This window comes from Quercus suber, unplaced genomic scaffold (genome assembly GCF_002906115.3).
Source record: "Quercus suber isolate HL8 unplaced genomic scaffold, Cork oak 2.0 scaffold_800, whole genome shotgun sequence".
Classification (NCBI taxonomy): Eukaryota; Viridiplantae; Streptophyta; class Magnoliopsida; order Fagales; family Fagaceae; genus Quercus; species Quercus suber.
Genome location: NW_027070235.1, coordinates 91,383 through 163,471, shown reverse-complemented (window position 1 = coordinate 163,471; position 72,089 = coordinate 91,383). Strand labels below are relative to the sequence as shown.

Below are 72,089 nucleotides of genomic sequence, written 5' to 3'. Positions count from 1 at the left end.
ATGTTTTTATATGTGTAAAAAAAAAAAGGTTTTTGAAGAGAAAATTTAGATTTGTTTTTATTAATAAAACACAAAGTCTTTTGGTTTGTTAAAAAAATTCAGATTTGTTTTTTAAGAGATAAAAAAAATGGTTTTGAGTTTTGAAAAAGATCAGATCTGTTTTAATTGATGATGATATATATTTTTTTTTTTTTTTTTTTTTTTTAAAAAAAGGGTTCTATGTAATAGAAAAATCAGATCTGTTTCTATATTTGAAAAAGACATATTTTTTTATGAAGGGAATCTCATTCACAAAATAATTTCATGCTACAAGACTCAAACAAAACAAACAACAAAACAACAATTCATGATCTCTTTCATTATTTCAAAAATTTGCATGCGTTAAAAAATTAGATCTATATCTAAAGAAGATACAAAATCCGTTCTTTATTTTAAGAAAAATTCGGATCTACATCTAAAAAAATGTAGATATGTTTTATTTTGATGAAAAACTCAGATCTACATCTAAGAAAGATGTAGATCCATTTTTTTTTTTTAAAAAAAAAAATCAATTTAGTACATGCAGATTTCTAAAACTAAGAAATAGATTATAGTAATGATAAAAGAATCAAGAACATATTTTTATAAGCTGAATTAACAAATCAGAACATGCATATTTAAAACAAGAAAGCATGCATCATCATGATGAAAGAACATAAGAACAAAAGGGTTAGAAAGCAACCTCTTGCATGAGCACTCTTCTACTTAAGAGGATGTTTTAGGGTTCAAAGAAACTTGTGCAACTATCTTTGAAACCTAAAAACCCTAATTCTTGTAGCAAATCTCATAGAGGATCAATTAATCTCAGCAATTTGTGAGTCTCCAAAATGTATGCCTCTCAGAGCGTAAAAAAAAGGTGCTAAATTATGAGGTTCAGTCTCTATTTATAGAGTCCAGAAGACTCTAAAAAATAGGTACGAATGATTAGGGTTTGAATCCGAATGCAACATTTTGCGAAAGGATCGAAAAGGGTGTGCCTTATCGTCACCTAAAGGTCAAAATTCGGCACTTTTAGAGTGCCGTTCATCATTCCAAAAGTGCTGAATTGGCTCTTGTACCCTATATGCTGTTTCATGTTTGGGTGCCATTTGGACTTCTCTTCTAAGGTTTTTTGGCTGGTCCTTGTACTTAGAAGCGTTTTCATCCTCCGTCTGTGATTTTTTTTTTATCTCTTTTCTAGATAATTTAGGCTATTTAAGAATAATTATCTTGAAGATAAATACCCTAAAATAAATTTTGATAAAGTTCAGATTATCCAGAATTTTATTGTTATCCAATAATCCCTTTTATTCCTATGCATGCATTCCCATTTTAAACACTAATTATCAACAAATTATAAAATTATTTAATTAATTTGAATTGTTTAACCTATCATAAGTAATTTATATTGATCATGTGTGATCGATTCTACCTAGACACAATGCATGTTGACCGTGCAAACTTGATCATGCCATATCTTTCGATCCGATAGTCCGATTTAAAAACCGAAAACACTGTTGAGACCATTAGAATCTCAAGATCATTTTTATGATATGCAATGAATTAATTGATGCATGTAATGCAAAGAAAAGTTGATGCATGTAATGCAATTACGATTTTTGGGATACATGGATTGGTCATTCAAGTCATTCTCCTTGATTAAATCATGGGTGCAAAATTGAGTGTCTACAAGAACAAAACCATGTGGGAAGTGACAAAGAGAGAAATAAGATGGTAAGGGTTTGTGAGGTAATTGAGTTTTAGATATGAAGAGCCGAATATGAGAAAACATTATTAATTATATAATATAATTAACGCTAGAACTTTTTTTATGGGTGGAATCTTAGAACATTTTTTTTTAATTTTTTATTTTTTTTATGGGTGTTAGAGCATTCCCATCGGCAACTTCCATCCTATTCTATTTTACCATCTCAAAAACTACTTTATCAATTATACCATATCATTTTACAACACAACCAACATCCTAACTTTTATTTTCTTATTCTACTCATTAAAATAATATGTATTACTCACTAAAAAAATATAATATATAATTTTTGTGTTGCTGCTATAGTGCTACAGTGACTTTTTGGAATTGAAATATATTATAATTTTTACAATTGTGCAACAGTACCGTCCTACATTTAGGGTGGCACTGTAGCACAATTGCAAAAAAATTTGTAATTCTCAGATTTTCCATTTCAACTGCTGGGCTTTTTTTGTACATTGATGCTAAATTTCCCCTACATCCCATTTACAATTGCCAATAAAAATGCTCTTATGGTCCCACTATAACCTTTTGCTTCAAATGTAAGGTAAAGTTGACTGTTTGCAGGTCCTATGCTCTAGTTTTTGCACAAATGTTAGTTACTCTTGGATTATTGCTGGTTTCATTCACTCTTTTTGCTGGAGTATTTTTAGTAAAAATAAACAATTAATATGGGACAAAAAGTTAACTATTATCTATAAGGTAAAGTTGACTTTTTGTTCTCAAATGGAGGTCAGTTTGTGAATTGTTTATTTTCGATAGATTATTTGATTAATATGGGACAAAAAACTAAAAATTAACATATTTCTAAAAAACAAAAAAAATTAGACTAAAAGTTAACTATTATCTATAGTACTTTTAATAAATGTTTTCATCAAAAGGTTATAGATAACTTGTTCTTAAATGGAAATCCATGTGTGAATTGTTTATTTTCGATAGATTATTTGCATAAGATGAGACAAAAAGTTAAAAGTAAGCATATTTTTAAAAAATCTGAAAATTTGATTATTGAAATAAAGTTTAGACAAAAAGTAATATGAGAACAACAAATAGTACTTAAAAATAAAAAATAAAAAAAAAGCTAGTTTATAATCTTTCAATAAACACGCTTAGCAAATTCATGCTTTTATTTTTAAATTCAAAATTACATTGGTAATATTTTAATAAATGGTGGAGGGGATTGATGCTTCTTATGGGAAGAGCTAAATTTCAAATCCTTACCCCCACTTATTGTGCGAAAGAAAAATATTTTACTGGCTGCATGCAAAGAAGATTCAGCCTAGCTAGGCTTACACAAGAAGAGCTCGTGGTTTATAAGTGCTTAGTATGACATTTGCATGCTCCTGCACCACTTTCCAAGCCGTGATAACGTGTCGTTCCTCAACTAGAGTTGCACCAACGGCAAATCGTATCACGTATACTCCCTCGACCACAGCATGAGTCATGAAGACACAGCCCGACATGTTGATGGACTCCAACAATTTGCGGTTTGCCTCATTCGCATGTTCCTCGCTTACTATGTCAAGCTTACCATTTTTGTATACTGTCTCACTTAGTGCCGATGGCAAAATCCTGAAACAAACCATGGCAAAATTTATAGGTACCACGATTTCAAACCTTTTATCCATAGCTACAAGCCCTTCAAAAAGGTTGGCCATTTTCACATGGTTTCTCATGAAGCTCCTAAGGTTAGCTACACCATAGCTTCTAAGCACAAACCATAATTTCAAGGAACGAAATCTTCGGCTTAGGGTTATCTGCCAGTCTTTATAGTCCACCACTTGCTTTGAATCCGTGGCTTTATTCCTCAAGTACTCAGGGTTGGTTGAGAGTGACTTTATCAAGGCACTAGGATCTTTTACCCAAAGGCAACAACAATCCAAAGTGGTTAAGAACCACTTGTGTGCGTTGAGACTAAATGAGTTTGCACCCTCAACACCATCGATGAAGTGCCGAAACTCAGGACAAATACAGGCGCTTCCGGCATAAGCAGCATCAACATGAACCCACATTCCATAATCTTTTGCCACAGCACATAACGATTCTAGTGGATCAATGGCAGCCGTTGGAGTTGTTCCCACAGTGGCACATAAAAACAATGGGACTAGGCCCGCTTCTACATCTTCGCAAATTTGTGCTCGTAGTGAGTCAGGTGATAGTGCATATGATGTTGACTTAGAAGTCTTGATGGCTCTGAAATTCATTGGATGGATCCCTGCTATTTGTGCTGCTTTTTGGATTGCACTATGTGTCTGGTCAGAAGCATAAACCACCAACTTTAAGAGGCTCTCTCTCCCAATTTGGCTTAACATTTGATCCCTTGCAGCGACAATTGTGCACAAAACGGCCTCACAAGTAGTCCCTTGTAGCACACCCCCGCCATTGCCAGAGAAAAGGAAAGACTTTGGCAGCTCAAGCATCTCTCCAAGCCAATCCACGACTATTGTCTCTAGTTCAGTAGCTGCTGGTGATGCAACCCAATTGAATCCGACCACATTGAAGCCGGTGCTAAGCGTCTCGCCTAGAAACCCTGCAATGCTACTAGTGCATTGGAAGTAAGCAAAGAAGTTAGGGCTTTGCCAATGTGTTAAACCAGGAACTATGTGCTCCTGTACATCCTGAAGAATGGTTTCAATGGGTTCTGGTTTATTTGGGGTGGACTCTGGCAAGCATTTTCGGAGATATCCTGGTTCAACTTGGCTTAGAACCGGGTATTTTTCTACATCGCGATAATAATCAGCAAGGAAGTCTATGATCATATGGCCTTGCCGCCTGAATTCCTCGGGGTCTAATGGGTTATTGTTATAAGAAGAAGTGTGGCTGGGCATATGGTCAGACTTGACGCTACCCATATATATATGTACTATGGGGAAAAGAAATGGTTCAGGATTCTTTGGTTTTCTGGTGGAAGGGTTGTAATTGTGGAAAGGAAGAAGTGAAACGAGAAACTAGAGACTATCTTGTAGCTGATGAGATAAAATGAAAGGAATGGAGAGTTTATATATATAGATGTCATGAAGCTACGTGAGGAATGAAATTCACGTGATTTTCTTTGAATAGACCACCATTGTCTCAATAGCAACAATCGCTCGTCCTTAGCCTATGTTTTGTATCGTATGTGGTTTTCCAAATAATTCAACCCCAGATGAACAATAGGAGTAGAAGGGGTAGGTCCAGAATCTAGCTATCTAGTACCAGCCACAGTGTTAGGCCTAAACTGACATTGACATGAAAGAGCTAGAACCATCGTTGTGTGAAGTTGGTGGCTTGAATTCAACATGAACCATGATTGCTTTGGGGGTGGCATGCAAGCCTTGATTATTTCCTATTTCACGTGCAACACTATTTCTTAATTGTTTTAAGAGTAGTTTTCATAGCATGTCCTGAATTTCGAACCGGTCTCAGATATCCAAGTTCGTTTTGGACCTCAGGTGCTCAATATTGTATATTGACTAGTTTGGAATAGTAGCAAACTATATCCTTTAGATGAGATTTAGAGTTCTACTTGAAGTATTTTGCACGTGGAAATAAGGAAGTGATAGCTTTAGGATTCAATTATACATTTGGTTGCTCAGTGCTGGCAACTCTCGCATTTTTTTAAATTATTTAGTAATTATTTTATCAGAAATAATTTAGTTATTTGGTGTAATTGTGTAACCATGTGATGAAGTAAATATTTTAATAAATAGTAAGCCACGTAATAAGTTATTTATTGTACATCATGTAACACATGCGTCTTGTCATTATTTTTTTTTTTTTTTTTTTGAGTTGTGTTGTGGGAATATGATTTTTGACATGTGAAAAATTGCTGAAAATAATTACTATTATTTTCTTTAGTTGTGTGAGAATGTGCTTATTGCATGTCAAGTGTTTGATAAATTGTTTATATGAGATTATGGGTTTCATTTCTTGTTTTTAATATGATTTAAGACATGTGGTTTGGTTTAATCACTTGGTTCCCAAAAGGAAACTCATGAGATATGCTACCTCTATTTTGAAGTAATGTGTTTTATGTTATCGAATAAATGCTCATTGTTTGCGGTAGTGGATTAAAATGCTTTGGTTGTATTTTGGTCCTTTGAATCACTTGTATGCTTTTTTGATATCCTTTGGGTATAGGTGCCTTGGGATAGTCAAGTTAGGGTTTAGGCCCTTAATTTGATTTTAGGGGACCATTTTCGTTCTATGGAGACAAGTTTGATGGAACTTTGTGATAGACCTTGTTATTGATAGGCTTGATCATTGTGTTTCTAGGTTTCTAGATTCTTGGTGATGGACTAAGAGATTGGATGGCTTGCTTTGGGTGATGCCCGATGGACGTAAAATTGGTTGGCCTTCCGAGTTAAGTGGCTTTTTAACGCAATTTTTGGAAAATAACCATGTTGCGTAAACGTTCTTTTGGGTCAAACACATTTTGAAAAATTATTTGTGAGACTATGTTTTCTTAAAAAGTATTGTGTTGTGACCCTATTATATATGACTACTTATTAAAAGTGTATCATATTTGGTAATGCATATGGGGAAATGCATGATTTGTTAGCATGGAGAAGATGAGCATCTTTTATAAAATTCTTGGGAATGGATTTTAGAAATTTATTGCATTATTTGCAAATTCTAAAGTTGCTTTATCTTAGCTTGTATTATTTGGGAAATTTTATGATGAGAAACGGTTTCGAGGACTTTGAGAATATTGTGGGTATTTGGTTATTGAAATATTTATGAAACTACTTGGAAGTGAACTGTGTATTTCAAATACATTAACTTGTGATCTTTTGGTGTGGTTTTGCCGTTGTGCAATGATATTGGTGATTACCCCATCTATGTGACAAACGGTCTGCATGATGACCACGTTTGTGTGACGAACGGTGTGTGTGACGACCATGTTTGTCTGACGACCCCTCTGTTTGACGACTCCGTCTGTGTGACGACCCCGTCTGTGCAACGACCCATCTATGTGACGACCCTGTCTGTGTGACAACCTTGTCGTGCGACCTTGGGTGAGGTTCTGGTTTTGAAATGATATTAGATATTTTTATGGCTCACAGTGTATAACATGTCATTTTATAGTTATTTTGGGAAGCTTGGTGCTACATTATTTCTATCATTCTTGTCATGTTGTTAAGGAAATTGATTTTGCATAAATTAAATGAAAATTCCCAATTTATGGCATGTTTGGTAAAAGGTGCATTATCATGAAACTAGCATTTGCCCCACCTCCATTAATTCTGCTACTTACTGGACTTTACCTCATCTCACTCTCCAACAGTTTTACAGATAAATTAGCTACACGTTGTGCATGAAGCTTAATTTGTTGGTGGTGACTGAAGTACTATATTGAATTGGGAGACTTGAGCCACAAATGGTTGGTGACTCAATCTTGCAAAGTGTAACAAGGTCATAATTAATTCTATTGGAGATTGGGCATTTGAGGTTTGTTAGCCTTCGGTGTGGTAGGCCTAGATTTAGTGTTGAGGTTGTGTATTCTAGAAAGGATATGGCTCTGTGTAATCCAATTGGAGTTTTGTAATATATCCATGTATTAAGTGGAGGCACATGATTTTTAGTTATTGTTTGTAAATGTGTTTTAGAGCTCTAACTTGTAATGTGGAGATTTCAGTATGGTTATATATTTGTATCCTGTGGAAAAAAAAATATAATATCCTATAGTCTCTCTCCTAGTGGTTCTTTTCTTATGCTTTGGACCCTTTTGGGTTTGGGGCATGACAGGGACCCCCAATGTGCCGAGCTAGTTGACTAATTAAGCTCCCTTAAGCCCAAAAAAAAAAATTCTTCTTTGTGGTACCCATAAATAGTAGAAGCAATAAGTAATAATCTGGCAATTTTAAGCTATTTAAGTGCATCCCAAATGCACACTTGAATCCTAGCGAAAACTTTTAGCATTTTAATCAAGATCTACAAATAAAATTGCTCTTCTAGCAAGGGAATGAACAAGCCGGTTGCCCTCCCTTTTTACATGTTCGAAGCTATATTTATGAAAAGCCTTTGATAGAATCCAAATCTCTTCAATAACATGACCAAACATAGTTTTGGTGGCGTCTGGTTGTTGATTGCTGTGACAATTCTCTAACTATCACCTTCGAATTCCACCATAGAAATGCAAAGTTCTCTAGTGAAACTTACTGCCCTACTAGATGCCAAGGCTTCCACCAAATCAACTGACTGAGGTAGTGGAATTTTTTTGCTAAGGGCTCCTATTACATTCCTATAAGAATCACGAATCACTACACCAATACCAGCTAAGGAGAGCTCAGAGAAAATCATTCCATCAAAATTTGCTTTGTACATTCCTTCACTTAGAGGGTTCCACCTAACCAAACTCCTCAGTTGCACATCTCTAAGAGGTTTTTGTTGCACAATGAAGAATTCATTGAGTAGTTCCTTAGCTTTAAATGCCACTTCTGTCAAAGCCCATGTTGGTTGCTTCTCTCCATTCCTATTTCTTCTTTGCCGAAGGCACTAGGTGATCATAGAAAATAATGCTACCGTGAGAGGAGGAGCTTGTTCAATCACTGTACTAGCCAATTCAGACACTTGGAACTTACCTAGCTCGATAAAGCTTGATCTTGTTGATGCTATGTGGATAGTTATTGATTAATTATGCTTATAGGTTTCCCTTTGACTGAAGGAGAAATTGAGATCTGAAAGTTCAATATTTGTCTAAAACACCCTTGAATGTTTAGACCCCAAATTATAAAATATCAATTCAAGCTTTATATCAAACAATTAATGTGTGGAACATGATAACAAGCTCATAACAGAATTGATAAACAATCTAAGCCAAATATAAACACATCCACAGCAGTAAATATAAGGGAAAGATAAAGGGAAGGAAGATGAGGAAACCAAAGTTCTCGGCGTAAAACCTCTCTGTCGCCCTCCAAGCGGTAAATAATCCCCCAAAAAATGTAGTTGGGATACATGAACAACAATAGACCCTCCAAGCCTAATCTACCCAGGTACCTAAGCCCTTTAAGCTTCCTACTCCAACGAGGTTGCGCCGAACCTTTTTCTTTTCTAACTTACCGGATTCCGCTAGTTGACCATAGCATCAACCAATGTATATTGGTTCCTTCCAAACTGCTTCCCAACAGTACCAAATAAACCTTCTCCCAAACGTGGGTGTGGTGAGTTAAGGATTTGGCTAAAGGCCTCTTAAGGATGTATCAATGGAGAGGAAGAGAGTAGAGGAATTTGAAGAGTCTCTAAGGTAAAGATTGGGGATGAGGCAATCTTGTTTTTCTCTAGGGTTTCTCTCACAAAAGTTCTCTTTAGAAGCTCTGTCAATTTAGTGGGTATAAGGATCTATATATAGTGGTGTGTGTTTGGAATACGAAGAGTCAATTTTTGCCAAACAGGGCTGATTGGCGGCTTGACTTCGCGGCTTGTCCAAGTTGCGAGTTCAAGTCGCGACATAACGGCTTAGCCAGCCTGGAACTTTTGTCCTGTAGTGCGACAGCTGGCGCGATCCTTCAGCTTCCCTGTTAGCATCTCACATGCCAACATTTGGTGGCTTGCAAGCCGCGAGTTAACCGCGAGTCCTAGTCGTGAAACTCTTCCTTCTTGCACATACTTGAGCTTTTCCTCACATCTTCTCACACACTACCCTTACAATGATCCCACCTAAATACATGGTTACTAAGTGCTTAAATTACAAGCAAATTGGCACGGAATAAAGCCAACAAGATGGTTGATAAATTTCAACCTTACAAGATCAACATGGTTTTGTTCTTGTAGACACTCAATTTTGCACCCATGATTTAATCAATGAGAATGACTTGAATGACCAATCCATATACCCCAAAAATCATAATTGCATTACATGCATCAACTTGTCTTTGCATTACATGCATCCATTCATTCATTGCATATCATAAAAATGATCTTGAGATTCTAATGGTCACAACAGTGTTTTCGGTTTTCAAATCGGACTATCGGATCGAAAGATATCACATGATCAAGTTTGCACGGTCAACATGCATTGTGTCTAGGTAGAATTGATCACACATAATCAATATAAATTAATTCTGATAGGTTAAGCAATTCAAATTAATTAAATAATTTTGTAATTTGTTGATAATTAGTGTTTAAAATGGGAATGCATGCATGGGAATAAAATGGATGATTGGATAGCAATAAAATTCTGCATAATCTGAACTTTATCAAGATTTATTTTAGGGTATTTATCTTCAAGATAATTATTCTTAAATCGCTTAAATTATCTAGAAAAGAGATAAAAAAATAAATAAATAAATAAATAAAAATCATAGACGGGGAATGAAAACGCTTCTAAGTACAAGGATTGGCCAAAAAACCTTAGAAGAGGTGTCCAAATGGCACCAAACATGAAACAGCATTTAAGGTCCAAGAGCCAATTCGGCACTTTTGGAATGATGAACGGCACTCTAAAAGTGCTGAATTTTCCTTGGTTGGGCTTTGGCCTAACGGCCTTTGGGTGACGATAAGGCACACTCTTTTCGATCTTTTTGCAAAATGATGCGTTCGGATTCAAACCCTAATCATCCATACCTATTTTTTAGAGTCTTCTGGACTCTATAAATAGAGACTGAACCTTATAATTTAGCACCTTTTTTTTACGCTCTGAGAGACATACGTTTTGGAGACTCACAAATTGCTGAGATTAATTGATCCTATATGAGATTTGCTACAAGAATTAGGGTTTATAGGTTTCAAAGATAGCTGCACAAGTTTCTTTGAACCCTAAAACACCCTCTTAAGTAGAAGAGTGCTCATGCAAGAGGTTGCTTTCTAACCCTTTTGTTCTTATGTTCTTTCATCATGATGATGCATGCTTTCTTGTTTTAAATATGCATGTTCTAATTTGTTAATTCAGATTATCAAAATATGTTCTTGATTCTTTTATCATTACTATAATCTGTTTCTTAGTTTTAGAAATCTGCATGTACTAAATTTATTTATTATTTTTATTAAATAAAACGGATCTACATCTTTCTTAGATGTAGATCTGAGTTTTTCATCAAAATAAAACATATCTACATTTTTTTAGATGTAGATTTGAATTTTTCTTAAAATAAAAACCGGATTTTGTATCTTCTCTAGATACAGATCTTATTTTTTAATGCAAGCAAAATTTTGAAATAATGAAAGAGATCATGAATTGTTGTTTTGTTGTTTGTTGTTTAAGTCATGTAGCATGAAATTATTTTGTGAATGAGATTCTCTTCATAAAAAAATGTCTTTTTCAAATATAGAAACAGATCTGATTTTCTATTACATAGAACCCTTTTATATATATATATATATATATATCATCATCATCATCATCAATTAAAACAGATCTGATCTTTTACAAAACTCAAAACCATTTTTTTTTATCTCTTAAAAAACAGATCTGAATTTTTTTAACAAACCAAAAGACTCTGTGTTTTATTAATAAAAACAAATCTAAATTTTCTCTTCAAAAACCTTTTTTTTTTTTTTTACACATATATAAACATATCTAATTTTTTTTTTTATAAGTCAAAATCAATTTTTTTTAATCATTAAAATAGATCTGAATTTTTTTTCAAACAAAAGTAGGATACATTCATAAATGGTTTTGTGTGATCTATTTAACATTTTCAACATATCATTCATGACTTGCATAGACAAAACACACTCAAAAACAAATCGAAATGAAGAAAGATCAACAAAGCAAAGACAAAACAGGCACAAGCCAAACAGGTAAAAGAAACATGCTATAAACTGAAGACAATGCATGATAAGATGCAACAGCAAGTGTCCCCAATCATTGAAAGAATTAGTGTATGGACATGTTATAATGCTTATGCATGAGTACCCATCTTCACCCACACGTCACGTGCGTTTGGGGTGATATCCTTGACGGATTGGATACGAGATTTGGGACATTCAAACCTCCGTGTGAAGCTTTCCAAATAGTTGGTGAAGGCACCAATCATCTTCATCACGTCCATCATTCCGGGGTCATGGTTTTGACTTCTTGTTTGCTCACCACCTCATGACCTCTCGTCATTTCTCCTTCCTCATGACCGAGGAGCGCTTGCATTGTTCAAAGCTCTCAGCTTATGATAGTTGGGTCTTTTATGTCCTTGTAATCCACAAAAGTGACAAATAATTCGTTCTAAGACCCTGTTGCGATCTTGGAAGTGATCTTCCTCTAGATCTAAATCTGGCATCTAATTGATTACGGGACTTATTAAACACCCGTTGATCAGCTACCTTCTTCTTCTTTTCAACCTTAACTTTCTCAGGATTCAACTCTTCTACAACCGTATCTTTGGCCTTCACGAACTTCACCTCTTTGGTGACATTGGCTAATGAGCTACTCCCTCCGATGAATCCCGGTCCGGACTTGTCTGAGGAAGGTTTTGGAGATGAGATAACATCATCTAACTACCTGGCGGAGACCCTTCCTATCTTGGCATGTGCTTGTACTGCCTCTTGCTCAAGAGGTCCACGAGAGCATCCAGAACGACATGGCGCAACCCGTTCGAGCATCGAAGCATCCGAAGTACCTTTTTCAGCTAAAATGCCCAAAATACCCCTGGTCAGCCCTAGGTTTGACTGAAGGCCAAACGAGGTCCAAACTCTCGCAAAACAACGTTTTTCACAATTTTACACCAAACTCGAGCTTCTCAGAGAATTTTAACAACTTTAACTAAGTTTGACCCAAAGTTGATCCCGGGTGGGCCAAAAAACCATAATTTTGATTCAACTGTCAAAACGGATTGAAACCAATTCTATTGTGAAGATTATCAAATTCTCATTCCAACGACTATTATGGGTTGAAATCAGAGTTAGAAAGGCCGAGATATCACGAAATTCGAGATGACGCACTGATCGATGTACCACAAACTTTTGAAAGTCATAACTTTTGATCCGACCATTGGATTTTCAAGATTCACACCTTTTTGGAAATAGGAAGTCAAGATCTTTCTAGGGGTGGCCAGATCAACACATTTTTAGGGTTGTTGAGGGCAGCAGCCTTTGCCGAGGCTATAAATAGCCCTAGGCACCCCTCAAACCAAGAGGAACACATTTTTTCTGAATTTCTGCTCTCTACTTGGTTTCCCTACATATTTTTCCCTCTTCCAAACACCAAAAAAAACACACAAAAAACACCCAAAAAATACATCAAAGCCTCTTGATTCTTCTCTCTTCACCAAAAACACAAGATATTATTCTTATATCCAATCTTCCTTTCCTTAGTTCAACACTTTGGATTTGGGGTTTAGGGTGTGGATGTAGCTTTTCTAGCTATTATCCACACCCCTAACCTTCTAAATCTTTTTCTAGCATTTATCTTACTTTTTTTTTTGTTGGGAAATTTAGACTCTAGTTGATAGAATTAACAAGTTTTAAGCCCAAGTTGTTAATTAGATTAATTATAAATAAACTTTGTTAATAACAAACAAACATCAATATCATGTCAAAATCATGCAGTGAAAAAATAAATAAGACAAGATATAATGACCCAGGAAAACCAATGAAACCAACCAGTTTCACAGTAAAAAACCTGGGGGGAAACCTTCCCGAAAAGCAATCCACTATAGTAAAGAGAAGTTTCAGATCTAGTATAAAACCTTTTTCCCTAGACTCTACAATTCCCGTAGATGAACTCATAGTAGAAACCTTCTACCGCTTTAGAACCTCTAAACTCTTCAATATATGAATGCCATCCTTTGATGTTGCACAGATCCCAATACGTGACTCACTCACTAACTTAAGGAAGAAGAATGTTAGCTGCAAAGTTCTTCACTTTATCAACAATGAAGATCAAGAAGCACTTGGTTACAAAACCCTAAGGCGCAAAAACGCAGTAGCCTCTTTCAGAGAGAATAAGCAATCGGTCACCTTTTGGATATGTTCTCCTTGTATTCTCTTATGTGATGGCCTCTAAAATAAGCCTTATATAGGTCTAGTGTTGTGAGAAAAGAAATCTTGCTCAAATACATAAGCCTGGTCCAAAAATAGAAATCTGAATTTTCGTAACCTCGACAGATAGCAGGTGTCGAGCAGGTGTCGAGAAGGTGTCGAGGAGACAAAAACTTTCTCGATCGATCCACCAGGTGTCCAGGAGGTGTTGAGATTGCGATAAGGAAAAAGCTTAAGAAGCTCGATAGATAGCTAGCTGTTGAGATGTGTCGAGAAGCTGTCAAGCTATCTGTCCACAGGTGTCGAGCTATCTGTCCAGCTTTATTGAACACCTTTTCTTCACTTGTTTCTTGGTCCAATCTTCATAGCTTTAATACTAGACTTGAACAACATGTTTCTTGAAGTATTAAACACATCTTAGATCTATCCAAATACAAGTAAAATGCGTTTTGTCATAGGATTAGCTAACTACATAAAATATGTCCTTAACATTTTTTTTTTTACTTGAATAACATGATTTATTACTTTCTCTAGCATGTTTCTTGCTTTACTCATGTTTCTAGCTTAAATCTCTTTGCTTTTATGCTATATGCCATGTTCTATTATTAAATCTACATTTTTACATGCTCATATGTTTAGATCCACATGCTTTGGGTTTTATGCCATGTTTTTCTATGTTTTGTTCCTCTTTTTGCTCTATGTTAATGTTAGGGTTACATGCTCACATGCTTGACATCATGTCTATGGTTATGTCTTGCTTAGATCTACATGTTTGTATGCACGTTCTATGCTTCTACGTCTATATCCGAGTCTTCACATGTTTGTATGCTTGGATTCATTTTCTTCCATATTTATGTGCTAAGTTTCTGCATGTTTACACATATGTTTCTATGCCTATATGTCTAGATCTATGCTTTCACATCCCTATGTGCTTGGATCTATGTTCTCTACATGCTTTATGCTATCTCCTATGTGTTTGTGTGCTCCATGCCATGTTTGTGTGCCTAAGCCTAGGCTATGTTTATCATGCCATGTGCTATTGTAGCCATTTTGTCGCTTTATCTTTCTTTCTTGTGTTTTGGCCTATTGGTTCGGACCTAATCTAGACCCTATGGTCTTCGTCATCATCCATACACCTTGGCCCATATCAAAGGGTTTGGATCACCTATTTTGGATGTTTGTGTTTGCTTGCTTCTATGCTTTATGCTTGTGTTAGCCTCTTTTGTTCTAGGCTTTATCATGCTTGACACCCTTAGCGAGTTTGTTGTTGTGTGGTTACACTCATCGCCCATGAGGCCTTGTTTAGGTGTAACCACTTGGGAGATATTGCCATGATGCTGGTTGCTTCGTGCATACCATTCCCCTTTTTCGCTCAGTGCGATGATATGCTTGCCATGCCTGTTTGTGCCACCCGTTGGTTTTATATGCATCTTTACATTCTTTCTTACATGTCCATGCATGAGTCTTGTTTGCTAGTATCTCGTCCATGCTTCAACACAATGAAGTTATGGACATTCGATCCAAACTTACATTTGTCCCTTGTGGACACCACCTTTTGTTCGTTTTCTTGCTTGTATGCTTTTTCGCTTTTTTGCTTGCTTTCCTGCTATGCTTGCCATCTCTATCACACTCATCTGTTTTATGCCTTTTTCATATACTCTTTGCATCTTTTCCTTCCATTGCATGTTTGTTGGTTTCTTGTCTTTGCCTTTGCATGTACACACATGGAGCTAGGGCACATGGAGCTAGGGCATGGTCTCCCAGGCGCAAGCAAAAAGGGCGCCGATGCAAGCATGTAGATAAGCCAAGCGGTTGTGTTCAGTAGGTTTAGGATTTTAGCCTTTCCCTTTGGTTTTGTACTCTTTTAAACCCCTTCCTTCCTCCTCCTTGTCTCTCTTAGTTGGGTTGTATTAGGTATATCATGCCATGTACCATTCGTCCTCATCTTTAGAGTATGGCGACCCTTGTTTACTTTCTTGCACCTATATTTTAGGCCATGCTCTAGGGATGTAGGCATTTACTTTCTTGCTTTGTGTACTTGCATTGTGCATGATATATGTATACATATACATGCTCCCCCATTTCGGTATGATCGTCATAGTCTGTAACACCCCAAACCCAAAGAGAGGATTTAGATGCACAACATGTCTTAGAAATAATCAACAATAATATAATGGAACAGAGCATAATTAAATATCCACAAATAAACTTCAACCCATCAAAAATCTTTCCTTTAAGATCCATAAAAACAAAAACCTTAACAACAAAGTCTCCGAATACAATCTCAAATAGTTTCACAAATGTCAAACTCACTATCCAAAAAAAATATTAAAATAGTTCACCAACTAACATAGCTCCAAAGGAAGTCATCAATCTAAGGCTCCACTGATCTACCACCAAAAGACATACCACTGCTATAATCTAAAAGGGTGGAAAAAGGGGATTTTTTTTTTTTTTTTTTTTTTTTTTTTGTTTTTAGAATCACAAAAATTAATAGTTATTCATGATTTGAGATAGATTAAGAAGAGAATCAAACACAGGCAGAATCCCTTGTGCGTGAGTGTGTGTGTTTGATTCAAAGAAAAAAGAAAAAAAGAAGAAGAGGAAATTGGCAATAAAACTCCTTCCCATGCTTCTAGATCATAATTTATGTAATATAAATGAAATGTTAAATAGGCACCTTTACTTTAACATTGCAATTGAAACCTTCATAATTGACTTGTTCATATGCTTACAATTAATCATTAACTTTCACTTGATAGAACAACCAGATGAAAGAAATCTCACCAATCTTCCTTGCTCCAATTAGCAATATGTGAAATGACTATTTTTCATTCATTTAATGGCAACATTTGTTCCTCTCCATTTTCCCTTATTTCTTCAAGATATGTGTTCTCTATCATCTGTTAATATATTAAAATGGATGTTCTGTCTCAAGCTCATTACTGACCCAAACACTGCAATCCATAAAAAACCTAGCATTATTACATTCTAATTAAGATAAGAATATAGATTTGTAAATTCTTGGCACTAACTAACTAATAAAACATCTCCATAATTTGTATGTGTTACACATTTGGTGCATGTTACTCCAATATTGTTAGGACATATGTGATTTAATGTTGGGAACATATGTCAATATTTTATGTGATTGGCTAATCTTTTGACAAAATGCACTTTACTTGTAATTGGGTAGATCTAGAATGTGTTTAATGCTTCAAGAAACAAGGTTTCAAGTTCAAGTGTCAAAGCCATGCGAGTCTGTTCAAGAATCAAGTAATGAAGTGTTGGATTTTAAAACTCGACAGCTAGCATCTATTGAGGTTTAAAAGTTGCTGAAGCCCGTGACTTGATAGCTAGCTTGATAGATGGCTATCTATTGAGGTTTATGAAACTTAGTTTTTTAGAGCTATTTTTATTAAATCCGTGAGTTTGAGTTTTCTTTTCTCACAACCCTAAACATATATAAGAATTATTTTAAGGGCCGTTAAAGGTTACACACAGTTGTACAAGTGTGAAGCAAAGTCTTGTTCATGCAAATTGTGATCAAAGACAGAATTTGCCATAGTTCATCTTTTTCTTGAAGAAACTGCTGTGTTTGTACACAGTAGGGTTTTGTGACCAAGGAGCTTCTTAATTTTTATCATGTGATGAATTGAAGAACATTGCAGCTAACATTCTTCTCGAGTTGGTGATTAAGTCGCGTACTGGGATCTGCGCAATTGGTTAGTCATGTACTAGGAGCCGTGCATTGAAAATGAGATATTGTCACTACAGAACAAGTCCAATTGGGTATTGGGGTAAGGGTTCAACTGTAGGTTGGTATAAGGTACTGAGATTTCTTTACTTGTAACTGCTTGTTTTGATAATAGTGGATTTTTCGGGAATGGTGACTTTAAAATCACCCAGTGGGGTTTTTGCCATGTAAGTTTTCCTCATTTATAAACAAATCACTGTGTCAATTTATTTTCCTCTGTATTTAGTTTAATTGGTGATTTGTTTGTGCTGCCACACATTTTGTATGTTAATTTTATTAATTAATAAACTTGGCTAATTAATCAATTAATTCATCATAAGGGGTCAATACATTCTTGGCCTATCAAATATAAATTGGATGTCCATGTTAATGATCTTTGCAAAAGTAGAAATTTTTGGACAGAGGTAGGGGAAATTTGGTTCAAGGATTTCTTTGAATACTTTTAGAGGAATTGAGAAAAGAAAGGAAATAACATCCCACTAATTAAATCTCACTTTGTCACTACTAGTAAAGAGTATTTTGGACGCAAAAATTGCATTGGCAACTTTTGTATAATGAATTCCATTCTAGCTTTGTATTTTAATTCTTCAAAGCAAACACTGAAACCAGTTTAGTCGCATGTGACATTGGAATTGTAATTGTACAGTAGCCCTCCATAGACATAACATGGCATTAACTGATCCTCAAATCCTACAAAATTAAACCATTAATCAACATTAGAAAAATGAAATTTGGAGGTCATAAATGTATGGCATAATTGGCTTAGCTATAATATGAGTCTTTGTGTGAAGTTGACTTGAGCTAATGCAGAAGTGAGTGAGACATTTTATCAATCACATGGTATGCATGATCCAAATGGGAATGAGATGAAAGTTTTGCAACATGAATCATGGGATTTTCAAAACAAATTAACGACATAAAATACCAAATGATTAAAAAATTGAACCAGAATTGTGAATCTAGAAAGAAAAAAGTTGTCAAATAAAGAAGCTAGCAAAAGGAAAACCAATAAAACATGGATAGACATGTCTAAAGCGGATTAGCCACAAACGCAATGGGAAAAAAAAAAAAAAAAAATCAAGGGAGGAAAAGAGGAAAAACTCATCTTGAGTAGTTACTGGTAAAACAATGTGAGAGGAAAAAGATATTAGAAATCTTAAAAGAATATAATTCTAGGGTGGTATTTGAAGCATCTGAGGAAAAAGAAGAGTCAAAGGTAAAAAGGAATGGCATAGTATCTATCATTAACTAATTCTTATCGTTACACTCTTTCCCTTTGTGTCCCTAGACTAGTTTTCTCTCGTGTAATAGATTTAGCCTACATTACTACCTATTTTCCTGTCCATCTATGTAGGCTAAACCGCACCTCTTTGTGAGCCAGGTGGCCTTTTGGACTCTTTGCTTTTGGTTGTTTTTTGTTCTTTCTTTGTCAGCCAGGTGGCTTTTGTACTCTTTCCTTTTGTTAAATGCATGTTTATCTGGTTGTTGATACTGTTTTGTCAACCCTCATTTTCTCTCCATGGGTCCACGAGAGCATCCAGAATGACATGGCGCAACCCGTTCAGGCATCGAAGCATCCGAAGTACCTTTTTCAGCTAAAATGCCCAAAATACCCCTGGTCAGCCCTAGGTTTGACTAAAGGCCAAACGAGGTCCAAACTCTCGCAAAAAAACGTTTTTCACAGTTTTACACCAAACTCGAGCTTCTTAGAGATTTTTAACAACTTTAACTAAGTTTGACCTAAAGTTGATCCCGGGTGGGCCAAAAAACCCTAATTTTGATTCGACTGTCAGAATGGATTGAAACCAATTCTATTGTGAAGATTATCAAATTCTCATTCCAACGACTATTCATGGGTTGAAATCAGAGTTAGACAGGCCGAGATATCACGAAATTCGGGATGGCGCACCAATCGATGTACCACAAACTTCCGAGAGCCATAACTTTTGATCCGACCATTGAATTTTCAAGATTCATGCCTTTTTGAAAATAAGAAGTCAAGATCTTTTTAGGGGTGGCCAGATCAACACATTTTTAGGGTTGTTGAGGCCAGCGGCCTTTGCCGAGGCTATAAATAGCCCTAGGCACCCTTTAAACCAAGAGGAACACATTTTTTTCTGAATTTATGCTCTCTACTTGGTTTCCCTACACATTTTTCCCTCTTCCAAACACCAAAAAAACACACAAAAAACACCCAAAAAATACATCAAAGCCTCTTGATTCTTCTCTCTTCACCGAAAACACAAGGTATTTATTCTTAAATCCAATCTTCCTTTCCTTGGTTCAACACTTTGGATTTGGGGTTTAGGGGTGTGGATATAGATTTTTTAGCTATTATCCATACCCCTAGCCTTCTAAATCTTTTTCTAGCATTTATCTTGCTTTTTTTTTTGTTGGGAAATTTAGACCCCAGTTGATAGAATTAACAAGTTTTAAGCCCAAGTTGTTAATTAGATTAATTATGAATAAACCTTGTTAATAACAAAAAAACATCAATATCATGTCAAAATCATGCAGCTAAAAAATAAATAAGACAAGATATGATGACCTAAGAAAACCAATGAAACCAACCAGTTTCACAGTAAAAAACCTGGGGGGAAACCTTCTCGAAAAGCAATCCACTATAGTAAAGAGAAGTTTCAGATCTAGTACAAAAATTTTGTCCCTAGACTCTACAATTTCCGTAAATGAACTCACAGCAGAAACCTTCTACCACTTTAGGACCTCTGAACTCTTCAATATATGAATGCCATCCTTTGATGTTACACAGATCCCAATATGTGACTTACTCACTAACTTAAGGAAGAAGAATGTTGGCTGCAAAGTTCTTCACTTTATCAACAATGAAGATCAAGAAGCACTTTGTTACAAAACCCTAAGGCGCAAAGACGCAGTAGCTTCTTTCAGAGAGAATAAGCAATCGGTCACCTTTTGCATATGTTCTCCTTGTATTCTCTTATGTGACGTCCTCTAAAATAAGCCTTATATAGGTCTAGGGTTGTGAGAAAAGAAACCTTACTCAAATACATAAGCTTGGTCCAAAAATAGAAATCTGAATTTCCGTAATCTCGACAGATAGCAGGTGTCGAGCAGGTATCGAGAAGGTGTCGAGGAGACAAAAACTTTCTCGATCGATCCACCAGGTGTCTAGGAGGTGTTGAGATTGCGATAAGGAAAAAGCTTAAGAAGCTCGATAGATAGCTAGCTGTCGAGAGGTGTTGAGAAGCTGTCGAGCTATCTGTCCACAGGTGTCGAGCTATCTGTCCAACTTTATTGAACACCTTTTCTTCACTTGTTTTTTGGTCCAATCTTCATGGCTTTAATACTAGACTTGAACAACATGTTTCTTGAAGTATTAAACGCATCTTAGATCTATCCAAATACAAGTAAAATGCGTTTTGTCAAAGGATTAGCCAACTACATAAAATATGTCCTTAACATTTTTTTTTACTTGAATAACATGATTTATTACTTTCTCTAGCATGTTTCTTGCTTTACTCATGTTTCTAGCTTAAATCTCTTTGCTTTTATGCTTTATGCCATGTTCTATTATTAAATCTACATTTTTACATGCTCGTATGTTTAGATCCACATGCTTTGGGTTTTATGCCATGTTTTTCTATATTTTGTTCCTCTTTTTGCTCTATGTTGATGTTAGGGTTACATGCTCACATGCTTGACATCATGTCTATGGTTATGTCTTGCTTAGATCTACATGTTTGTATGCACATTCTATGCTCTTACGTCTATATCCGAGTCTTCACATGTTTGTATGCTTGGATTCATTTTCTTCCATATTTATGTGCTAAGTTTCTGCATGTTTACACGTATGTTTCTATGCCTATATGTCTAGATCTATGCTTTCACATCCCTATGTGCTTGGATCTATGTTCTCTACATGCTTTATGCTATCTCCTATGTGTTTATGTACTCCATGCCATGTTTGTGTGCCTAAGCCTAGGCTATGTTTATCATGCCATGTGCTATTGTAGCCCTTTTGTCGCTTTATCTTTCTTTCTTGTGTTTTGGCCTATTGGTTCGGACTTAATCTAGACCCTATGGTCTTCGTCATCATCCATACACCTTGGCCCATATCAAAGGGTTTGGATCACCTATATTGGATGTCTGTGTTTGCTTGCTTCTATGCTTTATGCTTGTGTTAGCCTCTTTTGTTCTAGGCTTTGTCATGCTTGACACCCTTAGCAAGTTTGTTGTTGTGTGGTTACACTTGACGCCCATGAGACCTTGTTTGGGTGTAACCACTTAGGAGACATTGCCATGATGCTGGTTGCTTCGTGGATACCTTTCCCCTTTTTTGCTCAGTGCGATGATATGCTTGCCATGCCTATTTGTGCCACCCGTTGGTTTTATATGCATCTTTACATGCTTTCTTACATGTTCATGCATGAGTCTTGTTTGTTAGTATCTCGTCCATGCTTCAACACAATGAAGTTATGGACATTCGATCCAAACCTACATTTGTCCCTCGTGGACACCACCTTTTGTTCGTTTTCTTGCTGTATGCTTTTTCGCTTGTTTGCTTGCTTTCCTGCTATGCTTGCCATCTCTATCACACTCATCTGTTTTATGCCTCTTTCATATACTCTTTGCATTTTTTCCTTCCATTGCTTGTTTGTTGGTTTCTTGTCTTTGCCTTTGCATACACACATATGAAGCTAGGGCGCATGGAGCTAGGGCATGGTCTTCCAGGCGCAAGCAAAAAGGGCGCCGATGCAAGCATGTAGATAAGCCAAGCGGTTGTGTTCAGTAGGTTTAGGAGTTTAGCCTTTCCCTTTGGTTTTGTACTCTTTTAAACCCCTTCCTTCCTCCTCCTTGTCTCTCTTAGTTGGGTTGTATTAGGTATATCATGCCATGTACCATTTGTCCTCATCTTTAGAGTATGGTGACCCTTGTTTACTTACTTGCACCTATATTTTAGGCCATGCTCTAGGGATATAGGCATTTACTTTCTTGCTTTGTGTACTTGCATTGTGCATGATGTATGTATATATATACATGCTGCCCCATTTCAGTATGATCGTCATAGTCTGTAGCACCCCAAACCCAAAGAGAGGATTTAGATGCACAACATGTCTTAGAAATAATCAACAATAATATAATGGAACAGAGCGTAATTAAATATCCACAAATAAACTTCAACCCATCAAAAATCTTTCCCTTAAGATCCATAAAAACAAAAACTTTAACAACAAAGTCTCTGAATACAATCTCAAATAGTTTCACAAATGTCAAACTCACTATCCAAAAAAAATATTAAAATAGTTCACCAACTAACATAGCTCCAAAGGAAGTCATTAATCTAAGGCTCCACTGATCTACCACCAAAAGACATACCACTGCTCTAATCTGAAAGGGTGGAAAACGAAGGGGGGGGGGGGTGAGCTAGAAGCCCAATAAGAGACTACATAACATGAGGATGTCTTTCAAAACAAAACATTAATATCATTGACAAAATATAATCCTTACAAAACATTTACAAATAGTTTTAACAGTAATACAATATATTCTATAAAACTGTCAAGAATAGAACATTTAACTATAACGCTGTAATCATTAAATAAAATAATAACCACTTTAATTATCCAAAATACACCAAATAGGTAGAAACAATATATTATGACAATAAACAATCTTTTTCCACTTATAAAGATCAGTAACAAAAAAACAATAGTTCGATATGGAAAACATTAGTCAGACAAAGACATAAGCTACTAAACACTCGGTGGGTGATTCCCATGGGGAACAATAACACTAACCTCAAAGAGGCAACACTAGCTCTGAAGAGCAAACGATAACACTGTACCACACCACAATAACACTACATCGGCCGAAGGCCAACACTTAACCCTGTGTTGGCAAAGGTTGCAGACTGTCTAACTGACTGTTTGAAAACATTCTTGACATATACAGTTTCATAATAATATACAAGAAATAATAAAATTTAGGTATGTAATAGCATTGACAATGGTATAAGTTTTTGGAAACTTCACTTTTGCAATTATATGTATATATATAAGTATATATATAAATATATTTTTACCAAAAATATATATAAATATACACGTCTTGAGAGACGTCATGTTCTGAAGTCCACCTACCTCTAGTTGTTAAACAAAGCTTCACCTCAATTGTTTGAAACAGTATCAACTAGAACCTAAAATAAGCACAAGACAACTCAATAAGATTGGATACACTAAGGCAGCAACAAAATATAAATTTCACTCTTAAATTTCATATCTCACTACTTATTCTGAAACTATAGCTATCTAGTACTCAATTGCTTTATCAAGTACTCCAAAATCAATACCTAGTAAACAATTCTAATGAGCCGAATATGTGAATCTCTATGTTATTTAATTCTCCCAGTACAAGTTGGCTTCCAAATAAATCACATGCTTGTAGATTATATTAACCCAAAATAAATATATAGCATCCATAAAATCTCAAACCGTAGGACTTAGTATTCTATAATTTGATAAAAGTTTAGAAATTGACCACGATATAGATTACAAGATTTCAAAGTTCAGCCCCACTACCATGCGTAAACTCTAGCAACTATCACTCAAGAGCTTTTCGCCTAGTTCAAGCATTCATATAGGACATTACAGCAAATCTATTAAACTACTCTAGCAACGCAGTTTATTTCCATGAGGGTTTGAGAGAGAGATATACCTGACCACCACGCCACACTGATGCAGGATTTGTTTCTTGTACTATTTCAGTCTTTCTCTCTATGTCTTTCCACAGGAAAACCCTAACTTACTTACACGTTAAAACATGATGGAAATTTTAGACCCCTTAACACACAACCAGATTGAGTAGCCTAGTTAATTAGCCAAGTTGTTACTTAGTCAAATTAAGCAATTCTAGGTTAAAACAATCAAACAATCATATCAAGAATATAAAATAGCGGAAAAGTAAATAACGCAAGATATGATCACCCAGGAAAACCAAACCGGTAAAAAACCTGGGGAGGATTTTACCCACCGATCCTCAAGGCAAACCAGAATTCACTATGAAAGAATCGAAGTTCATACAAAAGGACTTACAAGCTCCCCGCTCGACTTCCTAATGCTACCTACCAGTAGAACTTACTGACACGACCTCGTGTAAGCTTCGAATCTACGGACTTTTTCTTTCTTAAATTCTTCAATCAGTTACAAGCACCCATGCTTGATATTCTTTAAGCTTCAATGGTAGCAACCAAGTTGATCATCAAGATGTTGAAGTAATCTTAATCTTGAAAACCCTAAGCTTTGTGTAAAGGAAAGCTCCTCTAGATCTCACAAGAGATTTACACAAAACAGTAATGTATGAGCAACAATACAACTGGAGCAACTCTAAAAACGTGGCTAGGGTTTTACCTTATATACCTAGGGAAAAAACATAAAACTCTAAACGTTTAATGAGTTAGGGCCGAGTTGGAAAAACTGCAGAAAACGCAATCTGGTCGACTTTCGATCGATCGAATCTATTCTTCGATCGATCGAACCAAACCGAAATGCCCCAATGCATCTACAGTCCCTCGATTCCAACTTTACAATAATTAATCAACTTTGAGCACACTTTAAGAAGACTAAACATATTGTTTTGATCATGGTTTGCCAATATTACAAATTAGAGTTTTAAATACATAAATTCCTAAACCTTTAGAACCTAACAAAACAGATTCCACTTGGGCTGAAATTTAAAACCCACTAAAAACTTAAAATAAGCTTCCCAAGACTTTAATTCCTACTAAACTTATATTAAGGTTGCTTATATGGGCTAGAACTCTAAGAATTCCAATAACACTTAAACTCCTAATCCAAATAGGTTTTAGTCTCTTATCCTTTTCCTTAAACAATAAGGAGACTAAAAATTAAATATGAATAATCCACAAAATAACTCTCACGTTGCATCTTCTTTTATTTATTTTCTTTGTAGTGACCATAATAAAAAATAATATCACCTTCAAAATAAATTAAATAATTCATTAATTCCACTCTAGAAGTAATTAAATTCAATTTAAGTGAGGCGGGTGTTACATAGTCCATGTCACCTAAGGCAAAGCGATGCCTAATTTTCGATGCAAAAGTAAGGTGACACGTCACCAAATTTTCATCGTGGAAATCTAGTACTCGGCTCGGATGCCATAAGAAAGCATAGATTGGGACCATGCCCTTTCAAAAGCCAAACCTCAAAGCCCCCATGCATACAAAGCCCTGATAGCCAATGTCGAAATCATGTTACTGCCAATCTCCGAAAATTAAGATTTTATCAAAATAAAGGACTGTCATTGGACAGGCGTTGTGGGGTGCCTAACACCTTCCCCACACGTAACCAAACTTTCGGACCTAAGAATCAAGATTTTTTTTCAGCCACATTAGATTAGTAAAAATGTCATTTTTCTTAGCCTAAGATTGGTAATAAAATCAACTAAAAATAGGTGACTAATCAAATCTTAGAAAAACCCAATGATTGGTGCTGACTCCACTCACCTTTGGTAATCACCTAAAAATTGGTCCAGCTTCTTGCCATAATGCCAAAGGTAGACCTACCTTCCTCCACCGAGAGAGAGAGCACTCGAAACTCTGCGCAAACACACACACACACACACACACACACACACACACACACACACACACATCATCGAGAGGGGCCTCCAACAGGGCCCCGCACGCGTGGGAGTTGTCGCCACGGCGGGTGGCTTAAAGAAGGCACGGCAGCGGCGGTCTTTCCTCTAGCCGATCAGGGCTGGGCGTTGACACTGGTATTAAAAAAAAAAAAAAAACTAATCCTCATCGTTAAAATAAGCTATTAAAGATGGGCTAGAGCTTTTTATGATGTGTGGTGTTTGAGTTGTAGGGAAGAATGGTAGGAAGAAGTTGAAGAGTGTGTAGTATGAAGGTTTTCAAAGAAGCTAAAGAGTGTGTGTAGTTTGAAGGGTCTGAATTTGGAGTGCAAACCTTTGTTTTCAAAGAAGCTGAAGAGTGTGTAGTCTGTCGGGAAGTCAGTGAAGGTTTTGGCTTCGTTTCATCTACACGTGGGGAGCAGAAAGAGAGTTTGTAAGTGGGTCAGGGTTTTGGCTTTCGTATTACTAGTCGTTAACTTATGCGATGCACAGAAAAGTTCCAAAAATAAAATATATATTGATACATATTTAATCAATAAATAAAATTCAAATTGAAGAATTTATAAAAAAGAAAATAACCATATCTTGTCTAATTCATAAGATATATGCATCTTCTCTCTCCTATAAGATCCACACATTGTGAGATATATTTGATGCATAAGACAATTGTTATAACTGAAAGTCAAATTCTATATATAATATAAAGAATATAAATATAAACATTTATATATATAGGATGATTTTATATGTTTTAATATATATATATCTATATATGTATATATATATATATATATATAGTTTTTTTTAAGGAATATTTATTGAAATAAGAGAATATAATTTTGGTTATTAAATATTACAAACAAAGATCGGTTTAGCTTTGTTTATTACTTTATCATCATAAAATCGATCAAACCTAAATAGATTTAAAAAAAAAAAAAATCAAAAGCGATAGAATTTTATTGAAAAGAATCCAAGTGTACAATAAAAAGGAGTAAAGACGGATATCACTTAATCCAAGTTGAGAGTTCCCTTAACTCCTTCGCATGATTAGCCAGAGCATAGGCTAACGTATTACACTGTTTAGAAATTCTCTTATATGATATATGTCCTACCTAATACACAAAACCGTGAATTTGTTCTAATACCTCCGAAATCTCCTTCAAGCATGGTTCCTCCAAGTGAATTAATGCTAACAACTATGAGTTAGCAAACTCCCCCAGTTCACGATAGAAGTGTAGTGCTCTCAACAGATTGTGGCAGCCCATAGCCATCCACAGTTGGTCTCCTTGGCAAGGAATTAATTCAGTATGGATTGTAATAAGAGAGGGGATATTTGACATCTAGCATAATTTTTAGAGACTATTTTGTTAGTAAGCACAGATATAAAACCATTTAGGAAACTAGCATCTTGAGTCTATGAAGCTCGAGTTCAGTGACAAACTCAAGCCCCAAAGACTTGAGTTCAGACTACTGAGGTGGAACAATTTATCCACGTGGAACTCGAGTTTCTTAGACTCGAGTTCCATAAAACTAGAAGCAAAAGAACTAGATATGAAAAAGAACAGAGGAAGAAGACGATTTGCACATCCAAAGAAGAACAGAGGAAGAGGAAAATGATCTGGAGCTCCAAAGAAGAGCAGAGGAAGACGATTTGGTTGGAAAAGAACAGACGCTGAGTGGACGATTTGGTCTTCAGATCTGCATCTTTGAAGAAGAATAGAGGAAGACGATTTTGTTGGAGAAGAACAGACGTCGGGTGGACGATCTGGTTGGAGAAGAACAGACACTGGGTGGAGAAGAGGAAGAAGAAGAAGAATAGATGGTGGGAAATAAAATGGTGGAACTCAAGTCTTAAAAACTTGAGTTCCACGTGGATTTTTTTCCACATCAGATGCCACCACTTGCAAATCGAGACTTAAAAACTCGAGTTCTATGTTCGAACTCGAGTTTTAAACACTCAATATGGTAGTTTACTGAATGGTTTTGTAAGCTAGACAACTAACTAAAATATTATAAAAATAATGCTAAATGCAATAAAAATTCAATAAGAGAACTATAACTATCTCTAACAAAAATGACTAAACTTGCAGAATTGGTGGTTTTGAAAAAGGCTAGTGCCATATTCACTTTGAGATGAGGAGAAATAGGTGGCTGTCATTGCCATGGTTTAGGAGTTGTACTTGTTGGCTCACATTGCAAAACCTAAATACTTAATGGTCCTAAATTGAAAATTTCATCTAAAAAAATCCAAATTGCATAGAAAGTTTTCTAATGTTCGGAAATTGAAAAAGAAAAAGGGGGGGGGGGGGGGGAAGGGGGGGGGGGAAGCATGATTAACTACAAATTAGCAAAAGTTAGAGCAATTGAAACTTATGCTTTGCCTGGTTGGGACATGTGAGAACAATGAATGTCCTGAATTAATTTCATTTAGTAATCAAACCAAACATCAGTACATAGTAATACTATGATGGAAGGTCCTTCATCCATATAATTAAATCAAGAGCCAGCTCATGGGCCACAACATTTCCTTGGCATTTAACATGACTAAAATGATGCTAACCCATTGTTTCTGCTAAGACTGTTGTCTCTCGGATAACATATCCATAGCTATTTTGGTTAGGCTATGGTTCGGATATAACTTTTTTGATAACAGCCGAGTCACCTTTGAACACTGCTCTACCCATCCCCAATTCCGTAATGATCATGATTGCTCTTCTTGCAGCAGTGCTTCCACGCATTCCACTCACTACAAAAAACGCGCGACAGGGCTGCGTTTTGGAGCTGTGTTTTTTCAAAAAATGCAGCTTCAGGGTACTGTTTGAGCTGCGTTTTTCAAAAACGCAGCTCCAGTACTGGACTTATAGCTGCTTTTAATAAATGCGACTATAGACTGAGTCTGAAGCTGCGTTTTGTGGTGTTCAGGCTACGTTTAGCTTGGTAGGACTGAAGCTACGTTTTTAAAAACGCAGCTCTAGACCCATCTAAGGATTTATTTATTTTTTATTTTTTAATATATCCCAAAGCTGCGTTTAATAAACGCAGCTTCAACACTTATAGAGCTGCGTTTGATTAAACGCAAACTTAAACATGTTTGGAGTTGCGTTTAATAAAACGCAGCTCAAGGTTTGTTATAAATAAAAGAAAAAAAAAAAAAAACCTAAACCACTCTCTGATCTCACCTGATCTCTCACCTTTTCTCTCACTCTCTCCCTTTGACTCCCAAACCCTCACCTTCAACCCACCCCTCTCTACCACCGATCCTCCTCACCAGCACACGAGCACTCTTCTTCATCTCTGTTCTCTTTGCACAGCTACTCCATCTTCCATCCCCACCAAGCTCACCGTCAACTTTGTTCTTCCCTATGCTTCCGAGCTTGCCTCCAAAGAGGTCAGTCAAATCTCTCACTTTCTTTTTACTATTGGGTTTTGTTTGTTTTGGTGTAAATTTTATGTGGGCTAAGTTTAGATTTTGATTCTGCGGTCTTATTCTACACTTTTTATGTCTGTTTGAGGAATTTTTTTGACATCGGTTTGCTTTGTTTTTTTTGTGATTTCAAATGGGTTTTCGTTAAAGCTTGTGTATTTTCATTGGGTTCTATGTGAATCACAGTGGCTTTCTTGCAATAATAGAGTGACCCATGTTGGGAAATGGGATTTGTGGCTAGTTGTGACACATTTTTTTCATTCTATTTGGGGTTTATCCCAAAGAGAAAATAGGAATTGTTTTGGGACTAATCAAAGATCAAGAAATGAAATAATGAAAAGAAGATAGTAACTTTCGAGTGACCTATGAGCACGGGCAATACTGATGAAGGTAACTTTATTCTCCGCATCATTGCTGCCATGATGACCTCTCCCTTATCATTTCGTATTACTACTTCAAACTAGCTGCTTGAATTTCTTGAAAAATAGCATCATTGAAGTCCACTTTATAATGGAGGACAGACCTGACATAAGTGGGAATAATCAACAAAAATCATCAATAGCATTCATCAAATTCTCATAATTATCAAAATCAATATTGAAAACAATAGAAGAAATTGATGCCATCCTACTTCATTTAAAAGGGCAAGGGGGCGTACTCAGCAAAATCATCAAATTATATCAGCAAAACAAATCTTATGTTGTATAGGCATGAAAATAAACAATAAATAATCCAAACAAAAATAGAGGATAACAACATAAAAATTTTACCAGTCTTTTAATCTTTACTAATTCCAATTTCAACCAGACATTTTATTGAACACTAAGGTGATGGGGTTGGCCTATCTTTACAAAAGATATAAGTTTTTATTCATTTTTATCAAACATTACATGAGCAATCAAGTGGGAGAATTACAGAGAGAAAGAGAGAGAAAATAGGTGAATCTGTTAGATGATGTTCATGATTCTCTTAAATATACTTGTGGTTGGGTTTTGATCGAACCCAAAGAATAATTAAAATGCACCTGGTGAGGGCAATTTCTCAACTCTTTTACCCACCTAGAGACTGTTGGTCTCGACGCGGTACCTGAGGTTGCGACAAAAATCTTGTCATTGAGTAGTGATTTCAGGAAGTTGAATTTGCCGCCGTTGGACTGGTTCGAGTGAAGTGATGTTGATGATGACACCCTTGTCTTCTTCCTATAGCGACCTCAGTTGGTTTGAACAAATGATGCCGATTCATGATGACGCCGTTGGCTTGTCTTCATAGAGGATATTGGTTTTGAATGAAAATAGAGAAGTAAGAGACGCGGGGGGAAGACTGGAGGTAGGGGAACTATCGATAAACTAATCGAGAGGAGAAGTAATTACCAGGTTAAAAAAATAAAAGAAAAAAAATTAGAAAATTAACGATGATGTGGAAAATTGTGAGCCTTTTAAAGTTTATGTGGCAAGCTCTCGTAAAGCCAACGAAAAGTTAAAGTTTCAGTTATATAATATTTATTATAAATTAGGCTAGATCATAATATGTAAGGTAATAAGTGAGTTTGGACTTTTCATAATATTTGGTCTAGATGTCAATAATAAGCCATCTTTTATATAATAGTAAAAATAAATTAATGTGATCTTTTGGATAACAGTTAAAAAATCTTAATGGAAAAGGTAAAAAAAGGCTAAACACAAAATTAAAGCGCCACATGATAGGACCTTATACACTTCCGCATGTAGTGCATGAGGTCTCTCTCTCTCTCTCTCTCTCTCTATATATATATATATATATATATATATTGATTGATGATTGATTGATTATCTCTCTCTCTATATATATATATATATATATAGATTGATGATTGATTGATTCTATAGATGCGATTCCTTAAGAATTCAAAAGACTATGATTGTATATTGCGGTTAAAGCCTTGAATATTAGAATCATTTAAAAAAAAAATTAAATTGAGTTAATTGAAGAGTGGACATGGCCCTAGATAGGTTCAAGTGGCTTAAAATGATCCATGTAGCTTAGTAGGGACTAAGGCTTAGTTAAGTTATACGTGTACTTTTTGCGTGTGTGTGTGGAAGTTATAAGTAATTAAGTATATAGAGAGAGATGATTTGAGAGAGTAGTAAACAATTGATAAAGAAATAATATTTGTATAATATATAGTGTAAAATAGATTTGATATGGATTTGAAAAAAAAAAATTAGTATTGTATAATAGAAAAATTAGGTTTTTATGCTAAAATAGATAAGAATTTTTGCACTAGGAATTTTTTTGTTACTCAACTTATTGATTTTTGAAACTATGTTTACCCTTATTGTTCTTTGTAACTGTACTGTAGGGTGTTAAATTTTTTATTTATGATAAAAAAATATTTCAAAAAAGATAATATAATTTTTTTTTTAAGGTTAGGGTATTCATTTGAACCTAAACATAACATGGAGCCACTCTTGGTTATAATCCATCACCCATATAATTTTGGAAGTTGTAAGTTGGAGTAGTGGCAAGTCCGATTATTACGTTGGTGGTCTCATGCACTTCATAACCAGGTTTAAGAAAATTCGGTGGGGGGAGGGGTGGGGGTTGACGATCAGCACACCTCTACAAGCCCCTTTTTTCCTCCTAAAAAAAATGAAAGAAAGAAAAAAAAAAAAAAATTTGGTCCTACGTTAGCCAAATTTTGTATGGTATATAAAATATGTCCAGGGATGCTTGCACCTTATGTTGTACCATCTATGGCTTCCAAGAAAGTTTCTTGGGCCTACATGAACTATATATAGTGTTCATTTGGGACAATCTGAAAATTTCAGTTTATTTGCAATTTCAGCTTATTTTTGTTACTATTTATGTGTTTCATTGCGCACTTTTTGGTACTATTTATGTGTTTTACTGTATTATTTACCTAACTTTTACCTTTATCTCCAGTACTTTTAACCAAAAGTATTCAATTTTAGTTAAATAAACTGTTCTCAAATGGTGAAATGGACACATAGTCTTGAATCTAGATACCATTTACGTATGTTACATATAACTTTTAACTTTCCTAGCAAATATGTCAAGATGAAAGTAACCCTCCTTTGGTTAACTACAAAGCTAAATTTTTTGGAGCTATCTTCGATGTTCCGTAACACACAAGCCCAGGAAATGACGTCTATGACAGAGCAGATCCGTCTCCCCCAAGTAATACCAATTGTAGAGGCCTTGGCTGCTAATTCAATTCAGTCTACAAGATGGGCTGAGAAGGTAGTTTTAGAGGGTGACTGAACTGAGGTTATCAAGATTCAGGGAAGGGATAAATATTGCTAGCATTTATCCCTTCGCTGAATCACAATTTCTAAATCACTAACTTTATTTTTGTTTTCCAACATTTTTTCGCAAGAGAAAAAGCAAAAGAAACCGCAACTACTCATTTAGGCATTAAACATTCATTTAATCCCACTTGTTTTTTTTAGAGGGAGGAAGGGTAAAAAATGATCTCGATTTCTTTGATGAGAAGGCCATGTTTGTCAGGGGAGAGCTCATCACACAGAGCAAAAGTATCTTCATGGCCATAGTCCTTGAGTCCCTTCAACAGAGTCTGTGGTGGTGGCATTGCCCGCGAAGGTGGTGGTGATGGTGGATGCCATTGTGAATTTATTTATTTATTTTTTAAATGGTGCCACTGTTATTAGGATGTGACTCAATTAATTTAAACATATATATGACATTCTACAATTTGGTAGAATAAATATTATTGGTTTGATCCTTTGGTTTATTGAATAAGTTCTCTTGTCCAAGTGTGCAAAGATAATATCTCGAGCTCAGCTCAGCCTAAATAGAATTTATGAACCTTAGGCCAACTAAACTCAATTACTGAACCTTCCTCATGCTTTTACTGCAATGGCAAATCTTAATGTAATTTGTTGGCTCGCTAGTGTTGTAAATGGGCTTTGCAGAATGTCTTGCTGCCTTTTTTTTTCTTTTTCTTTTTTTGTGAAATTTCTATTTAGCCAAAACAAATGATATTTTAAACAAAAAACCAAAGAAAATATAGTTGAGATAGAAGAAAGACAAGTATGGTATATGAATTAGCTGTGAAAACCTCTAGTCATAAAAAATTATTGCGTACTACACCACATCATATATCACTAAAAAAAGCTTAGCTAGTCACCACCATTGTTTTAGCTGTTTTACTTTTTAACTTATTTTTTGAAGTAATATTTTAGGGTAGTTGTTCTTTTGCGCAAGTAATATTTGGGTAGTTGAATTCCTATATATTGTTATTTTTTGGTCTGATGCCTAGTTGGAATTTAATAATTGATTTTATGCTCCTAAGTTTCTTGTTTCAGGACAAAACAAGGGGTTAAGGTTTGAGATGCTTTGGGACATGAGCATATACCTTAGCTTTATTCATTGTTTCATATTTCTGTTTGCCATGTTTAATCATCAAGTTAGATTTTTTCAGCTTTGGTTATGATTTCAACTAAGCACAGTGCATAGAAAAGAATGCTGAAAACCAATATGTGGCAATCTTATGATTGACTTTGACGACAAACATAGAGAGTTGACCTCAATCTTTCTATTATTTTTCTATCAAATTTTGAATTAAAAGATAACAAATTGATTCAAAGGATAGAGTCACCAGTGATGAAATAAGAGATATGTTGTGAGTTTTGATGAAATAAGATAACAAATTGATTCAAAGGATAAAGTCACCTGTGATGATATTTGGGTAGTTGAATTCCTTTATATTGTTATTTTTTGGATCAAATTTTGAATCAAAAGATAACAAATTGTTTTTTTGGCTTTTGTATGTTGTGAGTTGTGATATTAAACCTTGGCTCCCACTCCCTTTGTGTGTTAGTCTGTCTGTGTCACACCTATTTATCAAACCACAATTACCACAATTTCAGCAAAAGAATTTAGATAGTTGTTCTCAAATGGAAGTCTGTGAATTGTTTATTTTCGATAGATTATTTGTATAATATGGGACAAAAAGCCTAAAAGTTAGCATCTATATATTACTGAAAGCTGAAACGTAACATTTATTGTTGCTATACTCCTGTTGAGCCACATCAGCAGCCACATTATTCATTTATTTTTTATATTTTCTTTTCTCTATTTAAACTTTTCTTCTCCCTATTTTCAAATAAAAAATAAAATAAAAACTCTTCTTTTCCCTATTAGTTCACATACCTACTATTACGCCTTCTTCCTTTCACTTTCATTTTTGCCTCTTTATTTTCCAACTACTTTACCGTTATACTTCTACTTTTTTATGTTTTGACTATTCTTCTACCCATTTTATTTTGTATAAATCTGATATCGTTTTTCCATTCAATCCATATTTTTCCCATACAAAACTGTGAATACTCTCCCTCTCTCCCTCTACTTTCTTTTGGTGAATTTTTGTTCTTTCTTATAACTCTAATTAAGGCTGATAGTTTTTTTTTTTTTTTTTAATATGTGTTTTGGTATTGTGTTTATTATTATTATTATTATTATTATTATTTATAATATCCCATTCTTATAACTCTAATTAAGGCTGATAGTTTTTTTTTTTTTTTTTAATATGTGTTTTGGTATTGTGTTTATTATTATTATTATTATTATTATTATTTATAATATCCCATCAGAAAGTCTTCTCTTTCCCTTTTATAGCTTTGGTTGAATTTTAGTTTTGGTTAATACTTAGTTTTTTTTGGAAACAGGAATTTGAATATGTCTGCCAATTGTTTGAGTAATAAATTATTATAAAGTCTAAGTCTATTATTTATTCCTTTAGTTTCATTTTAAATTTGGCTAAGATAACATTATAATTTTGTAATGAGTTTTGATTATTATGATAATTTCCTTATTCCTTAAGAGATGATAATTTTGAAACTTATGAAATTTAGTTGTATATTAAGCAAATATAATATACTATAATAGAAGTTAGAAGAACATGATTTACCTTAAAAAAATATTAATCAAACATTAAAAAAAAATGATATATTTTTAGAGATAAAAAGATATTAAAAAAATACTTGTAGAATTTTTTTATTTTATAAAAAAAATAGACAATAATTGAAACAATGGTTACTTTATATCTCATTACATAATATTTATACTAGTCCGCGACTAGTATTTCTTAAAAACTAAAAGTTTGATTAAATAAAATTAAGACAAAAAGTAATATGAGAACCACAAAGAGTACTTAAAATAAAAAAAGCTAGTTTATAATCTTTCTGCAAACACACTTAGCAAACTCATGCTTTTATTTTTAAATTCAAAATTACATTGGTAATATTTTAACAAATGGTGGAGGGGATTGATTCTTCTCATGGGAAGAACTAAATTTCAAATTCTTACCCTCATTTATTGTACGAAAATTTTTTTTTACTTGCTGCATGCAAAGAAGATTCAGCCTAGCTAGGCTTACACAAGAAGAGCCCATAATTTTCAAGTGCTTAGTATGAAATCTGCATGCTTCTGCACCATTTCCCAAGCTGTGTTAACGTGTCGCTCCTATAGAGTTGCACCAACGGCGAATCGTATCACGCATACTCCCTCGACCACAGCATGAGTCATGAAGACACGGCCCGACATGTTGATAAACTCCAACAATTTGCGGTTTGCCTCATTCGCATCTTCCTCGCTTACTATGTCAAGCTTATCATTTTTGTGTACTTTATCACTTAGTGCTGATGGCAAAATCCTGAAACAAACCATGGCAAATTTTCTAGAGACCACAATTTCAAACCTTTTATCCTTAGCTACAAGCCCTTCAAAAAGGTTGGCCATTTTCACATGGTTTCTCATGAAGCTCCTAAGGTTATCTACACCATAGCTTCTAAGCACAAACCATAATTTCAAGGAACGAAATCTTCGGCTTAAGGTTATCTGCCAGTCTTTATAGTCCACCACTTGCTTTGAATCCGTGGCTTTATTCCTCAAGTACTCAGGGTTGGTTGAGAGTGACTTTATCAAGGCACTAGGATCTTTTACCCAAAGGCAACAGCAATCCAAAGTGGTTAAGAACCACTTTGTGTGCATTAAGACTAAATGAGTTTGCATCCTCAACACCATGGATGAAGTGCCGAAACTCAGGACAAATACAAGCGCTTCCGGCATAAGCAGCATCAACATGAACCCACATTCCATATTCTTTTGCCACAGCACATAACTTATCTAGTGGATCAATGGCAGCCGTTGGAGTTGTTCCCACGGTGGCACATAAAAACAATGGAACTAGGCCTGCTTCCACAACTTTGCGAATTTGGGCTCGTAGTGAGTCAGGTGATAGTGCATAAGATGTTGACTTAGAAGTCTTGATGGCTCTGAAATTCTTTGGATGGATCCCTGCTATTTGTGCTGCTTTTTGGATTGCACTATGTGTCTGGTCAGAAGCATAAACCACCAACTTTAAGAGGTTCTCTCTTCCAATTTGGCTTAGCATTTGATCCCTTGCAGCGACAATTGTGCACAAAACGGCCTCACAAGTAGTCCCTTGTAGCACACCCCCGCCATTGCCAGAGAAAAGGAAAGACTTTGGCAGCTCAAGTATCTCTCCAAGCCAATCCACGACTATTGTCTCTAGTTCAGTAGCTGCTGGTGATGCAATCCAACTGAATCCGACCACATTGAAGCCGGTGCTAAGCATCTCGCCTAGAAACCCTGCCATGCTACTAGTGCATTGGAAGTAAGCAAAGAAGTTTGGGCTTTGCCAATGTGTTAAACCAGCAACAATGTGCTCCTGCACGTCTTGGAGAATGGTTTCAATGGGTTCTGGATTATGTGGGGTGGACTTTGGCAAGCGTTTTTGGAGATATCCCGGTTCGACTTGGCTTAGAACCGGGTATTTCTCTACATCGCGATAATAATCAGCTAGGAAATCTATGATCATATGGCCTTGTCGCCTGAACTCCTCAGGGTCCAAAGGGCTAATGTTAGAGGAAGAAATGTGGCTGGTTACGTTGTCAGAATTGAGGCTACCCATATATATATATATATATATATATATGTACTATGGGGAAAAGAAATGGTTCAGGATTCTTTGGTTTTTCTGGTGGAAGGGTTATAATTGTGGAAAGGAAAAAGTGAAACGAGAAACTAGAGACTATCTTGTAGCTGATGAGATAAAATGAAGGTAATGGAGGGTTTATATAGATGCCATGAAGCTACGTGAGGAATAAAATTTACGTGATTTTCTTTGAATAGACCACCATTATCTCATTAGCCACAAGACTGCCCAAGTCATTTACAGCACCAGAGGGATATATATTTATGTGTGTTAAATGAAGAGTATGGTTGTGAAAGTGATGGTGAGTAAAGGGCTGATAATGAATTAAAAACCATGCCAAACCGCTCAATTAAATTTTGATTCGTACATCATTGGGCGCACCAGAGGGATGAATACAAAAAGGTCGGCCAGTATGTTTTCCATTGTGTTGTTGCCCTCGGCTAGCGTTAAAAGGTTAGCTCAACAGTTGCCTTCACGAGAAATGCCATTGATCAGCTCCACATTCCAAGACCACAATGTAGTTACAATACTGTTATATACAATTACAATTATCAACCAAAAGAGACCATAAATATGATATTTTCTTGTATCCAATCGGAAAGTAACAGTATAGTGAGAAAAGAATGTATGAAATGAATCTATCAATAGCATCCACAAAAAAGAGGGTAGTTATTGTGTAGTTTGGGAGCATTGCTTCATGAGAGGAGGGAGTAATGCTTCCCGACTAATCAATAAATTTCCCAAAGAAACGATATGAAAACGCTATATTCAATAACGCCAGCCATGTACAATAGCTTATGTGTCACTTACAAAAAAAAAAAGAACATTAATTCTTTAGGCCTGCTTGTTTGTTGTTTGTTTGCTTTTTTTTTTTTTTTTTTTTTTTTTTGATGAGAATCAAATTCTTTGAGCTTGTTAGCATGGAGCATTATGTGACCATGCCAAATTTTGTCTCACAAATAAGAATTATAAGTTATAATGGTAAAATTACAGAATTACTAACTTGATTAGGACATTTTTAAATCTTAAATCCTAAAATGTGACTTATCAAATTTTTTGTGATATATTATATAAATATAATAAAAGTTAGGTTTTAGAAATTATGATTGTGTCAATGACAAAATGCGTGTATTACATGATGTACAATAAATAACTTAATTATTTTATGATAAAATAAGTACTAAATATTAAAAAAAAAATGCTAGAGCTACAAGCACTGAGCAACCAAATGTATAATTGAATCCTAAAGCTATCACTTGACTGACAAAAAATTTAATTCCACTACTTACACAATAAGCTTTAATTGTCTACAAATTAGGTGCATGCACTAATTAACTCCACAACTTTCCAGCCTGGGGTTTAGTACAACCGTACAACATTTGCATGTTCCTGCACCGCTTTCCAGGGCATTATAAACGTGTCACTCCACCAACAGCAAATTGAATCACATAAACCCCTCCAACCACAAACGGGAGTTATGTAAACTCGGCCGACTTGGTGGAGGGTATTTGTGTTGAGCTGCTGAGCATAACTGTAACTCTGACGCCCTATTTGTTTAGGTAAAAGTATTTTTTAAAAAATGAGTTATTTTAAAAAAAATATTTTTCGTAAAATTATTTTATTTTCTTATGTTTGGTAATTACTTTAAATGAGTTGAAAAATAATTTTTTAATTTTCTTTATTTAGTTTGCTGTAAGATTAAGTTGTTTTTTAAAAAATTTTAATGGAAAACAATATCTAAAAATAAGCCATATTTTTTTCTTGTTGACCAAAGATAATTTTTCTTTGACTTAATTTTTTTTATATTGCCAAACACTAAAGAATACAGAAAATTATCTTTATAGATCGATGGTTTTCCATCAAAACAAACAGAGCGTCAAAACTTAGTTTTTGTCACTCAATTCTCAAGCCCCACGTTAAGAAAGCATGTTTGGCTGAATTTTTGTTTTCACTCTTTATAACTCAAAACTCTAAATTTTGAATTTGAGTCACCGAAAACGAGAACATAATTTGGAAGTTTTCAAGATATGAAAAACAATTAAGCTAATTAGAATGTTCCTCGTCGCTTAATTAGGATGTCAAAATTATCATTTTTGTATTGAGAAAGTTTGACTATAAATTTGGTTGTAATAAATTGCTATAATTCTTACTAAAAAAAAATTAATATTGCTATATATTTTAAAAATTTATATATATAGCGGCTTTGTATTTATGACAGGAGTACTAACAAATTTTGTATTTCAATATTCTCGGTTGCTCCTATCTCAAAGTGAATGCTCTTATTCTCGGTTGCTTCTATCTTAAAGATGAAATTACCAAAAAAAAAAAAAAAGATGAAATTACCAAATATGCTTGCTGATTGGGAAAACGGAGGACGTCCATTTGGCAAGAAGAAATTCTATTAATAGTGTAATTTTTTTAGTGCTTATATAGCAAGAGAAAAATCTTGGGATTATTTTTTTAAAATTTTATATTTTATGGTTTGAAAATCTTATAGACTCCATTTATTTATTTTGACAAAATAAGACTTGAGCATGCAACACTAGAGAAAGATATAAATTGACTAGAGTTTTTTTTTGGCTAATCACAATGTAACATTCATGTCTCTTGCTCCTTTTTTAGTCACATTACATGTGTTCTTGGAGATTTATATTAAACTTAAAGAAACATTATTTAAATAATGTTTTATTTATTTTTATTTATATATTTTTTAAATAAGGTTGTTTCATCCATAAGTAATATCAACTTGATAAGTTCATCATTATATTTTTTCTAGATCATAACTTGATTGCAATCATTATTGAACATGTTCTTGATGAAGTTTCTCATTTGTGCAACTTAATAGTAAAATTATCAAACATTTTGTTTCTTTTTTGCTAAACAAAAACCAGCTAGAGGTTCCCCACTCTTCGTTGATTAGTATTTTTCAAGAATCATAGAAGGAAATGCTTAAACTAAAAACTAGCTATATGTTTGGAAACTCGGGAACATAACAATATATTTATATATTTATTATTTATTTTATTTTATTTTACTAAAGGAGTGCTTCACATACCCAACCATAATGAAAACGTCAAAAGATAAAAATTACAAATAAAAATTGTCAAAATCTAATCGAATGAGTTGAGACTTACCCGCACATTGAGAAGGTTCACGAGTAGTTTAGAATAAAGACAGAGCTAAAGCAAGAGTCCACAAACAGACCAAAACATGAACAAAACAAAAACAAAAACTTATACATATACAAAAACTAACAAACTAAATCAACAATTAATAATTTAGAGAAACAAAAAACAACTAATTGAGTAACAATATACTTTAAGAACATAAATTTAAATGTTTACATACAAAAATTAACAAAGAAGAACAGATTTAATAGATTTTAAAAGGAAATTATAAAGTTATTTTATTTTGCATTTTTATTTTTGATTTATAACACTAATTTATATCATTTTCTGCCCACCAACTTATATGTATAAGAGCACTACAAAAAACTGGTCCTATAGTGGCGTTTTTGAAACGCCACTATAGGTACTAAAAACGCCACTATAGGCCCATTTTAGCTATAGTGGCGTTTGCTATAGTGGCGTTTACAAATGCCACTATTGTACCGCCATTATAGACCTATAATGGCGTTTTACAAAAACGCCACTATAGGACTGCCCTATAGTGGCGTTTGCAAACGCCACTATAGGACCACCTACAAACGCCACTATAGACCAATTTTTATTTTTTTATTTTTTACTCTAAAAATTTATTGTTTGGGTTTGTTGGGCTGAAAACTCATTCGTACTTAGGGTCAATCCAAATTGAGTCCCTACAAGATCAATTAGAATATTTGCATTAATGAGGGTTTTTTTTTTTTTTTTTAACCATTGGATCTACTTAAACCCAATGGTTTAAAAAAAGGGTAACTCTTTAGAGTTACACCAGGTATAACTTGAACCCATCTCTATATATATATAATTGGTGGAACAAAAAGTGGAATATGAAATGTGGTACAAAGGATTTGTATTACATCTTATATTTCAAGTTTGCTACATTTTTGGAGATATTTTAGTGCACTATTTATATATTGAGGTTGAGGTTGACAAAGTAAGTATCCATCAGTTTATTCATGTACTTGAACTCATGTGGTTTGGGCTGTTTGGGTTTGGGTTTGTTTTTGACAAAATGTACTTGTGTCAAATTTATTAAAAAAAAATATATATATATATATATATATAAATAGAAAAGCCCAACAAAGTTAGCGGTTAAGGAAACTCTCCAACTGTTTATAAGGTAAATAAACTTTGTAGCTATATACCACTAAGACTTAAACTTATAAGTTAGTGAGCAAAAATTGTAAATTACAAGTAAGATTTTAAAACTAAAGATAATAAATAGAAAATAAAACAACTCTATAATTATCTTTTAAAGTTTATTAAATTTTTCTTTCTTCATGAAATTTTTTTTATAAACATTTAAATTTAATTGATTAACATATATATTAACAATTTTTGTTTCTATTATTCGTTAATTATTGAATCTAGTTAGCTAGTTCGTGTATAAGCATATGTTATGTTTATGTTTATGTTTTGACTCCATTTATATTTATTTTTAGTTGCGTCTTTGTGCATGCATGTGTGCGCTCCTATATATGTGCACATACTTTTTGACACTAACATTTATTTTAAACTAGAAGCAAAAAAACCACCCAGATGACCATCACCTTGAGACTATTAGTCTATCTTCCATTTATATCAACATCAAAGTCATTGTCTATGTAAAGCAAAGTGTATAAATGACTTTGATGTTGATATAAATGAATTTGGGGTAGTGAATCTTCTTTTTTCGTTAAATCATAAGATATTTCTCTCTGTATATGTTAGCATCACATTGAGAAGATTGGTAAACAGTAATATTTCAAGATAATATCAACGGCAATGTCATTCAAACTATTTTATTAGCTTTAATGCTTTATCTTTATTTCATTTCAAACTTATTTAGTTTTTTTCCAATTCAAGTTATAAATAAATTTTTTTTTCCAATCACAATTGTAGGATTTTTCTGCTAAAACATTAGTCATTCACTAACATTTAGGGTCTGTTTGGATGTTGCTTATTACTGAAAACTGAAAATTGAAAACCCTGTAGGAAAATAATTTTTAAATATGTGAATAGTACTGTAGGACCCTGTTTTAAAGTTGATTTTGTCAAATTCCTACTTGCAGGTCCCGTGAACAATGCATGAAACCCACAGAAAACGCAAACGCAGGCTATTTCAGCTGTATCCAAACTCTCTCCACTACAAAAAACTTGGCCTATAGTGGCGTTTTTTTTAGCGGCGTTTGTCAAAAACGCCACTATAGGTACCCTATAGTGGCGTTTTATATAAACGCCACTATAGGTACCCTATAGCTGCGTTCAGCAAGTCCTATAATGGCGTTTTATATAACGCTACTATAGGTACTCTATAGCAGCGTTTTTAAGGGCCTATAGCAGCGTTTTTAAAAACGCCACTATAGGTCTGACCTATAATGGCGTTTCTCGTGGTCTTACAAACGCTGCTATAGGCATTTTTTTTTTTACTTTTTAAAATTTTTTTTTCGGCTGGGTTTAATTTCTTTTATAATTATAATAGATCTATAGTGGCGTTTGTTTGTCAAACGCCACTATAGACCTTCCTGTAGTGGCGTTTGACAAACGCCACTATAGGCCCTTGTGAGTGTGGACCTATAGTGGCGTTTGTCAAACGCCACCATAGGCCCTGTAGGTGTACGACCTATAGTGGCGTTTGACAAACGCCACTATAGGTTCGAAAAAAAAAAAAAAAAATTTTGACAACAAATTTCACTACATTTTAACAATATTTTTACAACAAATCATGAGTAACTAATTGTTTGTTAGTTCAAATTTGAATTTAGCACTGAGATTGCTTTTTTAACCCAACAATAAGAACCAATAACAACCCACCATTTAAAATTTGTTATAAAAATATTGTTGTAAAAATATTTTATGGTATGTTTCAAACTATTCTTAAAAAAAAAAAAAAAATTAAACAAAAATAAATCCGTAAAAAAAAAAAAAGGGTGATATATTCTAGCTAGGAATATGCCATAGAATATTCCTAGAATATTCTATAGTATATTCCAAAATATTCCTTAAAAAATTTAAAAAAAAAACTAAAAAAAATCAATCCGTAAACACAAAAACTATGATTTGTTTTAGGAATATGCCATAGAATTCTAAACTATTCTTAAAAAAAAAAAAAAAAAAAAAAAAAAAAAAAAAAAAAAAAAAACCGAATTGATTCAACGTTCAGGTAATATATATATATATATATTATTATATATTTATATTTAAATGAGAGGTGTTATATTAACAACATTTTTATAACGTTTTCACAACAAATTATAAGTGGTTAGTTTTTATTGGTTTAAATTTAAACTGAACACTAAGATTATTTTTTTGCCCAAATAGTAACAACCAGTAACAATATGCCACTTAAAATTTGTTGTAAAAATATTGTAAAAATGTTGTGAACATGCGTTTCTCTATATATATATATTATATGAGGTGCTACGTCCACAACATTTTTACAATATTTTCACAATAAATTATAAGTGGTTAGTTGTTATTAGTTCAAATTTGAACTTAACACTAAGATTACTTTTTTTTCCCAATAATAACAACTAGTAACAATCTATCACTTAAAATTTATTGTAAAAATATTGTGAAAATATTATGTACATATCATTTATATATATATAAAAGAACTAAACAAAAAAAATTTTAAATTCAAAATTCAAAACCCACCTAACCCCACCTACCCCCACTCACCTTATCAATTCATATTCTCTACGTTTAGCCAACTTCTTCAGACTTCCTTTTTTTTTTTTTTTTCCCTTTCTTTCTTTCTTTTCTCCCTTATCTCAACTTCTTCAAACTTCTTCAGACTTCTTTTTCTCCCTTACTCCCACTCACCTTATCAATTATTTTTCTCAACGTCAAGCTAGCTTCTCCACTCTTCTTTTCTCTCTTTTTTTTTCCTTCTTTCACTATTCTTTCACTACACACCTAGATTTATTCTTTTCTCTTCCTCTCCATTTTGATTTTATTTCCCCTATTTTATTTGTGGTAGTGTTAATGTTAGTGGGTTTTGGATTTGAAGATGGTGCTGCAAGTAAGTATTTTTTCTTTTTTAATTTTAATGATTGTTTTGGTCTTTTCCTTGATTAATTTTTGTGAATTCTTTGGCTTTTTATTATTGATAGGTATAGAGATCTCAAGTGTGATAATATCTTTGTTAATAGAACCAAAAAAGTAGTGAAAATTTTGAAATCTATTTGATGATTTCTTTTTGCAGGTTGGTCTATGGTGGCTGAATGTGTTGGGGTGGAGTTGCTATTTTTTTTTTTTTTTGGATGTGAGCATATTTTGTTTAACTTTGAATTTTTTTTGGTGGGTTTGTGTTTCATTTTGAATTTGCTGGACTATAGTGTTTGTATTTTGTATTTTTTTGAATTTGTATTTTTTTAGATTTGGATTTGTAATTTGCTGAACGTATTTTGTTTCATTTTGTATCATTTAATTTAATTAAAATTGTAATATTAATTTAATTACAATCTTAATTCAATTAAAAAAAAAACTTTTTCACGTAAAAAAAATTCTTTTGATTACCAAAAATTAATTTTTTGGTAATCAAAATTTTTTTTGGTGGTGGTTTGGCTATAGTGGCGTTTCAAGAACGCCACTATTGTTCCGTCACTTTATACTTATAGTAGCGTTTACAAACGCCACTATAGACTAATTTTTTTTGGACAAATGGTTGCCTACCCCCACAACATACAAGGTAATTTCTCCTCCTAGGCTCTTTGACAATTTCCGAATGGTATCAGCCCTCATTGATAAAGAATCCAGAAGATGGAATGCCAACATTGTCTTATTCCTTCCCTTTGAAGCAAATATAATTCTCAATATCCCTCTAGGCTATAATCTCCTAGATGATAAAATTATTTGGGCTGGTAATAATAAAGGGGTGTCTACTGTGAAGAGTGTCTATTATATTGCTTCTAAATTAATAGAAAAAGAGGAAGAAGGGGAATGCTCTATAGGAGAATATAGAATCCCACTCTAGAAAAGGATGTGGCATTTAAACATCCTAGCAAAGACTAAAATATTCACCTGGAGAGCATATATGAATGGCTTGCCAACATTAATAAACTTACAAAAAAGAGGAATTACAGTATATGAAGTCTGCCTGTGCTATGGAAGAGAGCCTGAGACTATTTCTCATTCCTTGGTTAGTTGTGACTTAGCCAGAAAATTGTGGAGCTACTAGATGGATTGCCTAGTGGATAGCTTGGAAAATTGGTCTAATTTTTCTAACATAGCTTTGGAAGTTCTTGCTAAAGGGACATCCATGGACCTTGAGATTTTTTTTTGTGACTGCCTAGTCTATATGGTACTATAGACACTCAATTTTGCACCTATAATTTAATCAAGGAGAATAACTTGAATGACCAATCCATGTACCCTAAAAATCAAAATTGCATTACATGCATCAGTTTGTTCTTGCATTACATGCATCATTTTGTCTTTGCATTACATGCATTAATTCATTCATTGCATATCATAAAAATGATCTTGAGATTCTAACGGTCATAGCAGTGTTTCCGGTTATCAAATCGGACTATCAGATCGAAAGATATCGCATGATCAAGTTTGCACAGTCAACATGCATTGTGTCTAGGTAGAATCGACCACACATGATCAATTTAAATTAATTCTAATTGGTTAAACAATCAAAATTAATTAAATAATTTTTGTGATTGGTTGATAATTAGTGTTTGAAATAGAGATGCATGCATGGGAATAAAAGGGATGATTGGATAACAATAAAATAGTGGATAATCTGAACTTTATCAAGATTTATTTTAGGATATTTATCTATAAGATAATTGTCCTTAAATATCTTGAATTATCCAAAAAAGAGATGAAAAATCATAGGCGGAGGATGAAAACGCGTCTAGGTACAAGAACCGGCCAAAAAACCCTAGAAAAGGAGTCCAAACGGCACCCAAACACGAAAGTGTATTTGGAGCCATAGGGCCAATTCAGCACTTTTGGAGTGCCGAACGACACTCTAAAAGGGTCAAATTTCCCTTATGTGGGCTTTGGCCTAACGGCCTTCGAGTGACAATTATGCATACCCTTTTCGATCTTTTCGCAAAAGGATGCGTCTAGATTCAAACCCTAATCGTTCGTACCTATTTTTTAGAGTCTTCTAGCCTCTATAAATAGAGACTGAACCTAATAATTCAACACTTTTTTTCTATGCTCTAGGAGGCATACATTTTTTACTCTTAAACCACCCATATTTTCTGATCTCCTCTCTGAGTTTGTTGCAAAATTAGGGTTTTTAGGTTTCAAAGATAACTGAATAAGTTTCTTTGAACCCTAAAACATCCTCTCAAGAATAAAGTGTGCTCACACAAGAGGTTGTTTCCTTCACCCCTTTTCTTGTGATGTGATGATGCATGTTATATCTCTTTCTTTTTCAAAATATCCATAACATGAATTGTAAATTGTTGTTTTGTTAAAGCATGATTGCTTTTATGTGATTGTTATAATCTTTTTCTTGAATGTCAATAAATCTGCACGTGAACAATTATTTTTCTTAAAGCAAAACAGATCTGCATCTTTATAAGATGTAGATATGAATTTTTCTCAATACAAAAACAGATTTGCATCTTTATAAGATGCAGATCTGAATTTTTCTCAATACAAAAACAGATCTACATCTTGATAAGATGTAGGTCTAAGTTTTTCTCAAAATAAAAATAAATCTACATCTTCCTTAGATGTAGATCTAAGTTTTCTCAAACAAAAAGAGATCTACATCTTTACGAGATGCAGATCTAAATTTTTCTCAAATCAAAACTGATTTGCATCTTTCTTAAGATGCAAATATATTTTCTTAATACATGCAAATTGTTGAAATAAAGAAAGAAATTATGTATTACTGTGTTTGTGTTTATTTTAATTCATGATTGCATAAATTTAGATTATGAGTGAAATTCTCTTCTTAGATTTTTTTTTTTTTTTTTTTTTAAATACATAGCAAAACAGATCTGAATTTTTGTTATCAAAAAATCATTCTTTTAAATATAACAAAACAGATCTGAATTTTTATCATCAAAAGATAAAAGCATGCATTTAGAGTATTAAATGGTAATATTTTCTTATGTAAGCTCATGTAACTAGGGTTACAGGTGATGGTATAAGAATAAAATAATAATGAATTGTTATTATTAATGATGATAGTGGACTAGATTTTTCAAATAACTCTTACATCCTAACGTTATATGTTGTTTGAATCTTAGCTTCTTTCTCAATTAGTTGTTGATATGTTAAACTTAGTGGTCAATACCCGTAGGCTTTCATTGGTGGGTAAACTTAGTGGTGAGGTGTACTCACAAAATGTGAGGTGACTCTCACACAGAGGGTACAGAATAGGTACCGACTACGAACTCCCTGACCGAGGCCACTGGCTCCCTGCCCGGGGGTGTAATATGACCATAAAGACTCCCATTTTTTGATTCTCAAAAAAAAAAAAAAAAAGTTGTTGATATGTTAGTTAAGTGCCGCACATAACTTGTACTAATCTGTATCAAAAAAAAAAAACTTGTACTAATTGGCCCAATCAAATTGTGACACGTAAATTATATATTATGAGTAATGAAATAGACTAAAAAAATCTTTAAAATACTTCAAATAAATCCTAACTTCTAATTAAATTAAATAAAAAAAATTATTTTCAATATATTTCCGGAAGAACCTAAAGAACGTGACATGATCTTCCCAAAGAATTCTCTAATCTTTTCCTACTCACTCCCTCTTCAGTCCCAAATGAAACGAAAGCTTTTCCCTAGTCTGAGAGTCTCACAAACACAAACACTGCTGCTCCCATCGATTGCACACTCTCCACACCTACTCAAATGTGACCCTTCACTTTTCACCTTCGTTCTTCAACCTTTCTTTGGCATTGTCTCCCACACTAAACTCTTGTCTCTGACAAGTATTTGTTATTTTTCAGTCAATAAAAGACTTTCAAAATCTAAACCTTTTGTAAGCTTCTTGTCACGAGACTCACAACAGATGTGCTTCTTTTTGTTTGAATTCTAGTTCTACACATAATTTTGAAGATAATATGCAAAACCCAGAACCCAAAACATAATGAAATGGGCTTCTTGCTACAAAGATGAAATCTTTCTTGGGGTTGTAAAGAAAATTCATTTTCCAAACCCCATTACATTACAAACAAACAAACAAAAAACAAAATTGTGCAAGTTTAAGGTCTCACTGTGTATAGGACATAACATGTATTATAAAAAAGTGGGAAAGGAAAAGGAATGTGAAGGGACAGACTCGATCATAATCACCCGTCACTACCATTATTATCTTCTCAAATCTCACCATTAAATAAAAATATGCCCCTACTTTATTATTGTTTTATTATAGGCGACAAACGAGTTGCGAGCTATGGGCGTCAATAATATGGGATGCACGGACGCGGCAAACTGGCCGCCACACCTGCATCCAACGCGACGATGCGCAAGGGACGCCACTGCTTGCGCATCGACCATGTCCAGTTTTTTTTTTTTTTTTTTTTTTTTAAATTTCGCAATACGTGCCGACGCAGGCTGATTCGTGCCGACTTAGGCCGAATCGGATCGTATCAACATAAACCACCGATACAGGCCGATAGGATACACGCCGAAATTTAAGTTTAGAAAAAAATAATTTGCGAAACGCACCATTTCAACTCAAACTAACCTTCAAGACTGAAAACCCTAAGTCATTTATGAATCATTTGCTCAACCCCTCTCCACCTCTCAACTCTGTCGTGTCTCCATCTCCCCTCTCTACTTTGAGCTCTATGTCTCCCCTCTCTCTCACAGACCCATCACTCCCCTCTCTTTCACCGTTTCAACTGAATCAACTCAAGTTTCAAGCCTTCAAAATCTCGATCTCAGTTTCAACTCAAGCTTCAAAATGTCCACTCGGTTTCAACTCCCAACTCCCAAGCTCACCGACCCAAGTCACCTAACTCTCAACTCAGGTGATGATACCGAAAAAACCACCAATGAGCCACATGTACTCTCACATTCAGAATGCAACCTGCACAACACTAGAAAGGAGAAATACCTAAACAGAGAGTACCGGTGTGGTACCGGCCAAATACCCTTCGAAAGTCAAGTTAGAATCTTTTTCAACTCCAAAGTACTAGAGAGAGTCAATTATGCGTACCTTGATTTGTGAGGGTATTGGGGCTTTTATAGTAGTCGAATGTTGACCTCTTTTCCTTGGAGTCGAAATCCTTTCCATATAGGAATCCTTTTTGAGAAATCCTAAACATGATGGACAAGTCTTTTCCTCATAGAGAAGATCTTCATCAATATACGTAACCTCTGGAGTCCTCCTCGCATTAGGATTCTGTTTCCCTTAGGATTCTATGGTGTGTGCCGTAAGTATTCCTATTTAGGGTTTCTGTCTAACCCATGGCCAATCAATCCGTCTATACTCCATTCGTTCATTACGGATCCGTCCTCAACAGGTCTTGCACATAATAGGTTTGTCTATTTTACGGCCCATGAACAGTGAACAGCTCAGCCCACTATACTAGGATTTGTCACAATACATTTTCCCTCTTCAGTTGCCCCCTCACCCCATAGGTCCATCATATATAAGCAAACGGACCCATGGGGTGACGGTTCAAAGTCTCAGGCCAACGGCCATGATACATAACTCTGTAGGCTTATGTCCGTACCCTGACAGGTTATCAGGAACTCACTTATGACCTGTGAGGCGTGTCACTCTTTTAATGGCTGTTGTCTTAGAACGAGGTGTCGCTTCGTTTTCCGTGCACCTCTTCTATAAATATCACCCTCTCTTCCTCTCATTTTTCTTCTTTTTGCTGAAATATATTGTTAGAGCACGTCCGTCACACCTGTCAGAGACCCATCCGTTCAGCTCCTGCACCCGTCGTCTGCACCTTCATTTGTTCATTCCTTAACTTGCTAAGTAATCTTTTATCCATCTTCTTTTTAATTCTCATTTATCTTCTGGTNTTTTGATTTAGGGAAGCGAAGACAACGTGTCGTTCCCCTTAATGTTTTCTTTTTCTTTTTTTTTTATTTTTTTTTTTCTTTTCAAAATTTTCTTTTAATTTCGAATTTAAAAAAAATGCAAAACGGCGTCGTTTTGGTGTGTGTAACGGCAATAGTGACAGATTTTAAACGGAGCCTTGAATTGAAAAAAATTGAAAGTTAGAGGACTGAAATGAAAAAAGATGAAATATTAGAGGGTCAGTTTTGCATTTTTGCCTTTTTTTTTTATCACATAGGTCTTATAAATTAATATGTCTAATCACATAAGTAATTCAATATTTATTTATTCTTTCTTGAAATGTCACATCAGTTTATAAATTTTTACTGTAAAATTTATAGTACTTTAGAATTTTTTCACACAAAAAAAAAAAATATATATATATATATATATGAACTAATAGAAATGCAAAAAAAAAATAAATAAATTGTTGCCAGGGTTGCATATTCTAGGTAGGATCATGTTTTGTGTTGAATCTTATGGTATTTTAGGATATAGTCATGTATATTGAGTGCATTTTTTCTTCGGAGTGTATAATTTGAAGTATTGTTTGTAAGCATTATAGAATTTTGACTTACAGTGTGGAGATTTCAGTATGTTATATCGTATTGTACACTTTAGATTATATAATATATATATATATATACTCCTAAAATTTCTCTATTTTTCGTGCATGGCATCTAAAGATCCAACCACAGATAATCCTAGTTGTCTAATAAGCTTGCATAATTACACTAAGTGTATGATGAAGAGTTTAACTTACCTCTAGTACTTTTTAATTGGAAACTTCCTTTTGTTTTAAATACACAATGACAAGTGGTAATGAGTTTTAAATCTTCACATTTTATTTAGTTAATGGGTGATGTGGTAGTCAGTTTCTCAGTAAAACAAAAAAAAATATTTTAGTTAGAAAAGTACTGGAAGTAAGCCAAACCTATGTATGATTTCCAATGTAGTTTTTACTCAAAATTGGATAGTTTAGCAACTGATTTCTTTTTTTCTTTTTTCTTTTTTTAAAGATATGATAGTGTTTCAAATTTATGGCATCGTTGATTGTATTTTATCATCAAGCCAAGATATCAATTAATTTGAGATTCGATAAGAAGTTTACTAGTTAAGTTAACTAGAATCCATAACTACTCAATTATTTGTATTGGTAGAAATTAAGTCAAAGTTCATCAAATTTTGAACATGCTATCCATGTTGGGGTCGTTATGTGGTAAATTAAGTCGAAGCCTATTTAACGTTTCCAGGGCGTAAAACAAAATGTATAATTGACTGGAAATGTTGGAAAAACCGAAAATGTGTAACAATAATTTGAGAATTAATAATAATAAAAGAAAAGCAGTTAAAAAATAAAAGAGATGGTTGAAAATAGGTGGATGATATAACCACTAATGTAACTCAATAGAAGCATAGTAAAAATAAAAGAGAAAACATTATTTTCATCTCGACATTTTGGGGTCACAGTCAATTTGGTCCCTACATTTTGAAATTCGTTTGAGATCCGCTTATTTTGTTGAAACTGAAAATATTTCCTAAAATAAATCTTAAGTTTTATTCTAATATTACAACTTACAACCAAACTTATGAATAAATTTAATTATTCCATTACAATACATTTTATTCCTAGTAATAAAGATTACAATTCATATTGTAATGATCATTCAGTGTACCAAACGTGCTCTAAATGTATTTTTTACTCTTCTCAATTCTCAATTTTTTTATTCAATCCTGATTTGTGCTTTTTCAGTTCTATGAGCGTTCACTATTTGATTGCCAAGAAAGGTTGGAAAAAGAAAATATGATAACTTTTACCTCTTCTCATAAACCAAAATGGGGGTTTGTTCTGTATAATTTATGTTTCAATTTCTATTACTCTATTGTCAATTTATTTATTTGTTTTAAATGAAAATTTTTGAGAAAAAACGTATAAACCTTAAATTAGAACAAGTAAAAAATTATAACACTTAATAAAAATAAAATAAAAACAAAAAACTCATTACAGACCATGTCAACACCTAGAGTAAACTAATTCCACTAAAGTGTACATAAGTAAGATCACATTACCATCAAAAAAAAAAAAAAAAAGAAGAAGAAGAAGAAGAAGAGCACAAGAGATTGGTTTCTCACTCCAGCCATCATTTTTCAAGTGCTAACGACACAGCACCAAGATTCTGCCCTGCAAACTAGCCATGGGTTATTTTCTCCACTTGGTAAATCGTCCTTTAAAATCTTTGCTTATGCCTTTTCGGAGGATCAAGGCTTTTAATGCCCACACTATCAAAGTCTAGTAAGCACCACAATTCACAAAGTCATGGGCTTTTGGGATTTGACACATTCAGTAATCATGAATAGATATGCCTTATTTAAAAGATATGATTGTTTAATAAAACCTAACTAACAAAAATATTAATTAATTCACTCATATTTTACTAAGCAACATTATCCACTAAGTGAGTATAATAGAGTGTATGAATGTACATCATCTTATAGTGTGATCACTCATCACAACCATACACCAGCACATATTAATTTTCTAAATAAAAAATTTCCAACTCGGCCTTATTAATCTATTATATGTTATATATTATTCAAAACCAAACATTTTTATGGTTGCTAAACTAGTTATTTGCATTGTTGAGAGGACATCAATGTGATACACCCTCTTTCTAAATATAATAGGTTTCATTAAAGTCTTTTTGGATATAAACCACTATAAGTTTTTTTTTTTTTTAAACATTTTTCCATTTCTGTTAGACATGGCAAAACGGGTCAGAATTTTTTGACCCGACTCGAAAAATACCCGACCCAAACCCGATTTTTTTGACCCGAAGCAAAAACGGATTGACCCGTGACCCGACCCGTGTTTTTTGCGGGTCAACCCGACCTGAACCCGAACCATTTTCTTAAAACTTTTTTTTTGGGTAAAAAAATAGTAAAATTAAGACAATATTGGTTTAATTGTTTATTGTGAACTTTAAGGAAACAATTGATACATTTACATAACTATATGCAAATTAATTGAAAAATTAATGGTTGAACATTCTGTAATGAGTAAATATTTTTAGATATCAAATAGCAAAGTACATGTCAAGATAATCTGATTACAGTAGAGTTAAAAACATAGATTTAAAATTTTAGACATGTAAGAAATATTCACAAGTGTGAAAATAGTGAAGCTAAAGTATTAAATTAGCATAAATTATGAATACTTAGACCTATTTTTTAATAATTTATGTCCAAAATAAACGGCTTTTCAAAATAAATTATGATATTTCCTAGAGTATGTGTTGCTTAACAATAATATGATATTCATAAAAGAGACCACGTATAAATAAGTAAGCAATCAAATTTTAAAGTATATCTCAAATTGAAATAGAGTGTCAACCACTACTGATAATAGATTATAAAATTAAATTTCAAGATTGTAAATTTCTTATATATTTTTATTCTTTATCAAATGAGTTATCCAATATGTCATTTGTAATTTTATTTTATATTTGGAATGTTGATATTGTATAGAAATAAAATTTGTGTATTTCTTTTACTTATTTTTGTGTTATTTTGTTTTAGATTGTAATGTTAGGATTTGTATAATTTTAAAATTGTTGAATAAGTATTAATAAGTTTAATTGAGTTCATTTTTTATATATGTGATGAATTCAAAATAATGCATTTTACATTAAGTAATTTGTTGCATAACTTTTTAAATGACAAATACATGTTGTTTTCTATATAAAAATAAAAAAAATAAAAAAATTCATGTGAAAAATACGACCCGACTCGACCCGACCTGACCCGACCCGCAACCCGATTGACCCGAACCCGATTTTGACCCGCTTAAAATAACCCGTTTTGACCCATGACCCGTTTGACCCGTGACCCGATTGACCCGACCCGAACCCAACCCGACCCGACCCGCCCGTTTTGCCATGTCTAATTTCCGTGTGTGTTATAAATACTTAGTATTCTAAAAAATAAAAATTTCATTAACAAGTTAAATTCATAATAAAATTAATCATTTATCTAAGAGAAAAAAAAAAGTTCCAAGTCACTATGGACTGAGAAATTGAGAATACAAAATAATAAAATTTTCCTATTAATTAGTTCAGTTTGGCTTAAAGCAAATTCTCAGTTACTTCTCTGCGCTAGGGAGTAGGGAATTACGACCTTATAAGACGACAACTCGCAAACAGGGCATGCATAGATGCATGCGCAGAATAGATAGGCCCGTTGACTCTAGGGAAAAAGAAAAACACAAACTTTGAGAATTATTGGTCCTAGAACTGTCTTTTGCCTAAATAACATCAGCTCAGTCTTGGTGTGTGAATGCAATGATGGCATCTTCTACACCAAGCTCCTTAGAGCACACCATGCTCGCTGCCTCAGAACAAGTACCCAGTAATATTACAAAGGTTTGGTTCTCCTTTTTTTTTTTTTAACTTCAAATCTTGTCCTATATTTTGTTCTTCTGGTCGTTAGCACCCTTTTAATTTGTTACTTTATATATCTCACAAACATTCTGGATTTTTTTTAAATGATTTTAATAGTTCATATGCTAGTCTATATATGAACATGTACTATAAATTATTGCATGTAGTACATACTAATATAGTTGGTATATGTGTTTAATTATCAAGAAAACAAATAAATGCATCAATCAATTTTTTGGTTCTAGTCATTTCTTCATAATAAAACTGAATAGAAGAATTATTTATCACTAGTAGAGTAAGACGCAGATTGGAGTATACATAACGATCAAGACTAGTCTGTTGTAGAGAATCTATAGTTAACCTTTAATTTTGAGATTGAGGCTTTGTTGTTGTAAAGTAGGAAGTGAAGAATCTAATATTTGTTCAAGAATTTAGGGTCACTTTTTCTTTTTTCCATTTTTAGTCATTGACTAGTAATTGTAGTTGCTATATATTGTGGACAGTTTAAGATTGGCCTTTGTCAGCTATCTGTTACATCAGAGAAGAATCAGAATCTGGTTTGTGCTCGTAATTCAATTAAAGCTGCTGTAGAGTGCGGTGCAAGGCTTGTTGTTTTACCTGTGAGTTGCCTAGCTACCCATGTGATAGTTGCAATAGGCAATAGCAATGTGGTTCGAAATAATAGTTTGTTAGAAGTCTTTGTAAATTAACATGATTCTTGTTTATTTGCTTATTTTCAATGAAGGAAATGTGGAACTGTCCTTATTCAAATGATTACTTTGCAAAATTCGCTGAGGATTTTGAGAATGAGGATGCCTCACCAACGTTTTCCATGTTATCCGAAGCTGCTTGTTCTCATGGAATCACAATTGTTGGTGGATCTGTGCCTGAATCCAGTGATGGCCGATTGTATAATACTAGCTGTGTATTTGGACCTGATGGAAAGCTCAAGGCAAAGCATAGAAAAGTGAGCACGTGCACATATCTATTTTCATTAAGATTCTAGAGCATATGTTACATGGATAGGAATATTTGAACCATATCACATTTAGAATTTGCTTCTAATTCAATTGTGTTCTTTGCAGATTCATTTGTTTGATATTGAAATTCCAGGAGATATTACATTCAAGGAATCTGACTTCTTTGCTGCAGGAGATAAACCAACCATTGTGGACACAGGTATATATGATCTAGACTCAAACCTAAAATATCACTAGCATTTTTTGTGATCAGACTATATTTTAGAATATGTACCTTCTGTGCCTACTCAGCTAAAGTGGATGTGGTTTAGTAGGGTGTCATTAGGTGCCATGATTAGAGGCTCATTTGACACTAAGAGTAGTTCTATGGAACATAATTGCTGACATTGGAGCTATATTACTTTTGCATGGGTCCACCATTGGCACTACTTTATCATGCATCACTCAAACAAGCCACGTTAGCAGTGATGAACAAAATTGTTAAAAATAGCGTCCTTAAGACTTATGTGACAATATCTTCTCAAAAAAAAAGACTTATGTGACAATACTTGTGAGAGTTAGTGATATAACATTAATCTATCATTTAGTTTTAATGGTTGATGAACAATTTTTCAAATAGACTTGGCCACTGATAAGCAATTGTTCAATGCAGATGTTGGCCGTATTGGAATAGGAATTTGTCATGATATACGCTTCCCTGAGCTTGCTGCATTATATAGAGCAAAAGGTTCTCCATTTTTTTGAAATAATAGTGGTCTCTAGTTCACTATGCATATGATATGTATGACAAATTTATTGAGTGTAAATACCTGCAGGTGCTCGTATAATATGCTATCCTGGGGCCTTTAACATTAGCACTGGTGAATTGTTATGGGAAGTGATGCAGAGAGCAAGGTAAGAATCAGTAAATCTATTGGCCAAATTTTTTTCACAATCGTCAAAGTGGCAATGTGGCATGGTATGATTGGTGTATTAAATGTGGCTGATGTTGTTCCGATCATATCTTGGCACATCAGCAATTGTGAAAAAAACTTGCAAAATTTTTTTTGCTTCTAACATTACTTGGTAAGAACTAAGAACCTATAGGCTTCTTCTGCTCAAACATTTTTCCCCCTGAATTGAGTATTTATAAAAACCAATCATAGCAACAATACTTATCTCACTAACACATTTTTTTAAACTTTCAGAGCAGCAGATAACCAGGTACTGAAAAATCTGTAGCACCTCAAAATTTTCTTTTATAGGCTTAATGCAATTTCGCTATGAACCTTTTTTTGTTATGGTGGCAGTTGTTTGTAGCTACTTGCTCACCCTCTCGAGATTCTAGTGGTAGCTATGCAATATGGGGCCACTCTACCCTTGTTGGACCGGTATTAAAGTTTGGATTTTTTTTTTTTTTTTTTTTTGCTGGGTTATGAAAGTTTGGACTTAATCATTTCAATTTCTTCCTAGATAAAAGGTTTAACATTTAGAATTTTTTTTTAATGGTAATTAATAAGCAGTCTGGTGAGATAATTGCAACCTCAGGGCATGAGGAGACTGTGGTAGTTGCTGAGATTGATTATTCCAAAATTGAACTCCAAAGGTAGTGTTCTAGTCTGAAACTTAAAGTTCATTTTTGTTATATTATGTCCAACTATTCTTATAAAGTTTTGGAAATATGCAGGAAAGGCCTTCCACTTGACAAGCAAAAGAGGGCAGATATTTACCTGTCTTGATGGACATGAAGGACAAAAGCCTTGAAAGGGTGGACCTTATGACAACATTCAGCATTCATTTCCAAAACTCTCCATTTAGTGTCTCTAAATTTTTCTTGGATTGGATGTAATACTCATGATAATTACTGGAATTTGCTCTTTGAAGGTGCTCGTACATTTGTTAAAAGACCTTTTTTCCTTTTTTTTTTTTTTTTTTTAAAGAAGTCTTCTTTGTGTGATAATCATAGTTGCTATTTGCTAGTAAGCAACTCCCTCTCCATTACCTTTGTAGTTACGAATAATTAATCTTTAAAAGATTAGTATGTGTCTTTTACCAAAAGCATTTGATAGTAAGCTCAACTCCAAGTTTTAGATTGAAGACAAGTATTTTGGCCTTAAAACAGAAACTCCTGTTGTAATACAAAGATTTAGTAACGCCATAGTTGCAGAGGCATTACTAAAATAGTTGTACAGGAAATTATGTGCTTTTGGCAAATACAATGAATAAATGGGATGATGCAGAGAGTTTGAGACAGGTAATGAGTGCAAAAAGAATGAGAAAATATCATGGATGGAGCTGGATTTAAAACAAATCCTTTTGATGAATATCTATTGTGTTTCTTTTCCACTATAGCTGAGGAAGGGGCAATTTACTGTACCATGAGAGAGACTCACTATGGGCTAAAACTGTGTTAAATAAATATTGCTCACGGCCTAGAAGGAATTCCAAAGACCCTGACAAATTTCTATGCTCCTCCATTTGGACTGCTATCAAGGTGGGTTTTCCTGTGTTTGAAAGAGGCATATGTTGGAATGTGGGGACTAACTCAACTCTCCAATTTTGGGGAAGCAAATGGATTAAGGGAAGCTCTATCAGAGAGCTTATTGAGGGTCCGCTCACACAACAGGAAACTAACCTGACCATTGCAAACATCTTCCAAGATGAAAGATGGTGTTGGGAAAAAATCTCTTTCGAACTACCAAGTGTGGTTTTGGAAAAGATCCTAGCAACCCCCATGTAGTTATTTGGTGAAAAAGAATACACCTTGGTTTGGAAATTCTCTCAAAATGGAGAATTCAGCACTGCCTCCGCATATGATCTGGCCAGACCTGAAGATACAAACCCCCATTCTTTCTCAGGGTATTGGTTATGGACGTTTGACACCATACCAAAAATCAAGCACTTCATATGGCTTTGCTACCACAATAGCATTCCGGTGCAGCAAGTCATCGCTGCCAGGGGCATATCCTGCAACACGAGTTGCCCCTTATGCCAGAGCCAGGAGGAATCTATCCTACACCTATTAAGAGACTGCCCCATTGCTCTAAAATTCTGGAAACAGCTTGGAACCCCCCAATCTTTAACTAACTTCCTCCAATTGAGCCTGCTGGACTAGATTAAGCAAAACTGTTTATACAGCAACCAGGTTCTGGTTAACGGCTTTTCCTGGAATGCACAATTCCTTTTGCGATCTGGTGCCTGTGGAAACATAGATAAAGAGTGGTCTTTGAAAATGCCCCTAGCAGCCCCAAACTCCACTTGATGTGCATCCAACTTGCTCAAGAATTCTTTTACTGTGTGAGGAAGGGGCAAAAGTCCAAGCACTACATTGCCACCCCGATATGATGGCACAGACCTGATCAAGGATGGTTTAAGTTAAATTCTGATGGGGCTTCTCAAGGGAATCTGGGGAAGGCAAGTGGGGGCGGCCTCATTTTTTATCATCATGGAAAGTGGATTAGGGGATACATGAGGAATATTGGTAATGCAACCAGTATTGCTGCTGAGTTTTGGGCCTTGAGAGACGGGCTGATGCTTGCAGCCCAACTTGACATTACTCAACTGCTTGTAGAATTAGATGCTCAAGTCATTGTTAATCTTGTTCTATCTAAAAAACCCATTAACAGCTCATATTCCCCTCTGCTCAACAATTGCAGGTACCTCCTGGGGCAGTTCCATCATATCAAGATCATCCATGTTTTTAGGGAGGCAAATAGATGCGCTAACAACATTGCTAGAGCAGGCTGCTCCCTTCCTTGGAATTTTGTGGTGTTAGATTCACCACCTACTGATGAATTATGTACTATTTTGAACTTGGATGCTGCTGGGTTGTACTCCTTAAGGCTTTTAGCCATTACTTCGTCTTTTATGGCTAGCTATTTTTAATGCATTTTCCCTTTTAACCAAAAAAAAAAAAAAAAAGTAATATTTTATACAAGGAGTTAGAACACTTCAAAATAGATTACAACTGTCATATAATTTAGCTCTTGACAATGACCCCAGCAAATTCAACCCGCCCACTGTGTGATAATGTGACACAGGCTTTTTTGTTCCAATGAACTCACAAATCACAATCTCAGTTTTGAGAAATGAATTATTAAATATCATGTGCTGCAAGAACACTTATTCATCGTTGGTTGTATGGTCATACTCCTGAAAATGTGTTTCTGTTTGATGCACAAAGAGTAGCCTTGGTAACGATTGGGAATAAGGTCTTCTGGAAAAATCAATGCAGCATAACAAACAAAGGTGCCAGCTAACTCAACTGATGATGCTTCTATGGCTCACTAAGAGGTTTATGGTGCACAGATATCAATTATGGAACAGAGAATCTAGAATATGATGATGCTTGTATGGCTCACTTTCAATCCATAATAATTTCATTATAGGAAACAGCATCAGGTAAAGCTTATTAGCCTTTGCACAAACTTACAGATAACATGTTTTCATGCCTAGAATGCAAGCTGTTAGTATTTTCCCATAGGATCTGAAAACCACAAGGCAAACTTACAAATTTCTAAAAGGAGTTTACTGTTTTTTTTTTTTTTTAATGCAACGTAGGATTCTCATTTCCATAAGAAACTCCAAAAGGAATACAAAATCTGCTAGAATAAGTTTGGCATTACAATCAACCAGTATATTCTAAAGGACAGCTTTTTGAAGAACAACTCAAATTACAACACGAGCCAATAGATCTATCTATCTTAAAGTATATCTTCCATGCCACTTCATTCAAAAACCACAGGTCTGCATTGTAGCACCTGTCAATGGAATTATGTCTTCAATGGAGCCTTTTTCTCCATATCAGATATTTGAGCAGGCGCTGTTGAATGCGACTTGAACCTACCTCGTCCTTCCCCTTCCCTTTTTTTTTTTTGTGGGGGCGGGTATCAAAGTCCTAAAGTTGTAGTTCCCAGCTCTGTTCCCAGTTCTGCAGCAGGTGCATCAGCTGCCACACTGGTGCAGCCCAGGCTGCAACACAGTGCAGCAGATAGTGCACCAAGGCAGCACCAACATGTAGCAAGTGCATCAGCTGCTACACTGATGCAGCTCAGGCTGCAACACAGTGCAGCAGATAGTGCACCAGGGCAGCATCAATGTGTGTCAGATCAAGCAAGACATTTTGATGATGTTACAGCAGATGCCAAAGCAACAAGTATAAAGATTGAAGAGTTTCAAGAATTGTACAGACACACACGACAGAATAGAGATGTAGCATAGTTGGAGTTGTGTTGTAAGCTACTTGTAGTTTTGTATATAACTAAAGGTAGGCTAGTGACTCACGTGTGGTAGTTAGTTACATTTGTTTGTATGTGTTCACACGTGCAGCAACATGTAGCAACAGAGTAGTTTTTATTTAGTTAGTCACGTGCTCTGTTTTTGGGTCTTTGAGTATATATGTACAGATCAGTTTCATCAATAATAGTTTTCTGATTTCAATCACAAATTCAGTTTTTCATAGCGGGCGGGGTTGACGTTGCAAGGAGTTTTTATCAAAGAAGTTTCCCGTTCAAGTATAACGACAAAGCAGCCAGTATAGTTATCAAGTAAATACACTTTCAATCAGACTATTAAACAAGGAAATAATTGTCTGCACCTTTTTTTTAACAATCTGAACCACATCCTCATCTTGAAGTAAATGACTAAGGCCACAATGCTGCGGGTAGTGCCTGGCACTTATACCCCATACTAGCACATATTTCACCTCCTTCACCCAACTTCTATGTTCGTGATTACAGAAGTCTTCAACAGTGCAGCCACCTCTATTCTGAAATCAAATACCAAGAGTATAAACTCTAACAAGCCCCATACAGCAGAAAGAGCTACAGGATCTGAGAAATCAGGTTGCTGGCCTTGTGGCTTTGTATAAACTCTTACAAGCCCCATCTCTTCCCACATTTTTGCTAGTAGTCTGTCGAAGTTCAGCTGTTTAAGCAACATGAGCCATATAAGTTACAAAGCCATTCACATCGAATGAAAATCTGTACAAATTATAATGCTTCAACAAGGAGTTATATCATATGTTTGGATGCATAATTAGATGCGTGGTAACATATGTTTTGCATAAATGCACAATGAGAAAGTACATTTTACAAGAAGAAACTGCATTAAACCACAGAACGATCTCTGTTTGCTTCAAAAGGCATTGGAACTGAGATGGGTTACTGCAAGCTCCAAATGTTAAATTCCACAATCAAAGTTGGTAAAGATTAGAAATGTAAAATCTACCATCAGATTGCAACTAATGACAACTGAATTAGGTTGCCGAGCTAAGTTGTCAACATCATCAATACCAATAACGTCTATCTTGTTGTAAACATATATACACTTCATGTATTTCCGATTTCCCTCAATAACATCTATAAGATCATCAACAGTGGCATCCTCACGAAATAGCAACTGCAACAAAATCACCAACAACTAAGTATATGTTTTATGGGGTCGCTAGTAGGTAGTAGAGAAAGTAATATAGAAGAGAAACTATAAACAACAACAACCAAACAAATAAGCCTTTGTCCCAATTTTTTTGGGCTGGCCAGAAGAGACACTATCAACCACACTAAAATATTGCACATTGTGCAGAGAGTGTAAATACAACTCATCAAGATGGTTTCTCTCTTAATCCAATTTTGTGTCTTTGTGCTGTATTTGCCAGTTATATATTTCCTTCTTAACGTTTAGCAAGACATGACTTAAAAAAGTTTCCTACATTGCTCGTTTACTAACTACTATGTTTTTCCCCATCTGCTAAATGATGGCAAATCAAGGATGAGAAAAATATGAAATTGAAAGAGCAACTTCGTGTTGAATAAGAAAGGAGCTTGATAAATTGAAAACAACGGATATGGCCTCATTGCTTCGTGGCTTAGGAATCGAACTTAGAGGTGACTCAGATCCCCTTCCACATGAGGCTAGTTGGAAATATATATATATATATATATATATATACCTTTTCTTTCGTCGGCAAAATTTTGACGTTTTTCCATTTTAGTCCCTACATTTTTTTTTTCCACTTTTAGTCCCTAAAACCAATTTACGCGTTCCATTTTAGTCCTTTCCGTCAATCAACCGACGGAAATAGCTGAGGTGGAGCCGGAGCAATTAAAATATTATAAAAATGCCACGTCACCCATGACACATCAGCATATAAATTTAAAAAATTAATTTATTAATTTTAACTAAATAATAAAAATAAAAACAGAATTAAACCCAGCAACAAGATTGTTCTTCATGTTCTTCAGATTGTTCTTCATATTCTTCCCAAATCAAACCCAGCAACCAAGAACTCAAACCCATCACAGGAACACAAACCAGCAACCCAAGAACTTAAACCCAGATCACTAGGACATAAATGAAAACAAGAAGAAAAAACCCAAATTCAACACCTTAGAGATCATCAAACCCAGCACCATCTGATCTACCACAAATCAAGTTCATCGAATTCTTCATGTTCTTCCCCAAATTCTAACACAATCAACACCGAATTCTCAACAAATCAAACTCATAAACCCAGTTAAAAAACCAACCCAGATCAAGAAACCAATCACAACAAACCCAGATCAACACAATCAAACCCAAACCAACACAACCAAACCAGATCCGACCACCAACGACCGACACAATCAAGCCACCACCACCCCACCGATCAGTCAACAAACCCACGCCAAGACGGTGGCCGAGATCAGCGAGCTCCATTGTGGCCAAGACCAGGACGAAGGCCGAGACCGGCGAGCTCCATTGTGGCCGAGACGGAGGCTGAGACTAGAACGAAGGCCGAGATCGAGACCAGACGGAGGCTGGAGCCGAGACCAGGATCGAAACCGAGACCTTCCTCTAGATCTGCTCCAAACCGCCAGCCCCTTTCCTCTAGATCTGCTCCAAACCGCTGGACCCCTTTCCTCAGATCTGCTCCAAACCGCCAGCCCCCTTCCTCTAGATCTACTCCAAACCTCATCTCATCTCATTCTCTCCCTCTCTCTAAACTCTCTTTTTTGGGTAGAGCTCTCTTTAAAATCAGATCATGATTTTAGAGTGAGCTCACTTAAAGAAAAGTAAATACACTTAAAGTCAAATGATCTAATGTAAATTTTTGTTTGGGTTGGTTGAGACGAGAGAATAGAGTTTGAGTTTGATATGATTTTTTAAATTCGGTTTTAATTATATGAATTTTGTTTTTAATTCTTTTTTTATTTTTATTATTTAGTTAAAATTAATAAATTAATTTTTTAAATTTATATGCTGATGTGTATGGGTGACGTGGCATTTTTATAATATTTTAATTGCTCCGGCTGCCACCTCAGCTATTTCCGTCAGTTGACTGACGGAAAGGACTAAAATGGAACGCATAAATTGGTTTTAGGGACTAAAAGTGGAAAAAATAAAATGTAGGGACTAAAATGGAAAAACGTCAAATATAGGGACTAAAAATGCATTTACGCCTATATATATATATATATATATATATTTTTTTTTTTTTTTGCTTTTTGCTACAGTGCATAGTCATAAATAGTTGTGCACTGTAGCAAAAAGCTAAAAAAATTTAGGCGTAAATGCACTTTTGATACTTACATTTTGGGTCCATTTCTATTTTAGTCCTTACATTTCTATTTTAGTCCTTACTTTCTATTTTACCATTTTTAGTCCTTGAAATGAAAACGCGTTCTATTTTAGTCCCTACCATCATCTCACTAACAGAAATTGTTGATGTGGCAAACGAAGTGCACTATTGACACAGTAAATGCTGACATGGCCATTAAAATAATATTAAAAAAATTATTTGGTATTTAAAATATGCCACTTCATATTTTAANATATATATATATATATATATATATACACATACATACATAGATATATAGATATCATACACACAAAAGGCCTATGTAAATATGCTTGATTTTCCAAGAAAAAACAGGCATGTGTAAATATGCAAGCTGAAGTCTTGCAATGCGTACAAGTTAATGGAATCACATATTTAATGGAACCCTCTAAGGGTAGTAAATTTTACTAAATAAACCTTCTAAATTAATGTGTCAACTTTTAAATACAAAATATTAATAATAATCAAGAAACTTATTGATTATTTTGTTGATGTAGTTACCAATTACATTTATTATCATGTTAGTTTGTAAATCTTTAGTGGGAAATTATTGGGAAATTATCCATCTTGGGAAATTATTGGGTAGTCCCGGACTACAAGATCAACATGCTTACCTTGTAGTCCGGACCAATAAGAAGAAGACAAGTATTAAAAATTTGATGACATAAGTTTATTGCCACGTCACTTCACTACTAACATACTAGTCTACTAACGTCCCTTTTAATCCGTCAGTTCTGACTCTTGAGAGGAGATTCAACTTCTCACTCAACAGCGATGGAGACTTCAACATTGCCCCACTCATTGCTATAGGCCACCTCCACGTTTACTCCCCTGCAATCCATTGCCTCCATATCATGGATAGACAAATAGAAATCCAATTATCCAAACCTTCTAGACCCGAGAGGTATGTTGTTCCTCCAACAAGGATGATATTGCTTGCTACGAGATTCAAGCAATGAATGGGTGAGTCCATTTTCTCTTTCTATTGGTCAGATGAAATTCCTAGATTTTCTTCTTCCACAAAATTTTTATCCATAGGTATTCTTTATTGTTTGCCATATGTATTCTTAATTGTTTATTATTTAAATTTTTATTTGTGTTTGCTTTTTTTTTTTTTTTACTCATGCTGATCTCTTTGATGATTATAGTTAGTATTTGATGGACTGATGTGTCTTGAATTATTTTTGTACTGGGTATTTTAGAATTCATGGCCAATTGATTTTACAACTATGGCTCATTCCTTCTGTACTCTGATTGTTTGATAAAATTCCTCAATGAAAAGACTGTCATTTTTAAAGAATTTTGGTATAGACCTTCATGAAACTGGCTTATTACCGTCAGAAAAGCTTGATGTAATTATCATAACTCATTCTTGGACATGTTATTGATAGTGCTTAGACATATTGGAGTTCACTTATGATGTTTATTAATAATTGTAAATTTCACATATGCTATTTTGTATTAATTGCGGGATGAATATATATATATATATATATATTATATTCATACATTATTTAGTTTTGATATTCAATCATTATGCAGAAGAAGTTCAGACCTTAGAGAAGCAAAATGAGTAGAGGTGGAGAGAAAGGTTTCACAACTACAAAAATCTAGAAGGATATTTCAATGGATAGCTGAAAAATAAGTGTGATGATGCTTTCATTTGTGGAAACAATTATACATTCTACATTGAAGCCTTGCTGCCTAGCTTTCTTTTAGGAATCCTTTGTTTTTACTTTTCGGTTGTCATCTACCAAAGTGAATTTGTTTTTAGACTGCTTTAGTTTGAAAGAAACTTCTTTTTGTACTTACAGATTTACTCAAATTTGAGTTGGAGCCCATGGAAAGTTATGTGCTGATTTTATACGCTTAGTTGCTTACATTCCAAAGAAAAGCTTTAATAATCTTGTAATGTATATGTTTTTTGAACTAAAAGAAAGATGTCTTATCTTAATTTAGTTTCTTGGAATTTGAAAGCATTTAGTGGAAGTGCATATTATGGTAACATTTGATGTAAAAGAGTAGTTCTAGGACCACAAATTATTCCACAACTTTTTTGCCACAACTCTAACATGGCAAATTATGAGTGGCTAACTATCACTTACACATGAACCCACAATTTTTTCTTGACCAATCATACTCTGTCCCATCACAATTGTGGAAAGAAATTGTGAAAAATTATGTGGTCTTAGACTTTTCTAATGTAAAATGGTTAGTGTGATAAACTTCAAACACATATACAAGATTTGTTGAATTCCATGATTTTTTTTTTCTTTCCAACAATGATATATAAAGCATTTAAAAAAAATAATGGTATAGAAAGCAAATGTGAGAATTGCATTGTAGCAAAATGTATCTTAAAGTTAACCTACCTCAAATTTTTATTATGGTTAATGATCTTGCTTCATAGTCATGACCAAGGGAATTACTGTGTAATTTAAATTGACAACCACATCCAATGAATTCAATAGTAGTGGGCAATGAAAACACAAACTCACATTACATGTGTATTTTGAAATTACAAGAATTCAAATCTCATTGCTTTTTTGAGAGAAAAGATAGAATTGTTTTGAATATCTAACAAAGAAAACATAAACAAAGTATGACCCCTGGCATAGCAAACACCTAGCCAGGGAGAAATAGAAAAAGATACAGCTTTGAAAATACAGTCAAAAGAACCAATAACCAGAAAACTACATCAAGGAAGCAACTTATGAATGTTTGTGGGAAGCCATGAGTCTCTGTTATTCCCCAAAAAACTAGTTGCTCCATCCAGAATATTTCTCAGCTGAATTTGGGTCTTCTCAAAGTAGAATTTATTTCTGTCATTCCAAATTGCCCTAGCCAATATCGCCCAAATTGCAAGCTCCTCAATATTCAACTTTTCAGTCAGTTGTTTAAGAAAAAATCCTGTGTCATTAATTGGTTAGGTATGAATATAGTGCACTATCAAAACCTCAAAACAAAGATAAGCTGCACTTTCACAAATTTATATAACCAAGGAGGTATTATTACATCAAATGGGTTGCAATAGCATTAAAGAGTATAGACTAGTCTCTACAAAGATTGATAGTATAAAACACAATCCAAACAGAATTGACAAAAGAAAAGTGAAAAATAATGTTTAATTGACATAATATAGGATATAAATTCCATCAACTTATTTCAGCATCACGTTAACATGAATACAAAAGCCACAAGAAGTTTAGACTAAGTTACAGCTTGTATACCTACCTGCAGTGCTCTTCAAGAATTACTGCATTTTTTATTCAGACAAAATAAGGATTACTGAAATTTGTTTTTGATTAAGATCATCCTAACATGACAACTCCTTTTGATGTTTTACGTGTGTGGAATATTAACTTGCTAATTCCAAAATAATCTCACAAGTACAGAAAGGCTTGAAATAAAAAGAAGCTACTAAAGCAATTATAGATTCACTGAAAGCCAGCAAATACTTCACCCAAAGAAACTAAAAATTTTACAATCCAACCAATGTATGTGTTTATTGATAGGATAAATTTACTACGGGTTTAGATATGGCTAAAGATAATTCCAAGCCACTTTCTAAAGATCATGTTGCTGCTCAAAATTCAAATGTTCCTCTAGTTATCACACGATTAATACAAAATAGCATAAGTGAAATTTACAGTTATTAATAAACATCACAAGTGAACTCCAATATGTCTAAGCACTATCAATAACATGTCCAAGAATGAGTTATGATAGTTACATCAAGCTTTTCTGATGGTAATAAGCAAGTTTCATGAGGTCTATACCAAAATTCTTTAAAAATGACAATCTTTTCATTGGAGAATTTTATCAAACAATTAGAGTACAGAAGGAATAAGCCAGAGTTGTAAAATCAATTGGCCATGAATTCTAAAATACCCAGTACAAAAATAATTTAAGACACATCAGTCCATCAAATACTAACTATAATCATCAAAGAGATCAACATGAGTATCAAAGGAAATCAAAGAAAAGCAAACACAAATAAAAATTTAAATAATAAACAATTAAGAATACCTATGGCAGAAAATTTTGTGGAAGAAGAAAATCTAGGAATTTCATCTGACCAACAGAAAGAGAAAGTGGACTCACCCATTCATTGCTTGAATCTTGGAGCAAGCAATATTATCCTTGTTGGAGGAACAACATACCTCTTAGGTCTAGAAGGTTTGGATAATTGGATTGCTATTTGTTTATCCACGATGTGAAGGCGAGGGATTGCAAGGGAGGAAACGTGGTGGTGGCCTGTGGCAATGAGCGGGGTAGTGTTGAAGTCTCCATCGCTGCCGAGTGAGGAGTTGAATCTCCTCTCAAGAGTCAGAACTGACGAATTAAAAGGGACGTTAGGAACATTAGTAGACTAGTATGTTAGTAGTGAGGTGACGTGGCAATAAACTTATGTCATCAAATTTTTAATACTTGTCTTCTTCTTATTGGTTTGGACTACAAGGTAAGCATGCTAAACTTGTAGTCCGGGACTACCCAATAATTTTCCATCTTTAGTAGCAAAATTGATAGTACACTTTTATGTTGCAAAAAATAATTGAACTAGAATAATCCACTGTTAGTACCATACGAGTCTGCATTTTTCTACACCAGCAGAACAAAAATGACTACAACACTTGTATAGGAATTTGTTGCAAACCCAATTGAGTTTGTTGGTTAGCTCCTAATTAATAAATGGACTATTATACTCACTCAATAATATTATTTTTCAACTTCCTTTATTAATCTAAATAGATGGCTTTACAAAATAAAGTTAACATTTAAATTCAAAAGAAACCTAATATTATCTACTACAAGTAGATAAGATTTATTCAAATACTAAGCTAACAATTTATCCGATTCATTATTTGATTACCCAATTCCTAATAACAAAAATAAAATCTTAAATAATAAAATTAAATACAAACTAAGCACATAACATTCCTCCTCCCTTGAAATTAGCCCTTGTCTTCAAGAGTTTAATCTGAAAATTATTGTTGCATAAGAGCTTGATCTTCCCATGTTGCTTCTCACATACTGATCAGCCCTTGTCCTCAAGGGTTTAATCTAAAAATTATTGTTGCATAAGAACTCGATCTTCCCACGTTGCTTCTCACATACTAGATTACTTATAGAGCTTTAAAAGGATATTATGACTGGGCATTTGCAGAGGTAAAAAGCTATTTGGTGCTGCAAAATTATCTTTAACCTGATTTAAAAGTTGTTGCATGCTTGAATTGTGTGAAGGTGAATATGCCACAACTACACCTTATTAATCATTTCTTGATTTCAGGTGCAAACAGCTTACAAACAAGTCGTGTTAAAATTTCATCCAGACCGTGCATTAAAAACTGACATTCGCCAGTACGTTGAAGCTGAAGAAAAATTGAAGCTTATTTCTTGTACAAACAGAAATTTTTAGCAACTTCAAGTCACTAAATGCATGCTAATGGAATGGTTTTTATTTTGTTTAGGAATTCTGAATTTTATCTAGGTATATTGTTGTCTTTTTTCGTGTTTCCGTCTCAAAGTTAATGATTTTCTATCACATCGTATCTAACGGATTGTTTTTCCCCTGAGCAAGCTCACACCAATTGGTGGCAAATGAGTATATTTCTGAAGCAGTTGTAATTTTCTCTTCTTCGTCAAGGAAATTATCTTACTATATGTAATGTTTGTTTCTCCTTGTGGTGCCTATTTGCTTAGATTATTTAGCATGCATGAAACTTCAAAATTGAACCCCCTCCCCCTTTAGTGATGGAGAAATAAATATGTACACCTAGTGTGCTATGTTTCCCTCTCATATAAAAGTGGAATTCATATACAGACTTACAAGTATATAGAAACCACACTCTCCTATGAGAGAAAGATATATAACATATTTCATCGAATGTATTGAATAATTTTACACATCCTAAATTTACAATATTCCTCACTCGTAATTGCCTTGTAACATTAGGTTTGATTGCAACAAATTTTACATAGTTCATCACTGGCAGGGCTGGCCCCAGATATTTTGGAGCCTAAGGTGAGAACTAAAATGGAGCATTTTTTATATTTATGTATTAATGAAATTAATATTTATTTAATTTTTTTATATTATAATATATTTCATTTAAAATCTATTTGTCTTGCCTTTTGAGATGAAAAATTGACTAATTAAAATTTTGTATTCAAGTTCTTCTAAAATCTCATTTTCAATCGATAATATAGCTAATCCACTCAATCTTTCTTGGAACATTGTCGATCTTATATATGATTTTAATTTTAATTTGTGACATTTTCTTCTAAATTTTGTGTTGTATTTTGTTTATTACTAATAACAAATTTATCCATTGATCCTTTTTGAGACTCAATTAATTTTTCTTCTTTTTTCCTTCTTTTAAGTTTTTCATATCCAGATGCATATTTTCTAGTAGAGATTTCTACTCAAACAATATATTTATAAAGATTGGAAGAAAAACTAAATTTCAAGTGTAGAGCAATAGAACCTAATATATATAAAAATATTATTGTAGTTTTACCAAACAATAACAAGTATTTAACAATCTCAACCTGCATAAAATAAAGACTTATTTATTATATTACCTATAACAATATATATATATATATATTATATAAACACAAGATTAAAAATAAAATTAAAATTAAAAATAAACAAATAAAACCCAAGCCCAGCCAAAACAAAAGTACAACTCCACTAAAGGCCGCACAAGTCTTATTAGATAAGACTCCACCCATTAAAAAAAAAAAAAAAAACCTTCAAGGCCCAACGGCCAGCCAGAACTCAAGTAGATGTTTTATACTCTTATTAGGATTTGTTTGGATACTGATTATTACTGAAAACTTATTGCTGAAAGCACTACAGTAAAATAATTTTTAAACTATGAATAGTGTCCGTAAGACCCAGCAGTGGAACATCCACTATTTAAACAATAATTTTCCAAACTCACACTTAGAGCATCCATAGTAGTAGAGCTAGCTATTTGGCACCTACAAAAGTCACTTTATCTATTTTACCTTTTCACACCCAACATCAATGGGTCTATATTTTTAGCTATTTGATTAAAATAATACAAATAACTCATTAGATAATAATAAAAATATCTACACCAAACTTCGATAACCAACCATAACCACCTCCACCATCAGCCACAAGCACACCCACAACCACCACCACCACCAATCCACAGCAAAAAAAAAAAAAAAAAAAAAAAAAAACCCGCCAACCCAAATCCCAATCTTGTTCCTCAACCCAGACCAAACAAAATCATCAATCACAAACAAAATCACCAATCACCAATCGCAAACGAAATCAAAAAAAAAATCACCAATCACAGAGCTAAGCTTCAGTGAGGAAATGAAAACCAAGCTGAAGAAGAAGAAGTCGTAAAACATGAAGATAAAGAAGATCAGCTCAGGCCACAAATCGGAGCTGCTAGTTTGGGCAGCCGATGTTAGCCCAGTGCTTT

General features: G+C 34.2%; 3 protein-coding genes and 3 long non-coding RNA genes across 6 annotated transcripts; 3 read left to right on the top strand and 3 right to left on the bottom strand.

Annotated features, from left to right (window-relative positions):
* Positions 1 to 2,850: 2,850 nt before the first annotated feature.
* On the bottom strand, positions 2,851 to 4,713 carry LOC111994300 (phenylacetaldehyde synthase). The gene has a single exon (XM_024026163.2). The coding sequence runs from the start codon at positions 4,636 to 4,638 to the stop codon at positions 3,076 to 3,078; it is 1,563 nt and encodes a 520-aa protein (XP_023881931.2). The 5' UTR covers positions 4,639 to 4,713; the 3' UTR covers positions 2,851 to 3,075.
* Positions 4,714 to 35,914: 31,201 nt separating this feature from the next.
* On the bottom strand, positions 35,915 to 37,451 carry LOC111987526 (tyrosine decarboxylase). The gene is given in 2 exon segments (XM_024019250.2): positions 35,915 to 36,499; positions 36,501 to 37,451. Coding segments are annotated over 2 exon segments (1,536 nt in total).
* A 6,893-nt stretch (positions 37,452 to 44,344) lies between these two features.
* On the top strand, positions 44,345 to 45,075 carry LOC136064925 (uncharacterized). Its single transcript, XR_010626569.1, has 2 exons — positions 44,345 to 44,639; positions 44,823 to 45,075. It is a non-coding gene; the product is annotated as an uncharacterized LOC136064925 (long non-coding RNA).
* Positions 45,076 to 54,890: 9,815 nt separating this feature from the next.
* Positions 54,891 to 58,093, top strand: LOC112028231 (omega-amidase, chloroplastic). Its single transcript, XM_065767392.1, has 10 exons — positions 54,891 to 55,044; positions 55,566 to 55,682; positions 55,808 to 56,029; positions 56,148 to 56,241; positions 56,695 to 56,769; positions 56,858 to 56,936; positions 57,230 to 57,245; positions 57,332 to 57,412; positions 57,545 to 57,627; positions 57,709 to 58,093. Exons 1-10 carry the CDS (start codon positions 54,964 to 54,966, stop codon positions 57,758 to 57,760), a joined length of 900 nt encoding a protein of 299 aa, XP_065623464.1. The 5' UTR covers positions 54,891 to 54,963; the 3' UTR covers positions 57,761 to 58,093.
* A 7,242-nt stretch (positions 58,094 to 65,335) lies between these two features.
* On the top strand, positions 65,336 to 66,459 carry LOC136064927 (uncharacterized). The gene is made up of 2 exons (XR_010626571.1): positions 65,336 to 65,583; positions 66,163 to 66,459. It is a non-coding gene; the product is annotated as an uncharacterized LOC136064927 (long non-coding RNA).
* Positions 66,460 to 67,094: 635 nt separating this feature from the next.
* LOC136064926 (uncharacterized) lies at positions 67,095 to 68,953 on the bottom strand. Its single transcript, XR_010626570.1, has 2 exons — positions 68,725 to 68,953; positions 67,095 to 67,530 (listed from the first exon to the last, which is right to left on the bottom strand). It is a non-coding gene; the product is annotated as an uncharacterized LOC136064926 (long non-coding RNA).
* Positions 68,954 to 72,089: the final 3,136 nt, after the last annotated feature.

Bases quoted from the DNA above. Each gene is read 5' to 3' on its own strand.
- LOC111994300 (XM_024026163.2), bottom strand. From the start codon at position 4,638: ATGGGTAGCGTCAAGTCTGACCATATGCCCAGCCACACTTCTTCTTAT.
- LOC112028231 (XM_065767392.1), top strand. From the start codon at position 54,964: ATGATGGCATCTTCTACACCAAGCTCCTTAGAGCACACCATGCTCGCT. The intron at 56,770-56,857 runs GTTCTCCATTTT...AAATACCTGCAG, and splicing joins TGCATTATATAGAGCAAAAG to GTGCTCGTATAATATGCTAT. The intron at 57,628-57,708 runs GTAGTGTTCTAG...GGAAATATGCAG, and splicing joins TCCAAAATTGAACTCCAAAG to GAAAGGCCTTCCACTTGACA.